Below are 70603 nucleotides of genomic sequence, written 5' to 3'. Positions count from 1 at the left end.
ACATGTTTTCAGTGTTTTAGCATTTTGACAGCTTTATTCGGGTAATGCCTTCTCTCTGGATAATCCGAGTTAAAGAGCTTAGAGGAAGAGCAGGGAAATCTGCACACTCGGAGTGTGAGATAGGGTGCATTCAGTCTATTACAGGTTTTGTTATAAAAAAATGATCCCTCAATCCAATTTCATCCTGGTTATGAAAAGCAGGCTTCACAAGTGTACTTTGTTTCCATAAGGAGCGTCTGCAGCGGCCGGCAGATCTACAGTGGAGCTTCTGTCCACCTGTCAGACAGAGAGAGCCCCACCACAGTCACTGTGATCCACTGTGATCCACACCACCACAGTCACTGTGATCCACACTACCACACAGTCACTGTGATCCACTGTGATCCACTCTACCACACAGTCACTGTGATCCACACCACCACAGTCACTGTGATCCACACCACCATAGTCACTGTGATCCACTGTGATCCACACTGCCACACAGTCACTGTGATCCACACCACCACAGTCACTGTGATCCACTGTGGTCCATACCACCACAGTCACTGTGATCCACTGTGATCCACACCACCACAGTCACTGTGATCCACTGTGGTCCATACCACCACAGTCACTGTGATCCACACTACCATAGTCACTGTGATCCACTGTGATCCACTCTACCACAGTCACTGTGATCCACTGTGATCCACTGTGATCCACACCACCACATACGGTCATTACCAACCTTCTGCTGCTGCTTTCTTCGTGCAGAACCTGGCTGTGAGAGATGTCCAGGTACCTGTGAGGCTTCAGACTGGGGTGGTTCAGTACTCTACATCTAAGTACAGAAGACATTTTTAAAAAATGGAAGTATTATTACTGATCACGTGTTTCGGACCCTAAAGAGACGGTTGAAAGTTGTGGTGTGAGCCTGGCTAGGACAGGCCAGAGTGTGCGTTGCTTGTTCAGGGTGAACGTGTTGCTTTCACACACAGATGTAGGCGCAGGTACAAACAGCTTTAGCTCACTTGAGTGTTGCTGTGATCACATACTCATGGTCACATCCTCCCTTAACAGGTCACATGGCCAAAATATTGTTGATTGTTTAGATCAGCGACTCCCAACCAGGGTCCCTCTGCAGCTCCCAGGCAGTTGGTAGAAAGTTCAATGATTAACTCAACTATCTCTTACTAAAATAAAAAAAATTGGGATTTGATTAAACCCAATCCACATGTTTGTGTTAAGCAGGAAAGTAAACGACCAAATAGGATTACAAATTGGAGTGGTGAGCCTGACATTAAGATAGCTACTGGTAAAAGTAATGAAGTAATGGTTAAACTAGTTGGTTAATCTAGTTAGTTAAACTAGTGAATATTAGGCTCAGCCGTCGCCGTGCTGGAAATATCTGAATGCAACTTCCAGTATGGAATAAGACCAACATGCCGGCACCACAAAGCTTGCTCGTTATTGCAGGGCACAGCGGCGTCCGGAAGGCGTTAGAAGTTTAGGGGTCAGTTCAACTTTTCGAGCTTCTGGCTGGAGTGTCGCACAGCGCTGTGCATCATCATCATCGTCATCATCTGTGTCTACCACTAGCCCCGCCCTTGTCGCCCACACCCCCTCCAGTCTGACTGGCACCCAGAGTGAGACATCAGGTGACTGGTGCAGCTGTGCCTGGCAGGGGGAAGTGTGTCAGTTTGTATCAAACCCACAGCGGTGGACGGCCAGCTGACCTGGTTGGAGCTCGGCCCGCTCGGCCCGCGGCAGGCTCGGCCCAGCTGTATCCCCAAGGAAGAGGAGGCATCCCGTCAAAGCAGAGCTTTCTTCCTCTCATCCAGGGTCGTGATTTGGATTGTGGTAGGAAAGGGAATTTCAATGAATATGCTTATTATGATGGGGACAAAAACACACTCAGACTGCAGCGGGTTTGGCTGCTCGGGGACGTCGGCTTCACTCTGGCCCTCAACTCGTGTGGTGTTGATTTTATGGTTGCACGTTCTCACTGCTCCTCAGTGTCTGAGTGGGTAGGGCGTTTATCGTGGGAGTCTATCTTGATCATAGCATTGCAGCTTAATCATTTCTAGCTCTTACCTAACAGCGTCTCAGTCCCGATAATCAATTTATGACCGCTTATAGTGCTTGAAAAGATCTTCAAACAAATGCATGTTGTGAAATTGGGCCTGCTTTGTGTTTTTCAGAAGCTGGCAGCAGAATGTCAGAGTGCAGGCTACAGTGGCACACTGATCCCTTACAAGTGTGACCTGTCCAACGAGGAGGAGATCCTGTCCATGTTTTCAGCAATCAAGACGCTGCACAAGGGCGTGGACGTGTGCATCAACAATGCCGGACTGGCCCACAACGAGCCGCTGCTCAGCGGAAAGACGGAGGGCTGGAGGAACATGATCGACGTGGGTGGATCACAGACTCTCAGACACGAATGCTTAGGCTGAAAGGAGCTGCAGAGAAACTCAGTGTTTATTTAGAATAGGGAGGGTTAGAATGATCCCCTCCTGTTTTATGTCGCATTGCTTTTCTGGTTGCTCTACTCAAACAGAAAAGCAGAGGGAGGAGCTGGAACGGTTGCCCAGCGTGACTGGAGTGTTTATTGTTCAAAGAATAAGAGTTGAAGTAGAAATGTGTGGACACATGGGTCTGCACACTCTGACCCCCCCCCCTCACAGAGGCGGCTTTATTGGCTCGGTGGGGAAACCCTGGCAGGCTCTGCGGAGGCCCACTAATGAAAGCCAGCACTATTTCTCTAGTTGGGACGTTGTGATTCATCGAGCTCTTGACCACCACAGACCCCCTGCTCTTAAATCGGTGTCTCCAGAGTTCTGCGTCCGTCCATCTGTTGTCATGGCAGCCCACGTGAATGTGTACAGCCGTGTATTTTTAGCCTGTGTTTAATCTGCACGCTGACCTTGTTTGGTCACTTCCCCCTATCTTGCCACCACGTTGGCTTTAACCTGCCATCTATCAATGTCACTACGGGAGCAGCTTAGAGGCCACAAGCTGGGCAGGAGCAGCAGGTTCAGGTGGTCTAACGCAGTGACCCAGTGAGCATCAGTCTGCTGTCCTGACACGCTCTCATCACGTGGCGTCCTCAAGTGTGATTCAGCAGTAAATCACAGCTACCATAGCGACTTATTCATGTTTTGTTTTGTGTTTTCACACGGCATGCCTTTGGCTCAGACAGAGGACATCCAGATTGACAGAAGCATAGATTGATGTATAAATGGTTGAAGCTACTGTCCTCACCTCTCCTGCAGGTGAATGTCTTAGCCTTGTCCATCTGCACCCGTGAGGCATACAAATCAATGAAGGAGAGGAATGTGGACGATGGCCACATCATCAATATTAACAGGTAAGCTATGCGCCCGGCATTCAAATCTAAGAGCAAATGTATAGATTACTGAGAAAATATCTCAGCCAGTGTGTCCAAGGACATGGGAATCTGGCAGGCACTGCGTAGAACCGGCTGTGAACAGTGTCCAGCAGGGCCTGGAAGAACTGATGTTGGACCTGTGTCTTATTTTGGTGGCATTAATGTAGTAATATTGGATTTATTATTATTATTATCCTCTTGTTGCTGTCTATGTTTGGTAACTGTTCTGGCCCCTCATATGATATTAAGACGCTGTGCATAGTATAAAGTGGACTTAGAGGAATCTTGCCCTGTAAGTCGATTTACAATAACGAGTCAATCAGAGACAGCAGAGGCACCCACACACACTGTTTTTGGGAATGTCATAAATTACACTCTATGTTACAATAGAAGACATTCAGGGATATGCAATAGTATAAGGAATGCAAAGCCATGTACCTTGGAAGTATAAATGAATGCGGTGTTGATAAGACAAATATTTAAACCAGATGTTACTGATCACATGCCAGAAGGCACTAACAAGAGGTTGGTATAAGACTGACCCCCCCCAATACAGAACAATGGTTGGATGTTGTAGAGAGACTTTCACCATAAAATGACCTGTCGACTCAGAGTGAGAGCAAATGTTAATGTTAGTAAATGGATGAATTTCAGGGTGCTGGATTTGTATCCACTGTCAGGTACTTTCATCCTTCTGTGCTCACGGACTTGTAACCACGGCTGTTGTGTTTTTGTCCTTGGCTGATTTTATTGGTTCTATTAGGATGTTATTACCTTAACATGTGGTTAGCAGCTCATGCATCTCTACCTCCTCTGTACCTGTTACAGTATGGGCGGGCACCGCGTGGTTCCGAGTGCCGATGAGCATTTCTACTGTGCCACTAAATACGCTGTGACTGCTTTGACTGAGGGGATACGGCAAGAGCTCCGCGAGGCAAACACCCACATCAGAGCCACGGTAAGTTGGTTGTGTGCAGGTCTGTCGTGCTGTTATCACTCTACTGTACAGACGGTACGGCCTTACTTTGACATGAGGTTGGGAAAGCGTGTTTTGTCAGTGAGCTCTTCTAATGCATCTGCCTGCCCTGCAGTGTATATCTCCTGGAATAGTGGAGACTGAGTTTGCCTTTAGGCACCACAACAGTGATCCGGAGAAAGCAGCTGCGGTGTACGAGAGTATGAAAGTAAGAGTGCACATTTAACTGAGCGTCAGCGGATGTGTCTCATACAGTGAAAACACCCGAGAACTGTTGCAGTAACGCCTCTTTATTCCACTTTTCAGTGCTTGAAAGCAGAAGACATAGCCAGTGCGGTCACATTTGTCCTCAGTGCCCCTCCTCATGTCCAGGTATCTCCCTCCTTCTTTCTCTCCCTAGCTTTCATGTCAGCGGATGCATCAGCGTTGAATGGTGGCTGGTTTGTGTGATCTCCTCCTCTTGTGTGTCATCAGATCGGAGATGTGCAGATGAGGCCAGTAGAGCAGGTGTCATAGCAGCGAGACGGGAAGCTGCAGGCGGAGCAGACAGACGGCAGCCATGGTGACTCCTTAGCGACCTCTGCTGAGCAAAGGGGAGGGGAGGGGGGGTATAAAACAAATCAACTACAGCTGTGTTGGATCTGCAGGGACGTGGTGGAGGAGGGTCGGAGCCTTAAGGAGGCTGTGCGAGGAAATGAAGGGCGCGGACTTTGTGAACCACTACAAAAATACTACTGAATGCAGCAACCTGGTATTTGTGAATTGCTGAGCCCAGGCCTGAACGGAGCTGACTCCAAACCACAGTAGAACAAACAAAGGAGAGCGTTGCTGCTGTGCTATGTGGTCATCTGCACCACCATCGTTTCAGAGGGAAGAGTATGCCATTGATTGCACGTTTAGTTTTTTTTTGCTTTGTTTTGTAGGTCATATGACATATCTTTGGGGAATTAAAGGAAAGAGTAATTGCTGTTTATAAGAATGACCTTTTTTTGTTCAAATCTTTGTTTTTATAAATATTTTAACTTGATTATCACTAGATGTGGTCTCGTACTCACTAACCATTGACAACACTATGTCGTACTCACTGTAGCTAACCATCAACAGTCTGTCCATCCCGCCACCTTTTCACAAACACATTCAGTTCCCCTTGTTTGGATGTGCCCACTTCTCAGCCCCATAAAAGGAATCAGGAAAAGAATAAAGGAGAGGTGCCCTTCTCTCTTCAGCACATGAGTTTCTACATTCCAACCTTTTGCCTGTGCAATTTCAGTTGTTCTGCACTTTGGATCCATTTATGAGGAATAATAAGAAGGAAACACTGGCAACTTATGTAGGAGAAGAAACTAACTCTGTGCACATGTATACCCTAGAAATGTGTACCTTTTCAGTGGAAAGTTCTCCTTAAATGAATGAATAAAAAAACTATTGCCCAGAATGAAGTCCTGTTTTGTGTTCTGTTCAGCAGACAGAAAAGCTGTGGACTTTGTGACAGGTTTTTATTACACCTTACATGACATAGAGTTAGAGTTGTATGACCCATGTCCTCCTCTCTTAACCACCGGCATATATCTTCTTTTTTTTTATCAGCAGTTCCCTGTTGCGTTTGACCTAATAAATGAGTCAGCTACAATGAGTCTGGTTTATGTTTTCACAGAAGTGGTTCAGTACAAAAGTTCAGTTGTATAAACTCTGAATGTTAAATAGTGGCATTACTTTGTTACTTCATTAGCTAAAATGTATGTACTAGATCTAAACACAGCAACTGATCTCAGATTTATCAGCACTCATAGTTGCATCAACAGACATGACCAAAGGGTGGCACCCTCAGCAAAGTAAAAGCCACCGATGAGGGCAGGGAAACGAGCGTGAGGTCCTCTTGAGCGCCGAGTCTTCGTCCTGAGATTGTGTGGCAACAGCGGAAGCTTTGGCCAGATGTGACGAATGTACACAACATAATCTCACAAATTACATTAGTAGGCTCGTAAAAATCTAATATATCTGCATGGCAGATATGCAGCAACACATTTTCACAATCATTTAAATCATTTCTGTAGCATACTTCAGAAGTTTGGTCAACATTTAAAGCTGATGGCAAACAAACAATTTGTGATTAACTCGAGCTTTTTAAAGAACCTGCCACTCTTAGTGGCCTGGTGAGCTATCAGAAGTTTGTCTGAACAGGAGGTTTCTCTGGTAGATGGATGTTGGAGCTTATGACCGCTATGCCCGGATACCCGTCTCTCCCTCCCCTCTCATAATACGGCATCTTTGACATTTCATCCAGTGCGTTAGGTGTGATGGACAGCCTCAGCTTCTGCAGGAGAAACATACCAATGGTATCAGCTTCATTTGCTATGATGATATGGGTACTCACTGCCACATCTTGGGTGAAGCAAATGCCCTTAAGTATAAGTCACCTGTATGAGGGAGCCAGGTAGCACCCACAATGTGTGAACGGCACCCAAAGGAATCCAGATGATGGAGGCCAGTGCGATGACCCAGCCGAGCCCCTGAGCCCAGGGAGGGAAAACATAGTCCCCATAGTGGGCTGGTTTGAACTGGATGATGGAGAAAACCAGGATAACCTGCCGCAAGGAGAAACACTACGAGTTTAATTGTGACAATTTTAATTGAACAAAAAAAAGTTGATGAAAAAAGCCTGTTGACTTACAAAGACCAGCAGGGGGGCAAATATCAGCCAGCACAGTCTGAAGAAGATGTTTGCTCTTGTTCCAGTCATCTCCTCCAGGTTGTCCGAAAGTCGGGTCACTCCTGCACATGCAGAGCGACTTCAGTAAAGAGCCATGCCTGTTTCATTTGCACACTTTTACAAGAGAACACAAGTCAGATAGGTGCATACAGCCTTCAGGGTTGTTACGATGTGTCTGCTGTTTGAATATTGTGCATCACGACATCAAGGGCCACTGACAAAAGAAACACAACTGAACATGCTTTCTCACCATAAATCCAACAGATGGCCGTAACCTCAAAGCATGCAATAAACAAGATGGATACTATGGCAGTGTAATGGTCCATCAGCTGGAAAACATAGATTCCCACCTGAGCAGAGACACAGTCTTTAGAACAGCAGCTAGGTGAGGCCATGGAGCGAACAGTTTGGTTTTAATGTGGTTAAAGTCCATCCAGTAAATAACAGCTGTACCTGCATGACACAAGGGATCCCCAGGAGGCACGCTGCACCACAAACTGCCAGAACAAACAGCTCCTTACGCTTGAAAAATTTAATCAGATGTTGATAGAATTCATCCATGAGACTGGTCACCAGCACTTCAACCATTGCAAACTGGCACAAAAGAAGATGAATACACAGAGAAGTCAGAGAGCAGCACATGGTCAGACCTTTTCCTGTGGATTTTCACTGAAGTTGCAATATTTTCCCCATTAACCACCTCACTGTCCAGTCCAAGGCAAAGCAGCATGAAGAAGAACATCACGGCCCAGAGCTGAGCCACCGGCATGTTGGCAAAGGCTTGTGGGTAAACAATATAAACCAGTCCTGGGCCTACAGATACAAACACACAAGATGTCAGTGTAGCATTGCTGAACTAGATTAATGACCATATTCTGAGGGTGCCAAGCTGCGTTACGATCCATAAAAATACTGATTTCTGCTCTGCAAGCTTTCTCTACATGCAGGTGTCGGGTGCATCTTTAGTTTGTCAGAACTGTTTCTGTTGCAGTGGGAAAGTATGACAAGAGGAGGAGGAGGTTACATTTATTTCAACTGGCCTTTTTTAGCCTTCGTCATATCATCATGGCTTCAATTTACTGTTGTGATTCATATCTTATTGGACAGTAGCTCTGGTTTCACTTTCACCTGCTTTTTTATCATTGGAGAAAAGGTGACACTCTGTCAGCCGAAATGATCCTACCAGAGCTCGTTTAGTTTTCTTACCATCCACGGCCAGATCGACGACAGGAATGCCCTGCAGATGAGACATGTACCCAAAGGCAGAGAAAATGACAAAACCTGCCAGGATGCTGGTGAGGGAGTTGATGATGGCTATAGTCAGGGTGTCCCTGTAGGCAAAGGAGATGGTTTTATATCACTGCCTTTCTGCCCAGAGATCATTTTTGTCACCGCTGGGGGGAGAAATTGAGTGGATGGGGATTTCGGCTCATTACTTCAGAATGTTGTTGTTGAAGGAGTTGTAGCTGGACATGGCCAGGAGGGAGCCAAAACAAATCCCAATGGAGTTGAAGATCTGAGCTGCAGCATTCACCCACACCTGCAACACAGAGGGACGGTCGACCAAAACCACTCATCACTGCCGGTACCAATCATCAACACCCAAACCAGTGAGAGAGTTGTGTGAATGCTAGCTTTTCTCTTGTCACTGCAGCAGCAGTTCACTGCTCTCCTGTGTCAGACACAACCAGTAACCATTTCCAGTTCCTCACCTCCCCTCTCTCTTCTTTCTTACCTCCACTGAGAGCAGCTTCTCCCACACCGGCACGATGAAGAAGGTTATCCCACTTAACGCTCCAGGAAGCTGCACGTTGTTGATCAGCAAGGCAATCAGGATAACGTACGGGAACAGAGCCGTGAAGTACACCACCTACACACAGAGACAAGTTCATCACCCGCTGTCTGTGCACCTGTCTGGCCCTGTCTCGACCTCTCTGTTCACTCACCTTGCCTGTTGATTTCACCCCCTTAAAGATGCAAAAGTAAATGAGGATCCAAGCCAGAATGAGAATGAGGAAAAGCTCCCATCGGACCACACCTGCTTCCTCTACTCCACTAGTCTGCTCCAGCATCTTATATCTGCAAGGAAGCCAAAAAAAATGAGACAACGCAGTACAGATTAGATGATTGCATTCTACTCTTATCCTGCGTAAAAACTGAACACACTATCGCCATTAACGAACAGTCTTTGCAATCAGATGGACAATGGCAGGGCAAGTGATAACATGTGGTGTCCCACAGGGTTCTATTTTGGGTCTTTTAATGTTTCTGATTTATACTTGATGCTGTGAGATCATCATCTGACCACTGCTGACCTGTGATCATTCAACCAAATACAATCTGCAAGGATTTCTCTACCTGAATATCTGCCAGTGATGAAGAGGAAGCAAATGTTTATATGATTAGAGGTTAAAGTGGGAAAATTCTAATGTCAGGGTTGAAACAGGATGTCGATATGGATTTTTATTTTAGGGATGGAAGTGTTGGTCAGTCCACCCCACCACTTTGGTCCAGACTGCAATTAAATTCTATACAGGCATTCATGGTTCCCAGATGATCAGGTCTCATGATTCGGTGACATTTCCTCTGGTGCCACCATGACGTATACAATTTGGGCTTTTAGTGAAATGGCTGTACAACTGCCCGATAGATGGATGGACTGCCCAGAAGATGAATCCCTTGTTGGTAATGATAATGATGATGCCATTATTAGGTCACAATTTTAATTTGTCCAATACCTTCAAAATGAATAATATTGTGCAAAGCACAATTGAGGCTGATGGGAATGATAAAAGCACTGATGCATATTATTTACAGTTAAAGCTCATTTTTCTGCTCATCCAACACTACACATGACACAAAATCTCACCAGTGACATAACATGTTGACCTTAAAAACAAATTGATAACTATGTGATGCTTACACGTCTCTAAACTCAAAAACACTAACTTTTAGCTATCATTACAGCCAACAGAGCGGCTTGTGTCGGTGAAGACTCTACGTTGGGACAATCACAAAAACATCATGATCCTCTAGGTAGCGTGGCAGGACAGTGCTTAGACCTCGTGTTTTCCACCAAAAACATTTTCCTCACTCATATGGTTCCACAGCCCAAAGACCTGAGAACGTCTTTTCAGATTTTTCGCCATATTACAACGACAAATAATCTCCTAAGCAAAAACTGCGTCAACAGACATTCACTACTCATTTATGTTATTTGCTTGGCAGTGACATTGTGTCACAAATTGTTTTAACCCAAATTCATATTCCATTTCTACGATTATCCACTAACTTTAGTCAAACAAGTTAATGATTAGGAAACGTGAGGTGTCACTTTGGCGCCTCTACAGCGAGATATCCACAATAAAACATGAATGTTCTTTATGAAAACTGTTTTTCATCTGACTAATGTTGAAGTTAAAGATCAACACTGACTTAACATTTCTCAAACTTCTTCTTTAAGATATTTTATCTGTTTGGCAAACTCTTACCACCAACCTTTACTTTGACTGGTATCCCTCAGTTCATTTTCATGTTGTAAATGCAATAGAAATAATCTGTGGTTTTTCCCCTCTGACATAACTGATTTTGTAATCCTGGTATAACCATTATCTACCAGTACTGGTTTCTCCCACACGGTGAAACGTACTTGAAGAACTCCTGGCTAGCTGTGGAGGAGTAGCTGCTGTTGGTGGCATGATTGGTACAGTTAGGAGTGTTCCAGGTGTTGTTGCAGTTCTGCCAGGGCAGCGGTGCCTGGAAGGAGTTGAAGAGATAATAGAGGGCCCAGGTGATGACCACATTGTAGTAGGTGCACATGATAAAGGAAATGGCCACTGAAGCAATGCCCACTCCTGAGGACAGGCAAAAATAGTGTCAAAACAATGCTCTTACAAATGTCTGTTTTTCAGTTGGACACCTTTAAGTGAGTACCTTTCAGCAGTGGGCAGACAATAGCCAGGGCATGGACGGGCCCTCTCCTCGTGTACTGACCCACAATCAGCTCCATGTAGAGCAGAGGGATCCCCAACACCACCAGCATGAGCAGGTATGGCACCAGAAAGGCACCTGTCGGGAAATGATGGCAAGCCAACTGTAACACATTTTGTGGGCAGAGGAGGGATCATCTGTGATAGTTTTATGATATCTAATCTTTAACTTTTGTGAAAGTCATCCTGCCCTTGCCTTTCCACATATCCTGAGTCAGTGAGTCATAATCAGGTGAGGCATCCTCCCATAAAACTTTACATCTTTATCATTGTAAAGCAGAGTTATAGCACAGCATGGCCCTTTAACTGTACACAGTCCTGTATCAAATGCACACTAAGGTACTTTTAAAAGCATTTCAACATTTTCTTTTCATCCCAATCAGTATCACCACAGAACGAAGGGTTTGAAGACCTGCTCACTAACAGCTCGGTCTGTTAACCTTTGGACCCTCGTGTTTGTACAGTATAAAGAAAAGGCAAAGAGTAAGTACAAAGGGTGGTCAGGCTGCTTACATCTGAGTGGAGATGAAATGTCAGCTTTGTTTCTCACCTCCTCCGCTCCTGTAGCAGAGATAAGGGAACCTCCAAATGTTGCCCAGGCCCACAGCGCAGCCGATGCCGGCCAGGGTGAACTCTATCTGCCTGCTCCACGTTGGTCTGCTGAGCTGCTGCTCCATGTCTGCTCCCTGTGTCCCCACTGTCGCTCGTCTGGGCCCGAACTCCATGGAGAGGTTGACTGAATTTAAGTGGCTCCGGGTGATATAACCTTTCCTTTTATTATCCTTAATGATTAGCTTAGCAGAAACACTCCAGCATGCAGTAGCTCCTGTGCTCACAGAGAGGGAAAACTTTAGGACGTCATGAACATTTTGAAAAGTTACATGTTACATGTAACATAAGTATTTGTACAAGCAGAGCACGTTGTTCGTTTTATCATTGACAAGACATGCAACATCACTCACTCTGTCGATGTCCAGATACATCCTTTTTAACTTAAAGTAAAACTAGATCCAACTCCTCCAGCTGGAAGCCAAGAGCTTCTCCTTTATCCGCCATTATTCTCCTTTTTTTGGTCCATTTATTGGAAATGTTCAATTCTGCATTCATAATACAAACAGTGTTTTGAGTCACAGAAAAGAGACAGGGCCAATCTGTTCTTTAATCTTTACCATAAATCATGTTTACTTGTTTTATTCATGTTGATATTCATCTATTCATTTGAATATTCTAATGTTATGTTTATATATTTCAAGGATTTCCATCAGCTCGACCAAAGTCGTCAAATCTAAAGGTTTCCCAGTAAAGACAAATGGAGACTGAGATATATCTTAAGTCTTTGGTCTATTATGACTAGTTTTTTACACATGTGCAGTATGCCATAAAATGAGTGGAGTAACGTGGAGTAACATAGAATTCAGGTCATCGAGGTCAAAAAAGTCACATTCCTGCAGCGATAAACCTTTATGATAAGCAGGGATATGTGGCCCTTTAACCTTGTAACCTATGTAACCTTGATAAAAAATAGAAAACAGACCACACAGCAGCTTTCTAAAGAGCTTTTATCAATCAGCCTTCTTTGTTTGCACTCGTTTTTGCGATTAGGCTCAAGTCCCAGTTGGATATTTATGGATTTCCTGTTGTCCCGTATCTCTCATGGGAGGCCAACATATTTATCATGGTGACATTTTAGAGAAACATTTGTGCTATTTGACTAATGGGGAAATAAACATTACTAGGTGACGCCCTCAAAACGACAGTCTCACAGCATACAAACAGCCGACAACATGAGCTGCAGGCACTCGTCTAGCAAAAGGAAGTGACCTGATGGGATATTAGACTTGAGTGACACGATATACGTGCCATACAGACACTGAGGTTTTTGGGGTACAGTGGGGGTGTCACAGGCTGTCCTCAGTCAGTGAAAGGATGAACGTGGTGCAGAGTATGAAGGAGAGGCAGGACATGACAGGTAAAGCAGTGGCTCGGTGGGATGGGGAAGATGTCAGATAACAATGCAGGGTGGAAATGCCGCAATCCACTTCAAGCTTATGACAAAATCATGTTCATTTTCACATTGTGCAAATTACAGACCTCCAACTGACATCTGCAGCGGCAAGAGAGATGTTAAATCACATACTCAAAAAAAGTCAGAATCAGTTTTCTTAGCATGTTTGAGCCACACTGATGTGCAGGAGGGGGCCAGTATAAGCGTTTGGTTGCCAAAACGAAAGAAAACATGATTTTGGAACTGTTTAAGCAGAATTCATGTCGGCAATATGAAAGAAAAGCAGAAAACCTGTTATAAAGGAGAAATTCAGTTACATGCTGGTCATTGTGACACTTTGACAGTTTGTGTCTGTGGCCCACCAGCTGGATGGACTCAGACAGGACGGTGGGGTTTGGCTGCACCCCTTTAGTGATTGTGATACCATGATGCTTTATCCCAGAGTACACTTGTCTTTGAAGAGAGGATGTTGAATTAGGAAGTTTGGATACTGTCTGTGTCCTTCATCTCAATAGAGTTATTCATAGGGACCCTCACCCCCACCACCCTCATCGGGGCCTCAAGTTAGCCCGAAGCGCCTGGCCCTGAGAGCGATCAGGGCTCCAGCAGTACACCAGCAGTACACCAGCAGTACACCAACAGTACACCAGCAGTACACCAACAGTACACCAGCAGTACACCAGCAGTACACCAGCAGTACACCAACAGTACACCAGCAGTACACCAGTAGTACACCAACAGTACACCAGTAGTACACCAACAGTACACCAGCAGTACACCAGCAGTACACCAACAGTACACCAGCAGTACACCAACAGTACACCAGCAGTACACCAACAGTACACCAGCAGTACACCAGCAGTACACCAGCAGTACACCAGCAGTACACCAACAGTACACCAGCAGTACACCAGCAGTACACCAACAGTACACCAGCAGTACACCAACAGTACACCAACAGTACACCAGCAGTACACCAGCAGTACACCAACAGTACACCAGCAGTACACCAACAGTACACCAGCAGTACACCAACAGTACACCAGCAGTACACCAGCAGTACACCAGCAGTACACCAACAGTACACCAGCAGTACACCAGTAGTACACCAACAGTACACCAGTAGTACACCAGCAGTACACCAGCAGTACACCAACAGTACACCAGCAGTACACCAACAGTACACCAGCAGTACACCAGCAGTACACCAGCAGTACACCAACAGTACACCAGCAGTACACCAGTAGTACACCAACAGTACACCAGCAGTACACCAGTAGTACACCAACAGTACACCAGCAGTACACCAACAGTACACCAACAGTACACCAGCAGTACACCAACAGTACACCAGCAGTACACCAGCAGTACACCAACAGTACACCAGCAGTACACCAACAGTACACCAGCAGTACACCAGCAGTACACCAACAGTACACCAGCAGTACACCAGCAGTACACCAACAGTACACCAGCAGTACACCAACAGTACACCAACAGTACACCAGCAGTACACCAGCAGTACACCAACAGTACACCAGCAGTACACCAGCAGTACACCAACAGTACACCAGCAGTACACCAGCAGTACACCAACAGTACACCAGCAGTACACCAACAGTACACCAACAGTACACCAGCAGTACACCAGCAGTACACCAACAGTACACCAGCAGTACACCAACAGTACACCAGCAGTACACCAGTAGTACACCAACAGTACACCAGCAGTACACCAACAGTACACCAGCAGTACACCAGCAGTACACCAACAGTACACCAGCAGTACACCAGCAGTACACCAGCAGTACACCAACAGTACACCAACAGTACACCAGCAGTACACCAACAGTACACCAGCAGTACACCAGCAGTACACCAGCAGTACACCAGCAGTACACCAACAGTACACCAACAGTACACCAGCAGTACACCAGCAGTACACCAACAGTACACCAGCAGTACACCAGCAGTACACCAGCAGTACACCAGCAGTACACCAACAGTACACCAGCAGTACACCAGCAGTACACCAACAGTACACCAACAGTACACCTACAGTACACCAACAGTACACCAACAGTACACCAGCAGTACACCAACAGTACACCAGCAGTACACCAACAGTACACCAGCAGTACACCAGCAGTACACCAGCAGTACACCAACAGTACACCAACAGTACATCAGCAGTACACCAGCAGTACACCAACAGTACACCAACAGTACACCTACAGTACACCAACAGTACACCAGCAGTACACCAACAGTACACCAACAGTACACCAGCAGTACACCAGCAGTACACCAACAGTACACCAACAGTACACCAGCAGTACACCAGCAGTACACCAACAGTACACCAGCAGTACACCAGCAGTACACCAACAGTACACCAGCAGTACACCAGCAGTACACCAACAGTACACCAGCAGTACACCAGCAGTACACCAGCAGTACACCAACAGTACACCAACAGTACATCAGCAGTACACCAGCAGTACACCAACAGTACACCAACAGTACACCTACAGTACACCAACAGTACACCAACAGTACACCAACAGTACACCAGCAGTACACCAACAGTACACCAGCAGTACACCAGCAGTACACCAGCAGTACACCAACAGTACACCAACAGTACATCAGCAGTACACCAGCAGTACACCAACAGTACACCAACAGTACACCTACAGTACACCAACAGTACACCAACAGTACACCAGCAGTACACCAACAGTACACCTACAGTACACCAACAGTACACCAACAGTACACCAGCAGTACACCTACAGTACACCAACAGTACACCAACAGTACACCAGCAGTACACCAACAGTACACCAACAGTACACCAACAGTACACCAGCAGTACACCAACAGTACACCAACAGTACACCTACAGTACACCAACAGTACACCAACAGTACACCAACAGTACACCAACAGTACACCTACAGTACACCAGCAGTACACCAACAGTACACCAACAGTACACCAGCAGTACACCAACAGTACACCAACAGTACACCAACAGTACACCAGCAGTACACCAACAGTACACCAACAGTACACCTACAGTACACCAACAGTACACCAACAGTACACCAGCAGTACACCAACAGTACACCAGCAGTACACCAGTAGTACACCAGCAGTACACCAGTAGTACACCAGCAGTACACCAACAGTACACCAGTAGTACACCAGCAGTACACCAGCAGTACACCAACAGTACACCAACAGTACACCAGCAGTACACCAACAGTACACCAGTAGTACACCAGTAGTACACCAGCAGTACACCAACAGTACACCAGTAGTACACCAACAGTACACCAGCAGTACACCAGCAGTACACCAGTAGTACACCAGCAGTACACCAACAGTACACCAGCAGTACACCAGCAGCCATGAGGAGCACAGCAGCATTTGATTTTGTGACAACCTTGCTAGAGGCTTGGTTGCATGTGGGTTATTCACATGCTGGTTGTAGTGTGCCGGTGCGGGTTGTGGTCCAGGGCTGGGCCCAGTCCACTCCTGCCCTGGGCCACAAGTGGGCAGTTATCAAGCGTCAGCTGACTGCTCAGAGCCAAAGCAGCACTTCAGTACAGTGACAGCAGCCTCCACGGGCAGCCCCTGATACATGACAACTGGAGCATCACAGAAACCTGTGGAAACCAAAGGACTTTAAACACAGGGCTGAGCACCACACGCTCTCAAGGGGAGATTGCAGCGGTTCGTGTTTGGGTTTCTGGTGTGAGTGGAAATTTTAACAACCACGCCTATTTTATTCCGAGGGTATTGAATCCCTCTGCTGTGGAGGAGGGGCAGAGTAGAGGGGAGGGGTATCTGATCAGCTGCGTCAAGTGGCAGTGAAAGACGGACACAAGTCCGCCAGTGTAACCTTCAAAATTAAATCTAAACGATTTCTCCAACACGTGTTGCTCGACGGGACCTTTATTTTGAAAGCGACAAGCGGAAGCGGTCCGTCATATTACGGTGGCCGTGACGCGCCCACCGCCAGACGGACTCCGGCTGAGAAGAGAAATCGATAAGTGAGAGTCGGTGGGCAAACATCGGCAGAAACGTGATACGCGCTGAACTCCTCTTGTCTGCGTCGAGCAGGTTTGGACTCCCGGTGTCTGTGTCGGTAAAATGGGGAACTGCCACACCGTCGGACCGAACGAGGCCCTCGTGGTTTCAGGTAACGTCGCGGGGCGGTGAGCTGGATGGACGGTGTGTGTTTGCTCCCTGGGCTCCTTCCCGGGCCGAAGAAGATCCGGGGAGAGGACTGAGTCTGTCCTCTAACCCTCTAACGCATGGGGGGGGGGCGCCCCAACCACCGGGGGGGGGCTCGTTTCCACCTTTTTCTTTCTCAAGTGTGTGTAAGTGTGTGCGTGCGCGCGCGCGCGTGTGTAAGTGTACGTGTGTGTGTGTGTGTGTGTGTGTGTGTGTGCGCGAAATGTGTCGGTGGCTGCTGAAGGTCCGCCATAGCAGGGCTGACCTAATGTTCTCTGGACAGTGGTGGACGTGGTGTCAGTCAGGGGGGTGAACACAGCTCTGAGCACAGCTCCATCATCTGTACATTACACTGCTGCTCTCTGTATAATTACAGACTTTATTGATCTTTGTAATAATGTGAATCACCTGCTGCACAGACTCTATATTATTATTATTATTAGTATTATTATTATTATTATTATCTGCACTGCTGCATACACCTACTGCTTGTGCACTTCTGGTTAGATGCAATCTGCATTTCGTTGCCTTGTACCAGTGACAACAAAGCTGAATCTAATCTAATCTAATCTAATCTAGATAGAAGCTGATGTTTCACTCCTGACACAGGACCAGGGGAGGCCACGTTCAGAGGGGCACTGGATTCACTCGCTCCTGTTTCAGGAACCAAACAGTTCTGAGTTCTGTGATCGCGACCGCTGATTTCTATGTTGTGAACTTAAAATGATCGGCCATGTCGCTGCCTTCTTCGTTGACCTGCTGTGGATCCCTGGTCCACCTCAGGCCCCACTTGGACAGATTATCTGACCTCTGTCTCTGTTTGGAAGTCTTGCTGAAGTCTATGAATGTGGTTTTGGCAGCGTTGTGTGTGTGTGTGTGTGTGAATCAGACAGGACAGTTTTCCCGTCGAATCAAGTTCTGATGAACAAAGCCAGTGAAACGGGGGATTTTCCACTGTGAACAAACTCTTCTGAGTGAGTCGGCGACCACACAGAGGAACGAACACTGGGAGCAGAGGTGTGTGGCCGTGGGCGGCACATCCTCACTCAAAGATGGACCAGTTCCACAAATGTGAAAAGACATTCCTCTCCGTGTTTCCTTGGGTGCCAAAGCTCAATTTCCTCTTTTGGCCCCAACATGAAAGGCGACTCGTGAAACGACACCATCCTTTCTGCGCGCCGTGAGGAAACACAGCTTGCTTTACCTTTCGGGAACAAAGCCCTGTGTCAGAAAACCAGGTTGATGGCAGGGTTTCTGTAGCTTGTGTAACTTCTCATTCATTCGCACGGAGCTCCTCCCCCCTCCCCCCTCCGCTGTGGAGTGAGCATGGTCAGGAATCTTAGTTATGCCAGCGGTAGACTGAGTCCTCAGCCTGTTACCACTCTGGGTGGGTGGATTTGGATAGTAAAAGCCTGCCTGTACTGTGTGTGTCGAAAACAGAGCACAGAAAGACGTTTTCACGGTCTCCATTCTGCTGGTGGTCAGTCTGGGCCGGTGGTTCAGGGTTCAAGAGGGCAACAGTAACAGCCAGTGAACTTTTCCAGATATCTCCACAGGTCAGGCTCAGAGCTTAGGCTTACTCTGTGTCACTTTCCTGCTCAGCGCAGAATAACTGCTTCCTGTCACACCAGGAAAGGACACTGGCTGTACAGTGTAATGTGAAGAATGGGAAGCCTACAGGGCCCCCATGTGGGACTGAGATGTCCCCACAGTATGACCCTAAAAAGAGTTTTAATCGTAATCCTGTTGATGAAAATGGTTTGTTTTTTAAAAACCACCAGCTGTGTGTGTGTGTGTGTGTGTGTGAGAGACGTGTGAGTCAACGCTGTATTTTTTTTTTTTTGGTTGTTGGGGAGCAATGTGTCAGTAAAGATAGTCCAGCCCCCCCCATCTCCTCCCTCTGTCAGTTAACGTGTGACAGCTGGGAATGTCCCACTAAACACTCCAGATTAAACTATCAGACCGTGGCCAGCCACTGAGACAACACTTGGAGTTGTCTGACCTAGCTTACATCTTATATGGACGGATCCCTCACACTCACTTTAAAAATACTGTCACTGTAGTTTCTGCGGTGCCGTGTCGGGAGGGTCTGTGGGCTCTGTTCGTTTGTGTTCTGAGCATCCTCAGTTTATTGTCACGTACGAGGCTGATAAACATGAAGCACGTGAACCCCATGCTGCACCATGTGTGCATGGCATCGAACAAGTGAAGATCCAAATCCAGGTGGATCAATAAGAATGAAGCGCTAACACTTTTTCCTCAAATCGAGCCGGCCACACTTAAAGTGCCCGCTGTCGTGGCGCAGCAGGTCACAATGACCGGCCAGCGTGTGGGTGGGAGAGACGTGACGTCACATGAAGAGAAGGTGGAAGCCGAGGGGAAGTGAATGTTGTGGTTGGAAGAGCAGAGAGTTACTTGTTTTTGTGACTTGCTGAACAGCTCAGGATCGTCTTCCTAAGAAACCACTGGCAGAATATGAACTAGGTCACTGCTCTGTTTTCTGTCTCTCTCCACTGTGTCTATGGCACCTCGGGTTTAACACTAATCTGCTGCTACAGTTGCATGTATGACTCTTTGTTGGTGCGTCATGTGTGGATGTGAAAAACTAGCTACACACAGAACATGTCAGTTAAGGTGTTCAGGGTTAACGGTAGCTGGTGATATTGATCCTGCAGTAAGTGACTTCTGTGCTCACTGGGTGTCAACAGACTACCGTATTGACATATCATCACCTTTGTAATGGTAAAACTCACGGTGAAGCTGAGGGCAGGTTCAGTGTGTATTATTATTATTATTATTATTATTATTACTAACTGAAGCTACTATAGTTTCTACTGTGCTGATCTATAATGTGCTAATCTATAATGTGACACCCGTTTCGTCTGTCTCGTTCCGAAGGTGGCTGCTGTGGATCTGATCAGAAGACGTATGTGGTGGGGGGCTGGGCTTGGGCCTGGTGGCTCATCTCTGACATCCAAAGGTAAGGCTTGTCTGCTCTGGCTCCAAACCTTAAACGTCCCTTCAGAGCCGCTCAGTGTGAGACGGCACTGTGCTCACAGAATCAGGGGAGGTCAGGGAGCTTTTTAGGAGCGACGTATCTGCAGTTCCACAGATACTCCTCACCGCAGAAGTCTTCTGCATAATATACAATATACACAAACATGGAAAGATGTTAAACATTTCAGAATATATTTTTATATGCTAGTAAACACGATAAGAATCCATGTCCGTCTTTATAATGAATAGTTTGTTCTCCTTTGGCAGAGGGGTACTTCTGTTTGTCGGGGCAGATATCTGCACCATCCGTGGCCAAATTACAATGAAATTTGATATGAATATTAGGGACGTGCATTTCAAGCAAAAATACTATTCGATAGTCATAGTGAACCATTTGGAGATTATGTGAAATTGTTTCCAGTGAAAACTGGAAAATATACAGTTTCCAATATTAAACCATTCGATCTTTTAATAATTTAATGAATATTTGAAAGTCACGGTCCATCCCTAGTAAATATGTAAGACCCCCAGAGGAGGTTTCCTAGTGTTACAACTACCTCACAACTAGATGTATAATATCTGCTCGTCAGTTTGTCAGTAAGTACCAGTGAACACATTCATGCTCCTTCTGTTTTGGACACTGTGGCCACGCTTTTCTGGAGCAGCGGCCTCGGGCCACGTGTCCGCCTCACACACAACGTCTATGGTCGTCTCACTGTCAACAAATCCAATGACGAGAGCAAACCAACAATGAAATGCTCCTGGTAATAAATATTGAAACGTACCTCTCTCCTCTGTCTCAGAGCTCTGTTGTTAACTTACAGTAAGTGAATATTACAAACACATCTGCAGCCACACTGTTGCACAAGGTGACACACTGGTGAGCGTGGATACTGTAGTTTATTTTCAGTCAATCACACATACATTGTCCTGGTACTATAAATACTGTGTGGACACCAAATGCACATTAATCCACGACTGAAGATAGTTTCCAACAAATGCACAGTGTAATTATTGTCACGGGACTGGTTGGCAGTAAGATAGATTAACATGTGCATTATACTTTTTCTTTTGTTTGTTTTCTGATTTTGAAAATGGTCTAATTGTCATCGGTTAATATTAAGAGTGTCAAACAGTTTTCTGTGCCCTACTCTTACTCAGCTCAGTAAGAATTATGCAGGAAAACATCGTCAGCATTAAATGTAATGTTTGCCAAATGTGTAAACAGCGCAGGTCACCACTGCAGCGCCAACAAACCAGCTTCTGAGAAAACGCTGGATAAGATAAACGGATGCCAGGGAAAGTTACAAACATGATATTTGCAAAGAAATGTTAGCCTTGTATGTTGTTGAACTCCCATTGTGAGTCCCAACAGAGTGAAAAGAATTAGCACGCTATTCATCTGGTAAAAACCAACAACAAATGGAGTGGATGCTTTATTTCTTTACCAGAGCTTAGAACCACCAAAGAAACCTGCAGTCTAAGTGAAGAGAGGAAACCTGCAGCTGAAACACTGACACTCAAAAGGGGGCAGAGTTCGTCCCCCTTTAACCCACCGTGAAGCTTCAAGCTGCTTTGCCCTAAAACGAGTCAGATGTCAGAGTTGTGGCACTGGGTGCTGATTTAATGTCAGTGAAGCAGCTTTTGTTTACAATGAGTCTGGCCGGTGGTGTGGCCAGCTTTTCACTAATATACAGCTGTTAGTCTGTACAAGCTAGAGTAGAGGAACCCTATGAACAGGCACTAACCTATGACAGAGCTCCTAGTCTTAATTGATGTGTTATTTGGTTTGTTGCCTGCCTCTTTGTTTCTACTTTGCTAACCTGCTTTGCTTCGTCGATCTTACCCCGTCTCAGCCTCAGCGTGCCTCCTCTGGGTTACCCATTTCCCATTAAGTGCTGCTCTTTGTCTTAAGTTGCTAGGAGACGTAATGGCAGACCTGGACGATAAAATGAAGCCGATGCATGGCTGGATGTATAAATCCCCATTTGGAGACCGGCTGTCCCAGGAATCCTTTCTCATCTATTTTTATTCAGCAGTTTGGCCATGTGCAGTTAGGACAACGTTTCAAACAGAGAGAGATGGTCTAGCGACCACTTTGGGCTAAGAGCCTTGTGTGGGTAGGCGTTATGAAAACAGGGGGAGGCAGTGTGGCTTCCCGCATGTGATGCAGTAATCACGTTAATGTCCCGGCCTGTGACTCACCGATCCACTTCTTCTGGAGAGAAAAAGGAGGTGGAGCGGCTCCAAGTGTTGCTGCAATCAGCTCCCAGAGTCCGGCAACAATGATCAGTATTTATTGTAAAAGAGCAGCTCTGTCTGGTTTATCGCACGGAAACATGATCTCACATAAGTGGAGGACAAGGGTTGTTTGTAGAGGACATTCCTGTGAAGGCCCCATACGAAGGTCACGTCAGAGAGGTGCTGGGATCAAGAATCCCGTCAACACTGACTTGAGTTTTCATGTACGGATCTCTGTCCCAGTGTATTTGAACATTTATCAGCAGAGAGGAGCTGTGTAGTAGCTCTGACAGTCCATGTGTGGCAGCAGCCCCTGGGGCTAAAAGCAGCAAACAGGGAGGACAGGTTGTGTCTTTTGCCCCCTTCCCCTCTTTCCTCCTCCTCTTAACCTTGGTTACTGACATTCCTAACAGCTGTTGTCCAACTTACTGTTTTGCCTCTTGCTATTCCCGCCTGCCTGCCTGCCTGCGTAGAATGTCTCTGGAGGTTATGACCATCCTCTGTCGCTGTGAGAATATCGAAACTTCGGAGGGTGTTCCCCTGGATGTGACAGGGGTGGCTCAGGTAATGCATTTCTAAAGACCAAAAAAACAACAAAAAAAGTGGCTGGTGCTCAAGACCAAAGGAAGACCCCAGAAAATGGTCCAGCTAACACCCTAACGTCTATGTGTGTTTGTTTTTCTCATCTTCACGCCTTTTTTCCCTCTGCAGTGGAGGGGAGACGATCAGCTGTCACTAGCGTGGGCTTCGCCATAAACTCAGTCACCCTTGGCAACGGGGTCAATAAATGAAGGCTGTAGAAACAGCTGACGAGAGGATTTTAGGAACCTAATGCAAAATACAGATTGAGTTGTTTGGATAAAGCTGCATCTTGAAATTAATAATGACCAAAACCTGAATCCCACAGAGGTGGAATCTGGATAGCATCTCATTTTGCTCCGTTGTCAGTGATCTGGAGTCCTTGGGTGAATGGTTTCACTTTGTCCTGTTTTTTTTCCTTGTGTTCTGGCCCCTCCCTTCATTTGCCTTCCCTCCGAACATGTCAATTTTTATTTCATATTTTTCCACATTTTTCACAGGATAACGCTTGAGATTATGACCCTGCAGCCCAAGTGTGAGGATGTAGAGACAGCGGAGGGTGTAGCTATTACTGTCACTGGGTCGGCTCAGGTAAATCACCACACTTTTCTGGGAATGCCAGTTCAGACTCCACTAACCCACACACCCCTCCTCCTCTTCCTCCTCCTCCTCCTCTTCCTCCTCCCACCCTTCTTTTCTGTGGCATCACCCCATGATCACGGCCGAGGTGGGATTTCATACAGAGGGCTCACGTTAAGATGCACACCTGTATTTTTGATTAAGACGCTGTGTTACACATGTTGGATCATGTTGTCTGCATGACATTCACTCATATCAGGGCAGAGTACACCTAGTTAACTTATCAACCGAGCCAGCGTTCAGGCTGACTGTAGCACCGTGTCAACAAGGTTTCACACACACACACACACACACACACACACACACACCAATGTAGTCCCTTTCATTTTGTTGGCACAGTGTTATTTTCAGTCTGAACTTGTGACTTCCTAGTGTGACAGCAGACAGACAACAGTACACTTTAGTGTCAATGTCAGTGGCTTTTTTTATTGTGTCTGTTATTTGGTTGTTTGATCCTGACCATCTTTTTTACATTGATAACTTTGAGTTGTTAAAGAGGAAATCCATCTTAAAATAACATTCACTGCTTATCTACTCTGTTGTCCATTTGAGTGACTACACTTATACAATAAAGGTCGGCAGCATAAAGACATGGACACAACATGCATAACGGTGATATTCCTTGTTTATAGCACTTTTCAGTGTTACAAAGCTACAAAAGTGTAAAAATAGCAGCACATACGAGCAAACTTAGATACAACAGTGAAAGTAAAACTCTAAAAGAAAGCTCTATAAAGATACTATTCTTAACAAATCCTAGATCTAAAGCAGGAGCATGACTGTGCAAAGCTCTGTAATCTAAACGTGAAAGCCAGTCAGTCAAGTACAGCGAAGATTGTAGTGATGTGGTCCTGTCTCCCAGTCGGCGGTATCCTAGACAGGGTGCAGTCCTTTCATACTTCTCCTGCTAAGACCAGAATGATGCTGTAGCAACAAGGGGGGCCATGTTTTGTTTGCCTCAAACAGGAATCATCGTTGTGCTTTAGGTTCTGGTGTAGCAGCCATAGCGACACCGTAGGCTACACCAAAACTGGTGCGGCCCTCCTCATAAACAGAACTACATGTCAGGATGGCGGAGATGCCACATGGTCTGTGACCGGTCAGCTTGGGCCGCTGCTGTTTGGTAATGAAAACATCACTGGGGAAGTAAAGAGAGGCCGAGGAATCTGTAGCTGTGCAGTGACACACACAGAGGAAAGCTGTCTCTACAGTCTGTAAGAAAACGAACGGTGAGCACAATGCTAAGGGGACTGTAATTAAAGCATGATGCAGCCTGATTCATGTGCAATACGTCTGAATAGTGTTGCAGCACTTCTGTCAATACCAAAGTGTGGCCTGAAGTACAGAGCAGAGCCTATGTTGGGACACTTGTTAAACTGGATTTATGATTGACGAGAGACGGTTCAGTGTCTGAGTCCCCACCTCGATGCCGAGAAGAAACGTGTTCTCGTAGATGAGTGGTGGTGAGCTGACTTTTCTACATGTGTCTTTTTTTTTCTGGTGGATTTTCTCCTTAACAACTTGTAAGATAATAATATACCACTGTCTACGATATTTCTGTTTGCAAATGATATTCTGTTCTTGTTCATTTCCCTTTTTTGGTCAGCATGCTTGTGTTTCTTTTAAACTTTGAGGGGAGATGCCTCATTATTAGTTCTGTATTTTAGCCACAGGCATGCCAGTGTTCCCCTTCCCCTACATGCATGCTGACAATGAGCTCAGTGTTTGGAACGGAGCAGCCCCTCACTCTCACACAGGCTCATCAGCCCACTGTTTGATTGGTCCAACCCAAACCAAAGCCATTGTGGAGCTGGTGTCCCATGGCAACAGGCGACGTGTCCTTAAATGAAAGAGACACGGGGTGTTTTGGACTGACAGGGAGGCACCCAGCAGAAACCAGAGCAGAAATCAAGGGTGTTGTTTTAACCTCACTGTTCCAATTGGATTTAAATCACACGTTCAATCTTTCTTCACATTTTAAACAATGTTTCTGGTGTTTGGGGGACAATGTGAGTTGAGCAGTTAAAGTTTGGATGCCATTCTTTTTCTGCCACATTTCCGGTACTTCCTGTATCTCGGAGGGGCTGTGGGTTAGGAGGAGGCGAGAGGAAGCTCAGAGTCACGAGGTGGATTGGAGGGGGTCGGGTAGGAGTGCCAGAGATTATCATTGAACACAGAAGTCTGGGCCGCAGCACGGCGCCCCCTGCTGTCTGTCTGTCTGTCTGAGCTGGCCTGTGTGGTGGTTGTGTGAGGGGGTTGCAGCCTCCCCTTTTTTCAGACACGTGTTTCTGTGGAATGAAGTCCATCCTCCCTCAGTTTGTTTTGCCCTCATTCCTGTCATGAGTGCATGTTGCAAAACCAAACCATGTGCAGACCTCTCGCCTAAGGACCCAGCTCACTCTGTTTTCTTACAGCTCCAGTGAAGTACATCACCCAAAACCTTCTGTCTTACACTATTTCTTTTAGTTCTTGACTGTATAAGTGACCTCTCTTACTGTCAGTGACTTCCCTTTCCTCAGGTCATTGCCATTGATTTTACTTTATTGTAAATGATCCCTCTAACGTTTTTTTCATTTAATTCCCTCAATTTGAAATGATCCTGATCTTTTTTGTTGACCTTCTAACAGGAACAGACTGTAAATTGCTGGATTGTAATCAACACTGCATGAATCTAGATTAGATGTTGACATTTTCTTCATTGTAATCATCACTTGACAATAGAACTTCATGAACAGTGCATCAGACAGTGTTCTAGTCGCACATGCTCTGTGTGTCACCATAAGACCAAAGGGACACTGTGGAGGTCTACAGTATTACAATCATTTCTTCCTCTATCCAGACATAATCTCAAAATGATGCTCTGTACTTGCATAGCTGCTGTATGCCCCCCTAAAATCAGCCCTGAGTTTCTGTAACAGGCCCAGTGCCTGCTGTGCTGTAGATCCAGTTATGTGTTGTCAAGACCACAAGTCTGATGCACTTGTACCCAAACATTTCTAGCCTTTATGCATCCATTTCTCTAATGCACACTGTGTGTGTGTGTGTGTGTGTGTGTGTGTGTGTGTGTGTGTGTGTGTGTGTGTGTGTGTGTGTGTGTGTGTGTGTGTGTGTGTGTGTGTGTGTGTGTGTGTGTGTGTGTGTGTGTGTGTGTGTGTGTGTGTGTGTGTGTGTGTGTGTGTGATTGTTGGATGATACTAGCAACGCTAGCATGTGTCATACTGTCATGTGCTCCACACCCACGTGTGCCTGTGTTTGTATTGGTGCTGGTGCTTGTCGCTGTGTGTTCAGCTGACGGTCTTTGTCCACGCTGGCACCAGGTGAAGGTGATGACAGAGAATGAGCTGCTGGGTTACGCCTGCGAACAGTTCCTGGGGAAGTCGGTCATAGAGATCAGGAGCGTCATCCTGCAGACCCTCGAGGGTCACCTGCGTGCCATCCTCGGTGGGTAGTCTCTCAGAACTGCATTGTCACTGCTTGATTTTCTTTGTGGACAGTCCATGTAGCTTTTGAATACTTCCTTATTTTATTTAGTTGGATTAAGGGACACTCCACCTAGTTTTTCCTAGTTTTTAACTAATTGTTTTGCTAACGTCCTCCCGTGAATGGCAAGACTGCAACAGGAAGCTGTAAATGGCTCTAATTATCATGAATCTGGTTTCTAACTATAGACACAGTTTGTGACTGTGTTTATTTTGAAATCTGTTGAAGTCTTTTTGTGTGAGAGGTGGTTGTGGAGTAAAATGTGGCCAAGAGGCAGTTATGGGTACGGCTCAGCTTGTCCCAGTTTCATCTGATCAAAGTGTGCACGAGGTGACAGAATGACACTGAACGCAGACATTACATGTTTATTCTTATCTAAATTGCAGCCACAGACATATGATGCAGAGCTTCTTCTGTGTCAGAGGAGCAGGAGTTTAAGCTGCCATGAGCCGTAGGTTGCATCATTGCTGTGTTGTTATCAGTAGATGGTAGGGGATGCCAACGCCACGGATGATCATATGGCCGTTGTCATTGCCCGTCTTTGTAAATGTGTTCAGTTTTAGTGAAGTTGTGTGTGCAACAAGTAACATTTTACACAAAGCCACTAACTGCTGCGTCCATCCTCGCAGGCACCCTAACTGTTGAGCAGATTTATCAAGACAGAGATAAATTTGCCACCCTGGTGCGAGAAGTGGCAGCACCTGATGTCGGCCGGATGGGCATCGAGATCCTCAGCTTCACCATCAAGGTGCGACACATTGAAACTGTGCTAGTGCCTTCTAGATTACTTGTGTGCATATTGTTTTATTTCTTTAGTCTACTTTCTTCTCCTGACTGGTGGTGTTGTTCTGTTCGTCCGTCCCTCTTTGTGTTCATGCTTTTGGCAACACTTTAAATGTCGTGCCAATAAAGCCAGTTGAGTGGAGTTGAATGACATCGACATGGAGACGTCAAGTTCACTTCATTCTGCATTCATCTTTTGAACGCCTGTTTCCTGCCTCTGTTGTATTAGAATGATTTGATTACTTACAGTACTGTACCTGTATATTTATTTACCCCCCCTGGCAGGATGTGTATGATAAAGTGGAGTACCTGAGCTCACTGGGCAAAACCCAGACGGCTGCAGTACAGAGGGACGCAGACATCGGAGTGGCGGAGGCAGAGAGGGACGCTGGCATCAGGGTAAGAGGAAAGCAACAAGCAAGAGCAATCAACAAAAACATCAGTTTGCTGATTGCTAATGGCTCGTAGCTAATAGCTATCCCATTACAAAACCACCAAACTGCCCCTAATCCATCTCCCTGTCATTATCTTTTGCATGCCGTCCTCTACAGGAAGCCGAGTGTAAGAAAGAAATGATGGACGTTAAGTTCTTGGCTGACACAAAAATGGCCGACTCCAAACGAGAGCTGGAAATGCAGAAGGCTGCCTTTAATCAGGAAGTGAACACAAAGGTACGGAGCGGCGTAGCTTCAGTCTGAATGTACTGTCAACGGGCAAACGTGAGGGTGAAGTGTGACCAAATCCTCCTGCCTCTCTAGAAAGCAGAGGCTCAGCTGGCGTACGAGCTGCAGGCGGCCAAAGAGCAGCAGAAGATCCGTCTGGAGGAGATCGAAATTGAAGTGGTGCAGAGGAAGAAGCAGATCACTATTGAGGAGAAGGAGATCGACCGCACTGACAAGGAGCTCATCGCCACCGTGAAGAGACCTGCCGAGGCTGAAGCCTACAAGATGCAGCAGCTGGCAGAGGGACAGAAGTGAGTGGGTCCCATCAGCCTTTTCTCCAGACTTCCACTTGGTATTCTTTTAAGTGTCACTGTCTTTATTCTAAGTTGTTGACATTCATCTTGCTTTCTCTCAGCCTGAAAACACTCACATCTGTTTAAACCCTTTTAAATCAGAAAGGAAACTAGAAATACACTACTCACAAAAAGTTAGGGATGTTCGACTTTCAGGTGAAATCTATGGAAAATGTAAAAAGTGAATGCTACAGTGATATTATATCATGAAAGTAGGACATTTAAGTAGAAGCATGCAGTGGTGATTTTATTCATCTTAAACAATGTATTGAAAGAAAATCTACCAACAGTGGTGGGTATACCACAACAAAACATGTTCAGTGTCTCAATAAATTGGGATGTGGCCAAAGGACGTCCACTCCTCTCCTTTCTGTGACTCTTCCAGTCTCTGTATCACTGTTCCAACCTCCTGATGACACTCTGTGACCCTCTAAGCTCAGTGAACACCTCCGTCTGAGGACTTCCTGTTTGAAGCCTCCAGTGTTGAGGTGCTGCTGATCAACTGTTAGGTGTCGTCTTGGTCTCATGATGTCAGAATGTGAACAGCAGGATGAGGAGGACTGTTTAAATACCAATTCTAACTGAAGCAGGAAATGTATTGGTGGATTCATGGATCAAACCTGTTGTGAATGTTGCTGTTAAGCTTCTTGTTAGAGAACAGCAGCTGGTGCAGGAAGTACTGAGACACTGAACAGTTGGACATGTGCATTCAAAGGTTTAGAGAAGGTCACATTAAGTTCACCTGGAAAGGTTAGAATGCATTTTAGGTTCATCCTGAGACTTCACCTGAAAGCTGAATATCCCTAACTTTTAGTGAGTAGTGTAGGTTTAAAAGATCTCAAATACAGTAAACTGTATGTTGAGGCAACAATCTGAGTGGACGTGATTGTATGTATATGACCATACCAGTGTTCTTCTTATGGTCAATAAACTGACACTAAAGACTTGCACAGTGCGTATGACTGAAGTGGACATTCTTCTCGAACTCTCCCCCAGGACAAGGAAGGTGCTGACGGCGCAGGCAGAGGCCGAGAAGATCCGCTTCATTGGTGAGGCAGAAGCTGCCTCCATTGAAGCGGTGGGCAAAGCAGAGGCTGAGAAGATGAGGCTGAAAGCTGAAGCCTACCAGCAGTACGGCGATGCTGCCAAGACCGCTCTGGTCCTGGAGGCCCTGCCCAAGGTCTGTTCCACATTTAATACGTCCTATGGTCATGTTGTCCTAGCCAGTGTTGAGGCTTTGGCTCCACGCTCATCGCAGTCTTCTTTGAACAGTGTAAAACCCATTAGCAGGCTCACGGATCAGAGCTGTCTGTCAGACACACGACTTTAGCACCAAGGCTTTAGTCACATGTTAGCAAGGACCAAACGGAAGGAAAGGAATATATTCGTGTCGATCCTCACATGTTCAGAAGGAATGAGGACTGTTTTATTTGTCAGTGAATTAACAAACGGACGCTCGCTGTGTTTTAACAGATCGCCAGTAAGGTGGCGGCCCCCCTGTCCAGGACCAATGAGATTGTCATCCTGAGTGGGGAGGGCAGCCGCGTGACCGGAGAGGTGAACCGTCTGCTAGCCGAACTCCCCGTGTCCGTCAACGCCCTCACTGGGGTGGACCTGACTAAGGTGAGCCTGGTCCCGCAGTCCGAGAGGGACCTCTCCTGTGAATCTCACGTTTTACTGCGTTCTCTGCAGGGTCCGCTGTATGCCTGGCTTCTCACTATAATACTGTTGTTGCTCCATGTATTTGCTAGAAATGAGGTTTCCAGTGGAATAGAACATTAACAGCTGACCCCAGGGCACTCAATAGAGCACAAACACCCGCCAACGCTCAGCAGCTCTCCACGTTGCCAAGCTCCATCCTCCGTGCTGTTGGTTTATCATTCACATCTTCAGGGACTTTCTAACAAAACAGAACCAGCATGCAGTGCAGTTTGGGAGCAGCCTGCGAAGCCACGTGGACAGTTTTACCACCCACATATGAACACAGCAGAACAGGTGTTAACAGTCTTACAGGGTGATGATACGTCCGTGTGGTTCAGCTGCCCCAGTGCTGAAGAAAATGAATGAAAGTGATGCAGCGGCACTAGTAATGAGGAACAAAGTGGTGTAAGTCCTTTTGTTATTTCAGGTTAAAGTTCATCTGGAGGCCAGAACTGATCGCTGTAAGGTGCAGTCTAGTCTTGTTGGCCTTGATTGGCCATCAGGGGGCGCTGAAGTATAACGTGTCCTTACATCACCATGGATGCGCAGCAGTACTCACCTCGACTTTGTCTCTTCTAGTTTGATATTTTGCTCCAAAGCGGATAATTGCTGTGGCAGAGAAGTAGAAGGAGTGGCCGCAGTGAGCGAGGCTCTTACGTTTGAGTGTCTGCGTTAAAACCGCCCGCTAATCCTTCTGCCGTCTGATCCCACAGATCCCTCTGCTACAGAAGATGACCAGCCCACAGTGCCAAACAGCCATCTGATGAACCAGGGCGCAGACTCGATGCTCTGAATCTTTCAACATGTATCTGCCTCAAGCATGAAAACAGGTTTTCCAGCCTCCGACCCCTTATGCAACTGCCTTTGACCATAAACACTCGACACCAACCGAGAGGTTGTTTCTTTTTATATTTTTAAGAGGTTTTTAATTTTCTAAAGGAAGGAAAAAGCCGGGGCCTTACTTGGAAAGGACCAGCCTGTATGTTTCGTTTGTTGTTTTTAGGTTTTCTTTTGGACACGTTGATTTTTATCACTGCACTAGTTAGCCAGGATTATATGCTGCAGTCCTACAAGCCATCCCAAGCAGAGTTTTATTTTCTTCAAACTGGAAAGAGTCTAAAACATAGATCAGAGGATTGTTCTCTTCTCCAGATCCGTTTCTTTGTGTCTGACATTAGGAGGACACCACTTTCCTGTCACGTGTTATGGCATTCGTTTGCTTTGGGAGTAAAGTGTTCCCAGCGTGTGCGGCGTCATTCGTCTGCTGCTCAGAGCCCAGCTAGTGAAGCCGTAGTGAGCGTAGCGTGGGATAGGCAGCTTTCCTCTTTATTTCTTATACGTTTAACAATGTCTAACCCAGAGAACCTGATGGATTACCAAACCGCTGTTACACTTCAGGCTCACCAGATCTTCACACACTGGCTATAAGATTTACAGTGTATCACACCATCAGTGATCTCTGAATGATTACCTCACAGTATGCTGTCACATTGCCGTCTTCTCGTTCTGACGTGCAGTGCCTGTTCACCACTCAAGTGCCCAAACCTTAGGACAGTGGTTTGGCCCTAGATGGATTTATGTCAGAGTATCACTGTGTTTTACATGGCCGATGTGTAGGTGGTGTTCCCCTAACATCTGCGTATACTAACAGTAGTCTGCTCTTCACACACACACACACACACACACACACACACACACACACACACACACACACACACACACACACACACACACACACACACACACACACACACACACACACGGACGGACGGACGGATATACACGTTAAGCCAACACATAACACAAAGCCATACGTAGGCATCCAGGGCATCTCTAAGGCTTTCTTCTCTGTCAGGCTGAACCTTTCTTTATTAATCATGTAGCATGTGATAGACATTTCAGGGTCTGAGCTTTAATCCCCTTTGTTACCTCTCTCTCCCTGGTAGCCCTCCTCCTCCTCACACGTGATGGTGTCTTTCTCAGCTGTCATGTGAAGTGTTCACTCGTGCAGACTGTGTATATATTTTGTAACTTTACAGACTAACCCCACACTACTGCGTTGCACAGGTGATCGCACAGCCGGTCTGTTATGACAAAGCAGGGATGGAACGCCACCTTCGGTCAGTCCGTAGCTCATTAAGTTGGAAACGAAGCACGTGGATCAGGACGTAACCAGCACGTGGTGTCTGGGTGGTCTTCGGGTGGTTAGATGGAATGGATGCTGTTGCTTTTTCTCCTGCCGCTTGCCGATGAGCTCGGTCTAATTCCTACATGTAGTCTGTTACAATCCTTCAGCCGGTGGCGTCCGGCTGTGATGGTTGAAGTGCAACAAGTGGCACATTTCAGCCTGTCGCTGGCAGGATTAGAGCTTTACTCTTTGTGACTCTGGTGAATCCCTTTGTGAATGATCATGAACCACTTGTCAGGACTCTGTGAGCTTAAGTGTTTAGTTTTATCTCGCTGTCATTAACTTATCACACTTTTTTCAGATGGCTTGTTTGGTTTGATTAAACGCCTTGTTTCTGATTTTAACGTTAATGTTACAAAGTTCCCTCCAACCTCTAATGTGTTTCTGCAACTATTTCACCCCTGCTGTAACTGTCGGTGAAAACACTGCCTGGCTTGCAGCAAATACATTATTATTATTATTATTAGCCTGTTTATGTGACATCGTTTGAAGTATCCAGTTTTTTAGAAATTGATAAACGGGATGTAATATTGGTAATGATTCACTCAAACCTCACACATATCACATGATTGTGCGGACACTGGCCCATTTACAAACTGTTAGGATTTCTCTAGGCCAGAAAAACTAACCCAACTAATTTAGTCTGAATGAATTGTAGTTGAGAAATGGATCAGTCGACAGCTGGAGATGTTTGTTGCTCGACAGTTGATAACTTAGGATCATACTCTGCTCTGTACACAGTGCCTTTTGTTATATAATGAGGAGTTCATTCATACTCTGCAGTCTGCTGGCTGTATTAATCGTACACTTGAGTATTGATGAGACACTAACGTGGATTTAAACAAAAACTAACTTGTAGAATATGTGAATGCTAAACTTCCCCGGTGTTCAGCGAGCTCTGCCGACTCGTCCTGTTTCATGTACTCTATGACATTCTGTACGCAGATGTACACGGGAACAGAGATGTGTGTGTAGTGATCTCATGAATAGAGATGTAGTGCTGGCTAGCTTTTAAAATGTGGACCTCTGAAAGTGTCTTCACTCGTTACGTTGGCCATTATATTGTGTGCCAAACACAAATTAAATGTTTTGGTTTGCATCGACTCCAAGTGGCATTTTAGAAGAGAATGTGGTTAAAGACCAAACTCAATCGACCCACGCCTTAACTCTTGTCTTCATCTGAAACATGTCCACCTGTTGTCTGTAATTAGAATAATCTGTAATCTCATTTACTCTTATATTGTGGATTTATATCGTGGCTTCTCGTGTAACACTGGCCTGATCCAGAATGGTATTTTCAGCATGTGTTCATGTTATTCTGTGTTGTTTGCCACCCTGTAATAAATGTTATACCACCTCCTGTTGGCCTCACTGTCTGTCTGTTACAGCTTGGAGAGACTTAACCGCCTGCACGCAAGGAAGAAAAGGAAGAAAAACACTTTTGGACCATTAGCATGGTCATTAGCAGAGGTCAGAGGTCAGAGGTCAGAGGTCTGGGTGCTGCTGAGACAAACCTCAAGATGTCCTATTTAATGAGTATTACTAAGGGTTATTAAAGGGCTGTACTGAGTCGTGTTGTAGGTACACTATATAAGGAAGTGAGCCCTGAATGCATCATGTGTCATTACACACTTAACATGCTGGTCAAGCCTTAAGCCCCTTTTCCTGGTGTAGGTGACCCCATTAGCAAACATTTAGAAATATCTCAAGTCTCTGCAACGGCTGACAAAAGTGAATAGTAGAATATTGTGTGTTCTTGTGCTCTTATATCTCAATCTGTCACAACATCGGTTGTAAAACATGTTGCCAAAGGGCTGCAGCTGAAGATTAGCCAGCTGACTAGCACCGGCACCTTTACAGTCACGCTGATGAATGAGTGTGTGTTGCCCTATTAAATAAAAAAGAGACCAGTCTGCCTCTCTTGTCCTCCAGTAGCTGATGTGGACGGTTCGTACTCACAGAACACTGACGGAGGACACCGGTACTGCAGAGATAAACTCCAGCACCACGGAAGTAAAAAGACAACAACCATGAAAGTACCAGCACCTTTCTTCATGTTAACATAGTAGAACATGTTGTTTTAACATAATAATAATAATGAAACTGTGATTACAATAAAAGCAGACACGATCATTATTGTGGAGTTTCTTGTCTTTGTTTAAGTGATTTTCTCTGATTTAACATTTACTAATGAGTGTCCCTGCCTTCACCTGCTACACACCTGACACTTCATTCAGAAAACACTGCGGCCGGTACACATGTTCCATCGTGCAGTTTGTTTGTTGTTTTGACCTGGACAACTAAGATCCTTTAGTGAATCCATCCACGATACACAAAAATTCACAAGTAAAAGTTCGGCATGTGAAGTCCTATTTAAGTGACACTACATAAGCATTCGGCAGTACACTGTCCATGACATTATCATTGTTGGCTTGTGAACTATGTGTAAGCAGTCCAACCTCTGGGCTTGTGTTCATTTTTCAGATTTTTCTTTATAAGAGGTCACATTGTTGGAAAACACTGCTTTCATCCGTAACACTGTGTTGTATTCTATAAGTTATTCTTTATACAAATCTTAATCTTAGACGTGACTAGTAATTATAGTTGTCAGGTGACTGTAGTGGATTAAAAAGTACAGTGTTCCCTCGGGGGTGTGCTGGAGTAAAAGCACAAAGTAAGTGGACACACTGAAGTCATTAGGGTCATTAACTTCTTGGTAGTTATGTTCAGACCCTTTAAGACCCGAGGCCACACGGCTGTGATGGAGGCCTTCCTGCAGGACACAGTCTCCGCTTCTTTAATCGAAAGTGATGCGGCTCACGTTCATTCTGAGCAGATGTTTCAGACATGAACATTACCTCCGTGACGATGAAGGCATTCTATTCTATTCTAGTGACACGTGGGTAATAAAAGTTCAAAGGGGGCAAAAAAAGAAAGTGTCACTCAACAGAAGAAGCCTGTCACACCGTCTCCTCCTGTTCTGCCTCCACTATTAACTAGCTCATTTCCACACACACTGGATTCTGCACTGATCTGTTTCTTACTAAGTTTAAGAGAAAACCTTTCCCAAACAAACAGTTTGGTCAACCCTGACACCTTCCCCCTGATTACTGTGGATAGAGCTGTCTTCGATAGAGCCCCCCCCCTCTGCCTCTGCATGTGGAGAACAAACAACTTATCTATGAGTGCAAATGGAAATGTGGAGAAAAAGTGGAGTGTTTCTGCAGCAGATAAACACTCGGAGTGAAACCAAACCACCCAGATAGTCCTACCTTCCTTCTTTATCTGCACCCACAGGAGGCAGGAGGACCTCTCACGCCCCGGCCGGGGTCCCACGCCCCAACTAGGCTGTGTGTTACCATGGCAACCGCAGTGTTCCCACCCGACCAGGACCCTCCTGAAGAACATGTCCAGCGGTCCAGCATCCAGAGACACAGACACAGACACTGATCTGACCCCCCCCGTGGGTTTACACTAACCGTGATAAATGAACCTGACCTCAGAGCGGGGGTGTAGTGGGAGCTGGAGATATGAATGCACTGTGAATACTTCTGTGTTAATGACTTGGTTTTGGAGCACCTGCTACATTCACCAGCGCCTCTTAAGAAGTCACAATATTCAGTACCTGAGGGAGGGGTGGCTGCTTTGTGTATATGCTGCACTACATGACTCTGATCTTTAAGGCAATCAGCAATTTTAGGATTTGAACTCAATGAGTCCAGAAGGCGAATTTACAAAGCTGCTTTTTTTTTTTTCTTTCCAGGACGTAGACAAACTGTGGAGGATTAAAGAGAAACTGCAGCAGACCACCACCAGCTGCCCTGCTGCAGTCTGGGCATAAGAAGATGCTGTCGATGTGTCTGTGTGACACATCTAATAAAAAACACATCTCAGCGCCGCCTCATATCCTGGAATCTAAAACTAAGTCAGATAACATGACATCAGCTGACATATCGTAGGATTAAATCCAAACCCATGAAACCATCACACATACAGTGGGTACGGAAAGGATTCAGACCCCTTCACTGTTTCCACCACTGTTTCCACATTTTGTTATGTTACAGCCTTATTCCAAAATGGATTAAGTTATTTTTTTCTCTCATCAATCTACACACAATACCCCATAATGACAAAGTGAAAAAAGTTTTTTAGAAATTTTTGCAAATGTATTAAAAATAAAAAACTGAAATATCACATGTACATAAGTATTCACACCCTTTGCTGTGACACTCAAAACTGAGCTCAGGTGCATCCTGTTTCCACTGATCATCTTGACTGGAGTCCACCTGTGGTACATTCAATTGATTGGACTTGATTTGGAAAGCACACACCTGTCTATATAAGGTCCCACAGTCAGAGCAGAAACCAAGCCATGAAGTCAAAGGAACCGTCTGTAGACCTCCCACACAGGATTGTATGGAGGCACAGATCTGGGGAAGGGTACAGAAACATTTCTGCAGCACTGAAGGTCCTGAAGAGCACAGTGGCCTCCATCATTCATAAATGGAAGAAGTTCAGAACCACCAGGACTCTTCCTAGAGCTGGCCGCCCGTCCAAACTGAACAATCGGGGGAGAAGGGCCTTGGTGAGGGAGGTGACCAATAGGCACCTAAAGGACTCTCAGACCATGAGAAACAAGATTCTCTGGTCTGATGAAACCAAAATTGAACTATTTGGCCTGAATGCCAAGCGTCACGTCTGGAGGAAACCAGGCACCGCTCATCACCTGGCAAACACCATCCCTCCAGTGAAGCATGGTGGTGGCAGCATCATGCTGTGGAGATGTTTTTCAGTGGCAGGAACTGGGAGACTAGTCAGGATAGAGGGAAAGATAAATGCAGCAAAGTACAGAGACATCCTGGATGAAAACCTGCTCCAGAGCGCTCAGGATCTCAGACTGGGGCGACGGTTCACCTTCCAACAGGACAACGACCCGAAGCACACAGCCAAGATAACGAAGGAGTGGCTTCGGGACAAGTCTGTGAATGTCCTCGAGTGGCCCAGCCAGAGCCCAGACATGAACCCCATTGAACATCTCTGGAAAGACCTGAAAATAGCTGTGCAGCGACGCTCCCCATCTAACCTGACAGTGTTTGAGAGGATCTGCAGAGAAGAATGGGAAAAACACCCCAAATGCAGGTGTGCCAAGCTTGTAGCATCATACCCAAGAAGACTTGAGGCTGTAATCGCTGCCAAAGGTGCCTCAACAAAGTACTGAATAAAGGGTGTGAATACTTATGTACATGTGATATTTCAGTTTTTTATTTTTAATACATTTGCAAAAGTTTCCAAAAAACTTTTTTTCACTTTGTCATTATGGGGTATTGTGTGTAGATTGATGAGGAAAAAAAAGAATTGAATCCATTTTGGAATAAGGCTGTAACATAACAAAATGTGGAAACAGTGAAGGGGTCTGAATACTTTCCGTACCCACTGTAAATCCAAGAGCTACGGGACTCCGAGGACTTGACAGAGTTGGTGAACACGGTGAGGTGTGTTAACGCAGTGTGAGATAAAGCTCCAAGCTTTCTGCTACATGTTGAAGAAATGCTGTTTTGGCTCATTGCTGAGTTCTTTCAATTAGACGTTGACCACAGCTGAAGTGTGTGCAGCGGTTCGGACATGAAGGATGTTCATTCTGATCCATTCTAATAATCTACTATTATAAACTACTGAAAGAGGTCAACTAATGAGCTCACTGAGTGAATTAAAAGCATTAACTCACATACATTTATGCTCTGCCTCATCACTCAGCAGTGAAAAACAAAAGTCCAGTCGGGTGTAATAAGGGTGTGGGCGGCCAGGTTAGGACCAGATAAGGAAAAGTTGCCCCCGTGCCTTCTGGTCCACCCAGATGTCATCACGGTATGCTAATGAGCTGGGGGGCCTTTAAGTGTCAGAGCCCGACAAGCAGAGCAGTTAGGAGCCTGAGAAGCAGACGGGGACGCACAGCAGCCATAAGATATGAGCACATGAAGGGAAAAGTGTCTGCGAACAGCATGGAAAAGGTGAGTGTGTGACACTGGGGGGGTGGAGGATGGCTCAGTCCTAAACACACCCATCTTCTTTAGTAGAAAGAGAATTATCTTCTGACCTTTTTTCAAACAGCATCTTTACCATATGATTACCATTTTCATTGGCTGACCTTCACTGTGTGCATCTCTAATGAGCCTTTGCCTTGCAGATTACAAACACAGCAGGAACTGGCTGCTAACAGCTCTGTCTTGCGCCCTGGACAGGATATCATCTTATACTGTAAGTTTATTAAAGAGACACTACAGTATAGATGATGTACTATCCAGGGTTTCATTCCTCCTCCGGCATCACATCATTCAGCCTAAGGCACTGCCGAGGGGGGCCGTCAAACCGTTACCATTACTGAGTTTTAGTAATGGTAAGGGTTATACGGCCCTCGCTCAACATCATCAGGACCGGGGCCATGAAGAGTCAGTGATTAATGTGTTATTCATGAATGTTTGCAGATGTACTTGTGATGCATGTAAAATAAAGCTTATGGCTCCCAAACAGATGAGGACCTCGTTCTTTTTGGTAAAAGCACATCTGAAGCAGAGCTGCAGCATTCTGAACATCTTGTGTTTGAAGGATGACACCAGCTGTAGTATTTTCAGGCAGCAGTTGGCTTGTCTAAGCGGTGATCTCTGCTGCGCAACCGGCTTGTCTAATCACTGGGAAGCAGCCGTTGCAGAGAGCAGGGAGAGCTTGAGGGGCTGACACAGCTTCTGTGAGACATTCAAGCCCCCCCCCCTCTCTCTCCCTCCATCTTCACCCCACCACCCTCCGACCCCCACCCCCCCATCGCCCTTGCTTTAGGCCACTAGCTGGTTATTCATCAAGATGCCCCGGATAGAGTAACCGTGGAGTTAACTCACAGGCAGCAGGAATGAATCCAATCACCGTTATCTGACCCATTTTAGCATCAGGTTAGTGCTCCATTTTGCCATCCATTAGGGAGACAATTCAGCCCTCGGGGGCAGAGCTGGGCTTTATAAGAGCCAGAAAAGCAGAGTGAGGAGGAGAGGGAAAAAGGCAAGAAAGCAGCAGAACAAAAAGTGATAGTCGCTGGGACGGATGGCCACACTTCAAAGGCAGTGGAGGCTAAAGTGATGTGGGAGTGGAGGGAACAGGGGCGGATGGTACGTCAGGGACATTTGAGTGAACATGACTGTGCAGGTTCCGCTAGCAGAGTAGCGCCCGCCAAGTAAAAAGCTCTGAAAGCCAAAGATAAACCATCGGCCTTTTCACAGCTCGCCAAGTGTGCTCTTCCACGAACACACTGTCAAACTTGTGTCAAAACAGCCATTTGATGTCATGTTTGCTGCCTGAAATATATCTTCTTCAAATAAATTCCAGTAATTCACTGCAGCTTGTGTAAGCTTCTTTTAATTGACATACTTACTCCACTTGACTGAGGCAGATACGTCAAATGTCCTCAGAGTCGGGGCTCTCCGACCGCTTTCCACTTCGAGCATCATATAGGTCACATTTCTAATAATGTCTTACAAGACAGCACTGAAAGGATGCTGCTGGTGCACAAAGAAGCAAACGTCTAAATTTAGAGTACAATAATTTCTTCCTTCAAACAGGCACCGTCTCAGTGGGAGCTCAGGGACCGAGGATATGTGTCACCTCACAGCTCCAGCTCAGACTCATGATGAGATCTTATCCTGTGTTCCACTCTTCAGGTCGGTCCCTTGGAGAGTAGAAATACAAGCCCAGCAGGGTGCGCTTCCACCTCTTCACCTCTTCACCACCGAGGTCCTTCCATCCCCTTCACTTCCTCAGCTTCACCGACAGCTTCAGCTTGACGTCCCTCAGGAAGACGCGGCTCAGGTCCTCGCCCGCCTCTCGGGCGATCTGTGCCACCATCTGGCCAGCTGCGCCGATCGCCATTTTCTGCAGACGCAAGAAATACGGAAACATGAGGTGCCAGGGAATAGGTTCCTCAATACTGATATTGAGGAATGATATCCACCATGTATTTACTCTCTGTCACCACAAACACAAGCTAAAATACTTGTGACTGTCAAGTGTTTTCTCCAAACTGAAGGAGCGATGTGATTACAGGAATATCTGAGCAGAAATAACATTATTATTAAATAATAACATTTTTAATATAAGATGCTTTTAGTCCATTTTCTTGTAGTGATTTCTAATTCCACCTATGAACTGTACATTTAGATCTCAGTCATCTAAAGGACCCCATTGGCCGTCAAAATAAATGAATGAATAAATTCATATCTAGTCCAAAAAACTGGACAGTTCTTTGGTCAGAGTTCTTCCCGACCTACATTCCTGTGTTGTTAAAGGAGCCTGTGAGCCTGAGCCTCTCCTCGGAGGTCACTGGCCTTGAAACGCTTCAGGAAGACAGATGTAGCTTCAAATATTCTTTGCCATTAAATATGCATGGTTTCAGAAAGGCTGCTCAAATATTTACAGGTTAAAAACACAAGGAAAAAGGAATCTGGCGGTGCGGGGGAACAACTAATGAATAACAGAGGCCATCAGAGAGGCTACAGGTGGAGGGAAAGACTCCACGTCCACCACGGCCATCTTCAATTAGTCTGGGAGATTTCAAACTGGTGTTTCTTACAAAGCACTTCACATTCCATCTAAGCACTGTAAATACGACCTGTGTAACAGGAGGAAGCGTTCATCTACGGCACAGAGCGAGTCTACTGATGAGTCCAACCCTTTATTTAGCTCACAAAGCGCAGAGAGCACTTACCTTGTGAGATTCTTTCTTGACATAAAGCTTCACAGAAACGTCGAGCTCACCGTTTTCTCCATCTTGCCAGAGTTCAACAACCTGAAAACAGAAGCATTCACATGGCTGCACAGAACAAAGCACAGAGCCAGCAGGTGGAGGCTGGGGCCGAGAGCTGCATCAGAGCACGGCGGTCAAAGTGAAAAGACGGGCTTTAAATAAGCCAGAGGGCGTGTAGGGCGTGTAGTCACTGGGCTGAGAGCAGAAGTGGCTCACTGGTCACCTGTGTCACTGAATAGGGCACTTCCTGGGGCAGATACTCCAGAAGCTTCTCTCTGACGATGTTGGTGCAGACGTCCTCTGGACTCTGGTCGGTCAGGACCTCACTGTGGTACTGCCACGACCCGGGCTTGGCCGCGACCATGAAGTAGCTCTAGATATGAAAGACAAAACAAAAACTAATTCATCCAAAACTAAATAATGAGAACTACAGCTATCCTGTAAAACACTTTAAAAGATGTTGTATGTACTAAAGGCTGATTACGTGCAGAGGAGGAAAAGCTCCTCGGTTAGTGTAGCACTCATTTAGTTTGACTGTGGGACGGCTCCTTCTAGTTTAATATTGTGTTCAGAATGATGGAAGGCGTACCTTCAGTGTGTCCACGTCCCGTCTGTCCACGGAGGAGAGCATGAAGACGTCCTTGAAGTGAGGCCAGCCCCGCTGGCTCCTCAGCACCTTCAGCTGCTCTCTGCTCAGCGCAGACTGTGGCTCCGCGCTGCCCTCCGGCCCGGCTGTGGCCTCATCAAGCGGTAACTCGGAGTTCCTCTCTGGCCTCTTTTCAGCCCACGGAGGCTTGATGACCGGTCTGACCTGCATTCTGCACCCGTTCACCATCCCGCACGTCAGCACCGCTGTGACATCCAGCAGCCTGTCCTTAGCCTTGACCAGGTCTACCTTTAAAACAGAGGAGCACCAGAGAACACACCTGTAAGTCTCTTCAGCACAGGCGAACAGTTCTTTGAATGCTTGGTGTTGTTCTATAATTCTCATATTGTCAACAGATCCCGTGAAAAGACCCAAACCAACAATGGTGTGATCCTACTGACAAGCATCACGAAGAGCACGGTCACTCTTAAAACACCACCAGTGGATGACACGTCTCTAAGACACCTTCACTATAAGACAGTTTACCGGAAGCTACAGCACCCTGCTGCTTTGGGAAATTATTTAGGCTTCTGAAAGAAAACCACATTCTATAGCTATGACCTGCTTGTTAAGGTTTACGTCTTGGGGCTGAGTGCCGTAGTCACTCTTGATCTCTTCGTGGCACAAATACTGAAACTTGGAAACCTCGTCATTTTATCTAAGTCTACATTCTGATCAGACAAGAACCGTCCTCGGGTAGATCAAAGAGATTTATGACAGGAATGCATCACATCACTGTAAATGTCTTATCGACCAATTCGCTTTAAATGCAGAACTAACGATGAGTGTTTGTTGGTGTGAAGGATGCCTGGTGCCGGTGTAACCTAAATACCTTATTGAGCACCAGCACTGCGGGGATACCAGGGTGCTGGGCCAGGCACTTGAGCACCTCGAAGTCAAGGCCCCTGCGCATCCATCTGTCCGACACATCCACCATGACGACCACTGAGAACGGACACGGTGAAACCTTGAAACGCATCACGGCACTGCACTCTTAACGTTAAATCTGTTAGAGGACAGCACTGCAGCTCAGGGTGAACTAACCAAAGGCTCAGAGTAACTTGGTATCATACTTAGGTCTGCTTCTTTGACTGTGTTCCAGGGATCCAACAGCAGAGACTTCTCCAGGTGGTGTCTGTGGAAACAGTCCACTCACATATCAACACTGTCCTATTACACTGCATGCAGACTACACACTTTGACCGGTATCAGCTAAGAGAAAAAGAAAAGCACCTTTTGACCTTTGACACAGTGGTGAGTCCAGGAGTGTCCAGTAAAATCTGGAGGGAAAAAAGGACACACCCGTGAATTGAGTAGAACAAGATCCTCCAATTAGAAGCGAAGGGGCATGAAGAAGCTCTTACTATCTGAGTATCGTTCTCCGTTAGGACGCCCAGTGAACGTGACCGTGTAGTGTGCACCTTCTTGGACACAGCAAACACCTTCAAGAGAGAATCATTGACTTCATGAGTAGGGCAGATCATTACAGTGTGTTGGTTTCAGAAGGGAGACAGTTTAGACAAAGACCTTTCTGCCAAGGAGCTGATTGGACAGTGTGGACTTCCCAACATTTGGGGCACCTATCATGGCCACTTTCAGCACTTTGGAGTTGTCGGGCTGATCTGGATGTCTCAGCAACAAGGATAACTGTTCACCTGAAAACACAGAAACAAAATGAATCATCAGGCAGACAATACAAGTTACATGACAGCGGGAAAAAAAGGAAGCAGAGCATCAGATTGGCAGGTTGACGTCAGCATGACTGGGAATGAAGCTGGGCCAGAGCGATCAGATGAGTTTAGGGGTGTAAATGTCAGATTACCGCTGTCCGGTGGCACTGAGGCCGGAAGGCGACCAAGGCTGCCGTCCGCCTCTGCCGGTTTGCCTTTTATCAGTCTGTTGAGAAACGCCTCCGATGTAATACAACAAGCAGGAGTGAAGATGAATCCGTTCCTCCCTCCTCGGCTGCAGGCGGCGTTTCCTGCAAAGACATCAACACCTCCATTACCTTGGTCCCAGAAGAGCTGCCTGTTAATATGACTCAGTAGGAAACAACCAGCTCAGAAGCTCCTCCTGTTATTCAGTAAGTGTGAGAGCAGCTGAGCTGTTGTCTCCTCATGTCAGGTGAGCTCTTCTTCAGCACCTCCTCATCTCTTACACCTCCAGACTAAACCAGCATGGAGTGGCTGAACTACTGCAGGACTGTAGCTCACCCCCACGGGTCCTCAGGACAGGTGCCCCCCGTCCCTCACAGAAAAACAGTTATCCTTGTCAACTATCCAACACGGGAGGTGTCCTGCTTCACTGCAGAGGACTGTGGACACAACGCGTTACGGAGGGGGGGGGGGGGGGTTACAGGGTCAAGTATCGGTATCTGAGTGTTTTGGTCCAAAGGGACAGAGAACCCCCCCCCCCCAGGTGCCAGGGTGTGTGTGTCCTGTCTACAGGAGCTGCCGCAGGTCACTGAAGGCATCACGAGCTAGACACAGCAGACAGACAGGCAGACAGACAGACAGACAGACAGACAGACAGACAGACAGACAGACAGACAGACATGGAGGGACTGACCCGCTGAGAGCAGCCATGACGCACTTTGCTGCCGGGAGGAGGCCGCGGCCCGCCCGGAGAGGGTTCGGGTTAGGAGCCGAGCGCACACCCTGAGAGCCATGGAGCTCGGCCCGGGTCCCCGGTCCGGCCGACAGGACGGGGTGTTTCTGTTCAGAGGGGGGCGGCCTGTGTACACTGACACTGCCTACAGGGTGACACCATGCTGCTCTGACCGAAGAGGACCGTGTTCCGCTGTGAAGAGGGTCCTGGCTGAGGTCTGGCTCCGCGCTGCACCGCCCCCTGGCGGCCGGCGCGTGCGCTGCACAATGTCCCCCCCCCCCCCATCAGCTGCAGGGCTCACTGGGGTCTGAGAGAGGAGGCCCTCAGAGCTTTACAGGGCAAACACAGGTGGGTTTGGTCGAGGGGTGAAATGCTCTTGTTTGACGTGCGTGTCGTTATCGAGGGCTGCTGCAGCAGGATGAGCTTCATCCCTGATTCTAAAATGACAGCATAGCATGAGAGCAAAACACCAGGGAAACAAAGAAAACGAGAGCTAAGGGATGCGATGCAAGATAGTTCAATATGTGGGAACTGCAGTGAGTAGAGAGAGCAAACCATTCAGCGCTATGTAAAATGTAAAATGATGACAATATTTGACATTAATATGTAAATCATTCTGAAGGCACGTGTCATTGTGCTGCTGACCCTCTGCAGCTCCCAGAGGGTCAGCCTCCCTGTTTGGAGCCACCTGTCTGCAGCAGGTAGGACATTCACAGGCTAATATCAGCCAAAGGCAGCTTCGGATCAGCTCATCACAATGCACAAACATATCTGCCGACATGAGCAACTCTCAGTTTAAAATGGATGACGGCGCTCAAAGGATCTTTTGGCTCGGCTGATATCCTCTAGATTACTTTGTGAGCAATGGTGCACCCATACAACTACAAATCAGTCAGCGCTGTGCAGACTTTTCTTTCCCTCTTGTCCCTTGAGTACACGAAACAGAGCTCATCCCTGAGGGTGCTTGAAGCACAGTTGTGACAATGCTGTCGAGGATAAATCAGGCATCCATGCTTAAAGCAATATGCCAACCTGTGGAAAACACTGCATGCTCACACAGTCGCACCCTGTGTGGCAACGAATTCACAACGACAAGATGATATAACGACCTGATAACCACGAACCTGTGAGGTTAATCATCAGACTAAAAGGACGAGGTTTGCGTATTGATTGATTACTGTAACATGTTGTTTTCATTCTGTGTGGCAGAGCCAGGCAGAGCAGATGTCTCCCCATAGTCCATCAAACACGCCGGCTGTTTGTTAGTCCTCGAGGACTTGCTCGGGGCGGAACAAACACCTCCACTGGGGAGGATGATGAAGGATATCAGGTAGCTCACAATCTGTCATCATCTAACTCTAAAAGCTCAGCAGCAATGGAAGGGCAACAAAAATGGAGCTTTTAGCAGACACTTACTGCCGAATTCCAATTGAACCAGAAACCAAAAGGATATTTGAGGATCAGTAATGTTTGAACTTTCTCTCTGTCTGCCTCCCTCCCACTCTCTCTCCCTCTCACATTCATTCAAGGCCCTTTCTCCCTCCGGGCTTTCCTCACATGGCCACTTCACGTGGGAGTGTATCAGAGTTCTTTCTATGACTGCATTAACTTTGGCCTTCAGAAAGAGCTCTCTCCCTCTCTACAAAAAAAGACAAAAAGGCTTCGCCTGCAGACCATTTAATCATAAGCTGTAGCCCACTTTGCCACTTGAAGTGCACTTGCCAATGAGATTCAGCACGGTGTGATGGAAATCCTCCCTCTGCTGCCGCACTTCACTGTGCTGTTGATTCCTAATCGTTTTCTGTAATTCTACAGAAACACTTTGTATTGATAATGAAAAGGTCAAGTGTCCCTTTAAATGTCACATTTCTCTGCAGCTGAACCAGGTGATGTCAGACACAGACTTTGTGCCACGTCAGGTTTCGCTCTGGCAACCTCTCTTGATGATTTGCTAATGACGCTAGCTGGGATTAGATGTGAAATAACTGGCAGCTCCTGCACTAATAGGAGGGTCTTGCTGCTCATGAGGAATAACAAAGTTCACGGAATAATAAGCACGAGCCATGGGGCATATCAACAAGGAGCAGAGGTGGGGGGAAAAAAACCAATCTGTCAGTGCGTCAGAGCATCCATCACTCCATCACCGCTGATTGCAGTGAGAGGCGTGATGCTGCACAGCTGGCTGACTGTCTAGAAAACAGCCGCTCCTGAACTTTGTCATGCTGAGAACTCCAGCGCAGATAGCCTATTTGTGAAGGATCCCACAGATTAATGAATGGATGGATGGATTTCCACATTTGATAAATGAGAAAGCAGTGAGATTTAACTATTGCGCCGTACGTGAAGCCCTGAAGGTCCCCCAAGGTCCCTCGACTCAGCAATCACTGCTCCATACGTCCTTGCGCACACTGCTTTTTAAAAGAGGTGATTTGGCTCCCAAACTACCCATATAGGTCACACTGATGCTATGATTGTACAGTCTCTCTCTCAGTGGGGGAGATAAAGGAAAGAAAAAAAACTTTTATTCATTCTGGAGTTGCAATCGATGTGACTTGTCTGTGAAGTGGATCAATAATGCCCCTCTTTGAAATCATCAATCACGTCAGTAGTGAATTTAAAAAGCGTAATTAGGAACAGCGTTCTTAAGCATCCTGTATTGACGTCTTCTTTGGTATGGAGAAAGACACCATTCTGCATCATTAACTTTGTATTATTGCCTGATGGAGCCTGCTGCTGCTGCTTCCCCACCTGCTGAACCCAGAGCGCTGAGTGTGATTGGGCTTTCACACCAAATTCTCCCCTCTTTCACTTGCTGATGGGGGAAGTGAAGCTTGCAGGCCTAAATTGGCTGGAGTATTGTTGTAAGCCCAGTCTGCATGGGAACCCAGGCCACGGAGTCATCCCTCACAATGCTTTATATCAGAAATGTTTGTGGAGTTGAACATGTGTAATTTCCCCTCTAATCAGCTCATTTGATTACTTGTGTGCAGGTTCTAACCTGGCGTGACGTTACACGGCCACGAGCACAAGTTCTCCGGCATTCCCATAACTTGCCACAGTCTTCAGTGTTGTCCATCTGTCTCTCTCTGGTAATAAAATGGTATCAATACTGTGGAGAGGGCAGGTGGGCGGTTGTAATGGAGTAATTTATTTTAGTTGTCACAGAAATATAAGTCTTTGATTAGGGAGCTATACACACCAGGCTACACAAATAGAACCTTTCATCAAATCACAAAGCATGTGACACTATTGACCGTGGAGTCTTTTCACCGGGTTTCATCTTCCACAACAAGATTCATAACACGATGTGTGAAGAGCACAAAGATGCAAAATGCGAGGGTAATACAGCTCAAGGCAGATCTTGTGCCACTTTACCAGAGGAGGACCACGTTTGGGCCAATAAAATGCATGAACATGTTGTAGTTGTGGAGGGAACGATTTTTTTTTTTGGTGATTGTGATTGTGTGAGAAATTTGATAAATCCTCAACGCCGGTTAGGTGGCTTGTCACGGTCGTAGAGCAGAGCTATAGCGCAGTATTTCAGTGACCAGTGTACAGGCGACATTTGGCTTGTTGTTCAAAACATAATACAAAGGAAAAGGTGACCTTCACTGGTAATACTTTCGGAACAACAAGCCTGATAAAATCTGGAAAACCTGAATAAATGAGTGTGGGATGAATGCAGGTGCTTCCGTACAGGGCACCATCATGGCTCACCGACTGGTTTGATGAGTATGAAAATGAAGTGAATCAGACGCCCCGGCCTGCACAGACACCAGATCTCATACCAGCTGTACACCTACGGGAGATTTTGGGGCAACACGTTTGAGAAAACTGTCCACTATCATCAACAAAACTCAAATCATGTGGGAGAGTTGAAGCCAAGGAGCAGTGCAGCTGCTCCTTAGAGATGTTTAGCTGTTTTTCCTCTTAAATGCTGCATTATCTCCGTACTACAGCCCAGCACTCTCATCTAGGGTGAGAAGGGATGACTGTCCTGTTCCGTGCACCTGTGTGTGAATGATGAGGGAAACACAACAGGGGTGCAGTGATTGATCTGGACTAAATCAACAGTTCTGACATTTATCAGGTGAACTGAGTCTAATGAAATGTCAACTAAAATGTGCTTTTTTTAAAAAAAACTATATATTGTAGAATTTGTCCCAGGTTTTGGTTGTTGATATTACAGTCACATTCAGTTGTGGAGAAGGTAGTCAGGTCCTTACAATCCACCACAATACACATATACTCATTTACAAGTAATAGATTTTGATTTTGCTCAACTGAAAGTGAGGAAACGTTGAAAGTACTGAAAGTATCAAAACTAAATTATTCAGCATTCATTATCCAGAAAGACATAATGATGTTCCTCTTCTTTTTCTAACCGCTGCAGCAACACGCAAACTGTTTGGTAGTTTAATCGTTCAGATAATGAAATAACAACGCCTCATATTTTATAAGCTGATTATTTGTTTTGCTATGTCAGCTGTCAAATAAGTGTAGTGGGGTAAACATTACAACATTCCCATTTTGAAGTGTAGATCGTGGTAGTAGCATAAAGTAGAAACAGTCAAGTGCCTATGGATCCGTTTCCCTGAATACATTTAGTTATTTTCCACCTGATGTAACTATTATTTTATATATTACAGGCTGTGGTGCCTCTGCCTACAGAGTGTGTTAACCAAAGGCAGATGATGAGGGACAGCCACACAAGGGTTTACATATTTTGGGGTATTATACATTAACATCTAATTTGTCTTATTTCCCTAATTTCTCCCTTCACGTGGCAAACTTCTGTGGAAAGCCAAAAGGGTCACAATTCATCACAATTTCCACAGTTATTGATGTAATTACTAACCAGGGCCACCCAACGTTTAGAGGCATCATTATCAGGCATTACATAAACGCTGACTGCCACTGTTCATGTAATGAGAAATGAAGTTGTTCTTCCAGAGTTAAATTGAAAGTGTCACCTGTAACCTGAGGCAGCACGGTTAGGTGGTCAGCACTGTTGCCTCACAGCAAGAAGGTTCCAGGTCTGAATCCAGGTTTGAACCTGGGGTCTTTCTCTGTGTGGAGTTTGCATGTTCGACCCGTGCCTGCGTGGGTTCTCTCCGGGTTCTCCGGCTTCCTCCCACAGTCCAAAGACATGCAGGTTAATTGGTGACTCTAAATTGCCTGTAGGTGGGAGTGTGAGTGGTTGTCTGTCTCTGTGTGTGGCCCTGTGGTTGGCTGGCGACCAGTCCTGGGTGTACCCCGGCTGTCGCCCGAAGTCAGCTGGGATTGGCTCCAGCTCCCCCGCGACCCTGACGGATAAACGGTGTAGATAATGAATGGATGGATCTGTAATCTGTCTGCAAAATAGTGTATATGATTGTGAGGTTTTCATAGCTATGAATATCTAATGTTTTCAACCCTATATTTTCCAAACACTAACTTAAAGTACATAAGTTTTTCTTTCAAAGTTTTGAACTACTGTCTCACTGTTGTTTAAAGTTTATCAATCGAGAAAACTCTTGGACAGTTTGTTTCTTAGGATATAAATTGATTAGTTATTTTCAGGGAGATTTATCTCTCAATCAAGTGACCATCTCCGCACTCTCACATTGTCTCACATGGTCTGGGCAGGAGATGAAGTGTCCACTACACGATAAAGCCACGGGCATTAAAACAATGACTACATAACACCATGCACCATGTAACTCCGTTCAGATTGGTGTTTCTAGTGACTTCTGACGCCGTGGACGTTGTGCCGGATTGTGACCCCTTCGGCTCTCCATAGAGCGCAGCCCCCGGACTGTCCCTTTAAATCGCTCGGCCGTCCTGCGCAGCGCTCGGCGCAGTCTGGAACGGACCCGGGCACTGCGCATGCGCCGGAAGTTGCTGCCGCAGACAGCAGCAGTGATTCGGCAGCGCAGGGCAACGGGAGAAAATCTGTCCGTTTTAAACCATGGCGACGTACTAAACGATGCCTTTCGCAGAGGTAAACGGAGAGTAAGTAGTCGCTTCTTGATAACACGCCTGCCGCCCGAGGCTGTGTGGCATCCGGGCAAATTGTGGCGTAAATGTTGGGGCAGCTCGAGGAGGCAACAATGGGACTGTGTATGTTTGAGACTGGCTGGCTAGGTTAGCTAGCCAGGAGCCTGGCCAGTCAGCTGGCACACTGACTGGCAACATGCAGGCTCACGGCTCCTCTGCTGCTCCCCTGTGTTGTCTGTCTGTCTGTGTGTCTGCCTGCCTGTCTGCCTGCCTGCCTGTCTGCCTGTCTGTCTGTCTGTCTGTCTGTCTGTCTGACTGTCTGCCTGCTCCACGGAGCCCCGGTGGGTTCCGTCCGGCTTGCTGAAAGCCGCCGTGAAGTGAGTGAAGCGGGGCTGGTGCTGCTGGCTGGGCTGCTCAGCTAGCCTCAGTTGTTTTTTGCAATGTGACAACAAGCAGAGAGGATAAAGTAGAGATAAAGTAGATCCCTGCCAGATCTCTGCCAGATCACCACCACGAGCACATGACCGTGATGCAGCCAGTTTTATGGCACCTGTCAGGAGGAAGGAGGAGAGAGGCTGTCAGGGTAGCTGTCACTGGGGGCTGTCTGTCCGGTCTGCTGCTGAGGACACCGAGCACAGTCCCTCATCCCTCCCCAGCCTCTCACAGCAGAGTCCCCCCCCCCATGTGACGGCAGAGGGAGAGCAGTGCCTCCACCTGCACAGGCAAGTGTTAAAGGTGATAACAAAAGGTTGACGTCACCGGGCTCATCCTGATCCTGCCGCACAACCCCGACCGCTGGGGGGGTGGAGGAGGAGTAGTTTCACAGGGAGGGAGGGAGGGAGAGAGGGAGGGAGGGAGATAGAGGGCTTTCTTTGCCACACCGTCTAATGCTTCGTGTCTGGGAGGATCAGGGTCCATCTCTGATCACATGTCGGGTGTCCTGAGGGCCCTCCTAACTAATGGGATCCTATCGATGCCCCCCCCCACCGAGCCCGGTGTCCGCACGGCGGAATGCTAGTGTCCGTGAGGTGTGAGCTGTGTCCCGGAGCTGGACGGAGCCGGACGGAGCAGCACGGACTTGCTCTGCTCATGGTAAGACCAGAGAGCTGTGACATGTCGTGCACAGATTAGAAACACTTTGTCTACCTTTGCATGGCCATCTCAGTGTGATGAATTCTTTTGGAACAAAGCCATGAAGTTGCTCCTCTTGCCCCCACAGTGGGGACTGCTCGGTCTGAGGATGTGCTCCGTGATGCCCGCTGCCTCACATCACTTGCCCAAAAGTGCAGTTTTGCAATGTAGCTTTCTTCCCCTACATTTTCCAAAGAGCAGATAATTGAATCTCAGACCTTGTTGTCTGGGAAACTCGGGCCCCTAGACTCTGTGCAATTATCGTGTAGAAGGAACCCTTTTTGCATCGGGGTGCTATGTTTCCCAGCACAATGGAGATTAATTAGGTCTGAGAAACAAATGACTGTAAGGCCTCTCCCCATCTGTAACACGCAGGTCGCCTCTAATGACAGCAGTCTGACGGAAAGCAGAGAGGGAAATGGTGATGCAAAGGCTAACTATATAGATTACGCAGTAGTTTGTGGCGTGTTAAGTAAAAGTTTGACTTTGGTGTGTGCTCTTGAACACGTATTTGCTTCCGTTTAAGTCTGAAAGTTGTTTGTGTGTGTTTGCCCGTACTTGTAACAGCAGCAGATGAGCCTGAATGTCAGGGGGGGCACCTGGTTCATTAGTTCATGTCACGCTGGTCAGCATTGTAGAAAATTACAGCGTTCCGCCAAATTGAAATACCACTTGAATGCATGTGTTAATTAGATCTCTGTGTGGCTTTTCAAAGTGTCCTCCTCCTCCTCCTCCTCCTCCTCCTCCTCCTCCTCTGCCCATGAGTCATGTGCTGACTCTTTGACCTGTCACCACAAACCCTGAGCCTTTGCTGAGGGCAAACTGACAGGAAAGCAAGTTTGCCTTGTTTTTTTTCTAGGCAACCTCTGACAAATATATTGTAGAGTATTGATCTACAGCGCAGGCAGAGGAGGGTCATTTCCTCTGAACACTTGTGTGCCATCTCCCCGTTAACAGTTGCCTTTAAACGAGGTTAAACTATGTGCAGAACGTAACACACCTACGTATTTAAGCGTACTCTAGTGGAAGCTGTACAGTAGTGAGTAGAGTACAGGGTGAATGTGATATGCACACCCACACAGTTTCCCAACCTCACTGTTTCAAACTTTCCTCTAGTTAGCAAATGGCAAAGCAGATATTGGCCAGCGAGCGCCTTACGCTGAAACCCGGATGTTTTGTGTTGCATTAGGTTCTCCACGTGACGGCCAAACAGCCCGATTCCCAACATTAGGCTCGTCTCAGACAGCAGCAATAAGAGGATAACATCAAAGCTGTGCTGTATTTCTAAGAGACTTCAGAGCAAGACTATGAATAACAGATCAGAAGGTACAAAGAGTGAACCAGAGAACTTGAGCAGCTTTTATGTTTCAGCTGTTGTTGGGATTCACAGGGAGCTCATTAAAATACATTGATTAGTAACAGTCCCGATTCTGTGATTGTTGACTGTGAAATGGCTCGGCTAACCAGCGTGTTTTTGATGCAATGATTTTCTGTGCTGGAATGAGCCACTTGGCTCACGCTCATTTTGGTTTATTCAAAGCCAGTCATTTGATGGAGCGTTTTAGAGACGGCACTTGAATTGGAAATGTGTAACTGTACGCTCTTCCCAATGCAATACATTTGTGCCTTTCATAATCCAGCGGGGGGGCTGTGTATGTTGAATCTCTTGCAGGTGTTGTCTGTGAATTTTATGTGCATAGCAGATTATTCTCACCCCAGTCGTTTTAGATGAGCAGCATTTGTTGAATATCATCCATTTTCTGCCCCCTGCGCCGGACGGCAGGGCAGAGATTTCCCATGTACCAGTGAACTGCCAGCCGGCTCCACCTTTCAGTCCTCCAGTCACCAGGGCAGCTGTCAGCCCGCACTCACCCCCTCGGCCCCCCCACCACTCGGAGAGACTTTCTGTGAGGCCAGCCGATGTCTTCTCCGCCGTGTGAGTCTGGTTTCAGACGGGGAGCAGATGTTTGGTAGCCTTTGTGTGAGTGGGCAAAGTCAGGAGACCCCGTGTGAGGGTCAAACGCAGGTCAGACGCTGGGAGAAAAGAACTGTGGCTACATGATACATCCAGATCAGGTGTTTAGGACATCATGGGCGACTTCTGAATACCTGTGAGAACAAGGCGCTGACCTGCAGGGCTCAGGCTGTGGGTCAGCTGTTACGTGGTATTTAGTTTGCTTCACATGAGTTGTTTTATGTTGTGCCAGATGACTTCAGGCGATAGGCCTGATTTGAAGATACACTTTGTGTCTTTGTTTGCTACATTTTTGTGCTCTTCATGACTTTTTTTGTGTGATTTGCATGTTAGCCGGCAGGTCCAATTATGGCAAAAAGCGCTGCTCTTGGTGGGTAGTTTGCGTAATCAGCAAACCCGAGGCCTTAAGCCAGGGCTCGCTGCGACCTGATGTTACAAACACCAAGACCACAGGGCCCTCTGAAATTGTTGTGTCTTCAGCTTGAGGGCAATCTGGAAAAAATCTCAGCCTCCCGGTGACATTCACGGCAAAAACAGCAGTCACGGCAGCGGGAGGAACGAGGCTTGGTTCAGGACGGCGTCCGTCTGATCGGGCTCGTCAGAGGGTCTGGAGACGACAGGGCTGTTTATCCACCTCCATCTCACAGGAACGGCAGAAGAGCGGGGCAGATACCGCTATCTGTTTCTGGCACAAGATAAGGCCGTCTCAGTCAGATCACCGACCCTCCACTGACTCTCTCCACCCCCAATACCGAGCCCTCTGTAATAAGAGGTTGCCAGCCAAGTCCCGTATCACTCTTAAGCAATCCTAATAGATGCCATTAGCATATCCGTGGTTATTGCTGCAGTTTTCCAGCGTCCGTGCCAGCTGTACATATCAGGGCATCATTAACCACCTCCAGAGAGGCTCAGACTCTGACCCGGTCTGTGGGGTCAGAAAGAATACCACAACAAAGCACCAGCAAAGCTGTGGGGGATATCAAGTGGAGGGGATAGAGGGAGAGTGAGCTCAAAGTGTCATAGTTGGCGCAGACATTAGATAAGGCTAAGCTACCAGAGGATTATAGAGGGAGGAGATGTAAAATGCTGTCGGCTAATTGGGCTTTATTTTTAATATTTCAGAGAGTTCATTAGAGACTAAATTGGTGAAGGATTTCAGCTCTGGCTGTAGTCTAAGAGTCTTTTTTTGGAAAAGCCTTAGAACCTGAATAATAGCAGATACATTTAGTTAAGGCCTTGTCACTGAACCCAGGGTGTAGTGTTTTTAGAGGAATGTTACTGTTGTTCGTCATATGTGGTAGCATTTAATGATCATTATGAACCGAGTTACCTTGCAATAAGAAATTCACCTATTTGAGGCATTTAAAGTTTTTATTTACTCGCTGAGAGAATAGCTGCGTTTTTTGGTTTTTTTTTTTGCTAACCTGAAGGATGGATTTTAGGGTATCACACATTCATCTTCTCTAAAATGACAGAGCAGTGAGTGTATCTGAGCGCCCGGAGAGGCAGTTGAGTGTCAGAGGCTTGGTCGGGGTGTTGAGAGCTGTGCTGGGGAAGGACGGAGGCTGAGCTGAGAAGAGCGGCTGTGGTGAGCGGTCACCGCACGGCACTTTGCCATGACCCTCCTCAGTTTATCGTCGGCTGCACCACTTCTCCAGGCCTCAGTGTGTGGGTGTGTGTTTTCTGTGTGCGTGCAGTGTGCTGGAGATGGAGCGGCGCTTAGAATGGGGCCCTTTATAACCTCCTAACCCTCTGGTCCTGTTTGCAGCCATTGTTGGCCACAGTGAATGGTATCTCCGTGCCTTGAAAAGTAACCAGATGACATTCTTCCTGTTGTTCAAAAGGGCCCGGGGTTGTGTTGTGAAAAGCGGCTGAAAGGATAGGCTAAGACTGTGACCTTCAGAGGCTAATCTCTGGCATGTCATTCAGTGGCTGTTTGAAGCAAATGCAGACCTTTCTCCCTGATAGCAGTGTACCAACACAAACACAGCAGAAATTCCTCATAGGGTTTTCAATAGTTACACTCCAAAAACAGTCAAGTTAGTTTTTTATTGATCCTCCACAATAAAGGAACCAGAGGGTGTTTTGTAGCGGCTGAACTGAATCGTTATTCCAGACAGGCAGTGTGTCTGACACCTACATTGTCCAAACAGTCTCTGCAGCCTGTGACTGAGCCCTCTGTACACAGACCTGTGGCATCGGCAGCCCCTCTGTACCGCGCGCTGAAATACCGCCGCTGCCGTGAAAGCACTGGGGATGAAATGCACTTAGTGAGACGGTAAACATCGGAGCGCCTCTCAAACTAGCTTACGTTGTTTATGTCTCCTCCTCTCTGGTGTCTTTGCTGTCTTCAGCTGGCTGCGTTTCCTGGAATGTGCAGAGATGCAGTTGTCGCTCTGTGGGGGGGTGTTGGCTGTAATCACAGTTCAGAGTTCAGCTCTGTAGTCGGACTCAACTGGGCAGCAGTCAGACGGGAGTCACATTCTTCACCTGAACTACAAGGCCACATTTGACATGACTTTTTGTGCACTGGGATTATCTTAACAGGATTTGTTAGTGAGATTGTTGGTCACACAATAGAAGCCTAGAAGGTCCTGTTTTTTCTTTAACATTAGAGGGTTGAATTTTTGTGATATTTAAACTTTGAACCTTTTAGATTTCTAACTCTCGCTTGAAGATTAACAGCGTTCACAGCATAATAGAATGTTGCAACCCAGTTGTAGAGTTTTCTCTAACATCCTGACTCTTAAAACTCCCTTAAACCAGATGCTTTTAGTCTACACTGAGCACGAGTCTTTACCAGCAATGTGTTCAAGGGGATTTGCTTTTCAACACATTAGAATACACTTTAGTGGCATTGAGCTGTCTTTGTGCCTGTCTAAATGATCTCTGAGAGCAGGTCTTTGGCTGAGAAGAATGTTTTCTCCCAGCATCCTGTGAATGGCGCTCCTGCTTCCTGTGTTAGCTCTGTGCCACCTGTACGGGGTTAAGACCGGGGTCAGAGCTCTCGCAGGAGTCTGCTGGCTGGGGCCCCTTTTTCAGGAGCTGACTGTGCTGGGGACTGATGTTGAAAAGAAAAGCTGTCAGGTTTTGAGGGCCTCTTTTGTCAGACATCTTTCAACAATAAATGATTGGCGTATCTCCCGCCATTTCCCCCTTTTGTTTTGTGGCCGTTGAGTTTGAGAGCAAATAATGAAATTGACCATTATGTGCGATGTGTTTGCAGCCCGTGTGTGTGTGTGTGTGTGTGTGCACATAAAAAAGGCAAGGTTGTTTACAAAGGAAGCATTGAATTAGAAAAGGAAAATGTCAACTTTTATCATGCTACCGCACAACCATTTTGCATTAGTCAGAAAATATCCCCTGAAGTAGTATAACATCCGCAGAATGTGATTGAGATAGAGAGGGAGACGGGGTGGGGGCAGAGGAAGAAGGGTGGGCCACAATTTGAAAGGCGTACTTGAAAGTGCTCGTGTGTAAAGAGTCCTGAGGCAGGTCGTGTTGCTGTGTGACAGAGAGGCATTCGTCTTGCTGTGTATCTGACGTCCCAGGGTCTCATTGCGAGGGTTTGCCTGCGCTGCGTGTCGGCTTTCTGTAATTAATAGCCAGTAGCCCCCTCACCCCATCTAGGGACCAGGTGCTGCTCAGATCTGCTCTGGCATGGACAGACAGCAGATAGGCTGGTGGTGGGTTTCACTCTTATTGGGATAAAACTCACAGATGTCACCAACATCTCTCTCGTCGTATACATCTCAGCTGACTGTGTACATGTAAGCACGCAGTCCTAGACTCAAAACAAAGAGATGTGAATTTTAATGGTGTGCCGCTGATGGATAGCTTGTTGCTAAAAGATATGGTTCATTTAGTCTACTTTGTGTCAAGCACCATTGTACTCATGTCCTGTGCTGTTTAGCAGGGCTTGCGGCCCTGACAGATTGCCATCCCGATGGGGAGATTTACCCAGCCAGCACTGCCAATGGCACTGACACCATCATTAGGCTTTGATCAGCTGCAGACTGCAAGAGGAAGACGAGAGAGTAATATTCTTGATCTAATTACTAGCAGACATTTCAGGCAGTGTAATGTGTGATTTAACCTCTTGTCAGAGGCTATAAAAGGAAGCTGGGTTAATCTTCCTGGCAACCTCTTTCCACGCAGGGGAGACTGCCTTTTTCCATGAAGCTGGTGAAAACCAGTATGCCAGTGCAAACACACCACTGCTGACTCTCTACTTGAAATCTCAAAGGCAGGAGTTCTCTGACCTTTGAATGTTAGCAACAGCTGGTCCGCAGGAACTCGCGCTATGTGCATTTGGAGAATTGCAAGTAGAACAAAAAAGCTGTCCTTTTGACTTCTATATGCTTCCTCCAAAAGGATTGTTTTGCAGCTCCCTTTGTTTCTCTCTCTCTCTCTCTCTCTCTCTCTCGTTCTCTCTCTTTCTTATTCGCCCTCACCATCACCACCCACACACTGCAGCATGATGAGTACGAGCGACTTGATTGAACAAATAGATTGTAAGTGGAATCGAGGGTTTTGGGTTAATCAGTCAAACATAGTTAAACAATTCTTTGGACATGAAGGGATTAGTCTTGCCTGCATTGTGCTCATCAGATCCCATTCTCCTCAGCGCTGGCAGGGTTTTTAGGGCCAAGGGCCACGGCCTCTCTGGCTCCACGGAGAACCACACATGCACCCCTCAGCATGCTCCATTGCCTCTGAATGCCCCGCCACTCTCCTCTCCCTTTGTTGCAGAGTACAATTGGAATGATGGATTAGCAAATTAAATGCAGACCTTTCTATTCACGGCCATCCTTGCTCAAAGTCTCATTCACTGGATCCATCACAGACCTACTTTGAAATGGTTACCAGGTTCACTGTATGTCCTTTAATTTCTTCAGAGAGATGTGTCTTCTGCCCCCAAATGTATTCTTAAAAACCAGTTCAGGGACTCTTTCCCAACATAAAGGCTCTCGGTATCTTGTTTTTACAGGATGACTTCCTGTACATTTTCTTCCCCATTTGTTCTGAGTGCTGATCACACTGATAGGAAGTGGCCCTGGTATGATGACGTGTCGGCAAGCTCAGAGCACAGCTGCCGCCAGGCTGAGCCTGCTCCAAATTACCTGTGTCATTGTCTCCTCCGTGATCCTGAGAGCAGAGCGCAGACCCTGTTGGCACATAGATAAAATTGACCTGCCTGACTCACATTCACTTTTAGAAACCCACGGTCCACTCTGTTGCTGGTACAAATACCATTACTTTTTCCCTCATTTGGATTCATTTAAACATTATTACAGCACATCTGTGAAGTAATTTTCCAAAAAGAAGAAAAAGAAAAAAAAGTACTAATTGCAGCTTCTCTTACTTGACAGTGTTGAATATCTTTGGGTTTTGGACTGTTGAACAGATGAGAAAATGAGCTCATGGTTATTGTCCTACTGTCTATTGCTATACAGTCCAATGCAGACAGCTTGCCGTGATACTTGATATTGGAATAATGTCAATAATAATAATTTTGTTGACTGGCTCTATATTGTTTGTATCCATATTACAAATCGTGCTGTTATTGTACTGTTTTTCTTTCAGCGCAGCCCAAGTCTAATTCTGTATATCCTAGTTTAGTTTTTAAGCCCAGGTCTTACTTTATTTATACAGGTCTGTTTCCCACCAGGCAGACAACACAAGCCTCTGCCATCTCTCCCTCCCTCTGCCCAAGTCCCTCCTCCCGTGCAGTGAGTGGGGGGGGGGAGGATTGCTGTGCTCTGTAGAGACCCCAATTAGCAGGACTAGCAGGCCTCCTGAAGGTCACTCCCAGAGCTTTGGTGTGAGAACAGAGGAGGGCTGGGCCGGTCAGGAGCAGCTCTGAGAGCGACTGCTTGAGCCTCTCAGATGGACCCTGGAGTTCTCACACTATAACCACACTTTCATAACTGCCGCAGCAGTTTGCATATTCTCCATTTTTGCTTTGCAGAGTGTTGGCAAAAAGTGGCTCAGGATTTTGCTAAAGGTCAAGTGTTCTCAGCGGAGTGTCATAGTATACTGTGACCATATCTGAGAGATCCATTTGTCATTAGCTCCAAAGTCCCCTACTTCATCAGCCTGTGTCTGGTGTCGGCTATCTCGGCCTGATTGATGGCTCTGTCCTTATTGCAGGGAACGGGGGTCGATGGCAAAAAATTTGCTGCTGGGTGCATTAATGCTGTGCTCAATGGCATAGACCTTTGAGCATGCCTCATCAGTCTTGAATCATTGGACGGCCGCAGGAGATCTGTATGAGGGGGCATGATGCAAGAAAGCAAGAAAGAGAGCGATAGCAAAAGGAGTTTTTATCATCTGGGCCAACTCTATTACTCATATGACTCTATCTCACTGGTACAGGCTAGCAGCAGAGAATGAATATTTTAAGTTTAGCCACACACACACACACACACACACACACACACACACTGGTGTGGTTACTGTCAGACTGAAACCACAGTTAAATCTGCGGCTGGGTATTGTTTGATATTTCTGCACAAAAACCTTCTCATTCTTTTGACAAATATACTTTTTTTTCCCCCTGCGAAACCAGATTTTTGAATAAAAGTTCCCAAATGTCACATGTTGTCTAGACATAAACAGCTGAATGCATGAATAAAGGAGTCTATAACTGTCAAATGTAAGTGAGGAACTATTTGATCTAAGAATAAGTAATCAACATGACAAATCTGAGCAGATGCCAGCTTGTGAACCTGACACTACCACACCACCACACTACATGGTTGCAAAATAAATGCATTACGACCTGTACCAAAAATAATTGAGGTTCGATACCCAGCTGTAGTGAGTTTAATCTCAATCCACCATAATTTATCAGGGCTCACGTCAGACTGTGCTAAAGATGCAAACAAAGCTGCTAAATTGGTAAATTAACAATCCTAAAATATTGCTATTGCTATATTGGTTGTTCTGTCACATTTGGCCTGTTTGCTTTAGTGTTGGGATTGTTTTTGTGTAGGAGTAGAAATTGTGGTGCCATGTCAACACTAGTACACACCAACAGTATGTTTAGGCTCACATTCAGACAGGCAGACAGACGGAGGGCTCTGTGAGCCTGGGAGGGCCAGATGTTCCCATGCAGACACAGAGGTGAGATGTTTGCCATGCCGGGCCTGTGTTTGCCTGGCTCTCCACTGAGTCACCAGCTGGCTGCTCGGTGCCCTGAGCCGGTATCTGCTGGGGAAAGAACTGGGGGCAGAGAGGCTCTCGCATATACACAGAAGATGAAGGGGAAACCACAAATGTCTTGTGTGTCGCCAGGGGCAAAAGGAGCACATCTCACACACCCCTGTCCCATGGAGAATGGTCCCTTGTATTCCTCGGCTGCTCCGTGGATGCGTTGAGGACTCGTTTGGTCTCACTAGAGGCCAGACTGAATGTCAGAGCTGCCACGGAGGCGCCTGACCTTACCACCCTTCCTCAGACACAGGATGGAGACGGATCAACTTTTATCAGACGTGTACACAGCCGGCTTTGGAATCGGCATGTCTGCGTTTGTTTTTGACTTGTGTGGCTGCACTTCTCCGTGCAGCCGATTGTTTCCCATCAGTTCTATTCAGTAACGTGAACAAAAATCCAGTAAACCATCTCGGTAATGCACCAAACCAATGTGCCTCCATTGCGTCTTAGTGAGGGCTTTTCCTTTGGCCTGCATTAAAACATGCCGCAGGAGCTTTATACACCGACAATAACAGTAAACTGGATATAACATCACGCGCCGCTGAAGATGAAGCTCTGGTCGACTGAAACTCTTTTAGAGGTCAGTGTTCATTGATTGATCAAGTGGCCCAGAGTTATTACAACATCTAAATTCTTTAAATAAATGGTATTTTACAGATGTAGACAGCGTCACAGGTCTTTAAAGGACAAGATTATGTTTCAAACACTAAACAGTAAAAGGTTGAACTGTTTGAGTGAGTCCTCCTACAGAGGTGGACCAGGCAGCCCAATTAGGTTCTTTTCTTTATGCGAGTCAATTGGCGTGTGTTTGTAAGTGTATACATATATAGCTCATATGGGAGAGAGGCCAGTGCCTATAATGGCACAGTGGATAAATCTCTCAGAGCAGGCCTGTGTAACACTGGGAGCTGTTTTTGTGCGTTAAGCCCTTTTAGGATGATTTGTGAGAGTCAGCGCTCGCACAGTTCTGCCTAGCAGAGCTGCTCTGACCTCCCTCTTAAATCAGCCTAGCTGTGCTCGCAGGCAGGCCAGGGCTGGTTAATGCTGGGTCAATAATATCTGGGTGGGACAAACGCACATAGACTTCACTTTTTTTCTCTGTTAAACACAGTGTATGTGTCAATAAGAAGGCACTGGGAAAACTAAAGGAGATATATAAGAGCAAATATAATATAATATATATATAGAAATAGAATTTAGCTTTTTATACAAACACACATAGGAGACAGAGATGTATATATGGGAAAGAGAGACAGAGGGAGAGAGAGAGAGAGACAGAGAGAGATGGGGGGAACATCTGCATTGATTTGGTTCTGTTTGCTGAGTACTCAGAGCAGAAATGTAAGCCGTGGGAACACCTGGAGAGAAGGGAAAATGGGAGAAGAAGTGGTTGTGGTGTCAGCTCCGCTATTGGCTCTGTACCAAGCATACATGCACACACACACACACACACACACACACACACACACACCTCTGATGTGTGAGGGCAGCCTGGGATCCCAATCAGGAGCACTTAACAAAGCTTTCCTCTTTCTCCCTTTAATCACAGGCTCAATTTGTCACTGGGGTGTCCAATTTCTGATAAGCGCTTTGACTGAAAGAGGCGAGGTGGGTGTGGGGAAGAACACAAAATGGATGCACCTGCTAACAAATGAAATCAAACCACTCCATCTTCATTTCCCCTTTTTCCGCCAGCTGGAACAATGCTGCCGCGCTTTAGCTCTCAGAACATTGAGTTATTTCCCACTAACCAGGGAGGAGGCCTGGATGACTTGCAGTCAGACAGTTAGAACACACTCAGAAGTCTTCAACTGGGCCCATTTCTGTTTCAGACCTGAAAGGAATTTAATGTTGGTGGCTACTTGCAGAATTTCCTCTCAGCCACAGTATAATTTCAAAACAGTTATTTTGTATAAGTCAGAATTAAACGGCATTAGAACATATAGTTTACAAGTAATATTGGATACATATTTCTTTGTACATTGAAAATATTTGCAATAGATCAGATCAACACAGGCTCATCTGTCTGGTTAGGTTTCTCCATCCTGCCTGTTCCACAACTTCCAGATTTATAACTCAGAAGTCACACTGCCTGAAGACTGACAATTTCTATCACTGCAATACACACACACACATCTACTATATATATATATATATATATATATATATATATAGTAGATGTACTGTAGTCTAGTATCTGTGTGTATGTTTTGTTGGAGCATGCCATCCTATTCCTGTATCAAACCCCACAGTCCGGCATCTGACACGGCCGCATGTGAGTCAGCACATTGTTGTCTGGTGCGATATGGGGATATGTGAAGATAACACTGATGTGGTGGCACCACTGAGGAGATGAAAGGAGCCGTGTTGCTCTCATATGTATGAGCGACATCTCTGAGTTGTGTATCTGATCGCTACCAGAGGGCTGAGGTTTCTCCAGAAGATAAAGAGTCTCTCTCATGGTGCTTACTTACATTCCTGTGCTACTCTGTGTCTCCACTGTCGTCATCTGGCACATCCAGTGCACCAAGCAGGAGCCGTGTGGCTGTAGGGATAGCAGTGTTGGCTGAAATATATCAACTACTACTGCCATGAAACCTGCCCACACTTCAGTGATGTCTTGACTTTTCATCCAGCACTACTAGCAGGTAATAGCAGATATGGATGGATCCTTATCGCTTGATGACCCCCCCCCCCCCCGTCTTATTAAAGAAATGTAAGTACTTTGGTGATCCCAAATGTTATCGTGCTTGTGCATTAAAACAGGAAGGTGGACATAGTGAACCTGCTAAACACCTGCATGCTAGCATTGTTACTGCGAGCATGTTGGCTTGCTAATGTTAGCATTTAGTTGAGTCCAGCTACCAAGTCAGCTGTTGACTCAGTAGCACTTATTAAGAACAGGCCCAACCTCTGAACATCGTCATGGATGGTTTTAGAACAGCCTCTGATCTCATTCATTTGACTCATTTCTTGCATTAATCATTAATTAGTGTGCGATGTTTTAAGAGAGTGGGTAAATCAAATCCAGTCTCTAGAGCTGCTTCGTGAGATCTTTGCTTCCCTTTTCTTTTACTGCATGTCAGATCTCTTTCTCCCCTGAGTGGTTTAAGACTGTCATGTCTGAGAGTAGGCTGGCTTGTTCCTTATTGAGGCATGCCCAGCTTCTGGCTGCGCTCTGGATGGATTTGCAGCAGATAAATAAATAACTAGGCTGGCACCCCTCACTTTGGATCCCCTCTGTTTTGGCAGGCCGTCCACACTGCATTTTCTATCAGGTGTAAACATGTCTGTCAAACGGCACAGCCAAGAGCCCATTTTGGCATTCATGACACCATGCGTGCGGCGCTGCCAGCCCTTTCTGACTGCCCACCTGACCTTGGCCAGGCATGACATGACTGAGCACACTTAGCTCTACCTTCCACATTTGTGGAGCACTTCGGGAAGCCAAGTGGGTTTCAGTAACTGTTTGTGAAACTGACCCTAAGCTTGGCTGTCCCTGCAGCTCTGACGTGGTGGACCGGTAATGGCCATGACATAGCTCTGGCAAAGATGGCCACGCCAGGCCGGGACACTCACTGCCCACTATCGTCTCATCTCACCACCATTGCTGTCATCTTCTCCACTGTAAGGAGCGCTGGACTTATCCAAGAGGCCAGGCCACAGGCTCCAAACTGCTGATGTAAAGACAAGAGTGGAGGAATGAGGTCACTCTGATGAGAAGAGGCCTCATACTTTAGAAGTGTGTTTCCTTTTCTTAGTTTCATGGTACACAGCTCCTCTAAGATCCTGTGTTCTCATTGTGAGACCAACTTTCTGTATCTGACACATCGGCAAAGATTCAGCCGATCCAGCTGTGGACTATGCATTATTCTAGGGGCATGCTGTCTCTCTCCGCTCCATATCCACCATCTCACCTCAGGGAACTGTCACTTTTTCATCAGTTAGTTACTGAGCGTTCATACAGCCTCCCAGTTGTTTCACAGACCCCTCCCTCTCTCTAAAGGAGAGTAGTTTCAAGTAGCTGTCTTCCCCTCTCCCACACTGCTGCAGCAGTTTCCTTGTTTGACAGTTTTATCCCTGACACCCCGTGTCTTGCAGCTTGGAAACCACTATTTTACAGACTCTCAATTTGTGTGAGAGTTGGGCTTGGGCTGGTCGTCTTTCTCTGCGTTTTCGCCCTCCGCTCACTATCATGGCATCTCCCACTCTCTCGCCCTTTCTCTTTTGGTGTGAGATACCAGGCCGGGTTGACGAGGGGGCTGTGCTGACCGAAAAAGCAAACGGGCCGTCCCAAACGCCTCAGGATGTGCTGGAGTCATCAGGATCCATTGTGTGAGACCGTGAGCCAGCCTGCCGTAGCCTGACATGCCTGCGGCCCTCTGCTAGCAACAGAAATCCCTTTTTTCTGCTTTTTTTTTTACCCCCGTTGTTTGTAAAGGCTGATGGACTAATGAAGGCCATATTGATGTGTCATTTCTTCCTAACGTGCTCAAGAGCCAAGGCCTTTTTCCCCTTTCTTTTGACAGAACGCTCTCGCTTGGTATTCAAGGGTAAAAAGCCGTTCTCCTCTTCCTGCTCCTTTTTCTTTCTTTACCTTCTATTCAGAGACTCGGCTTGAAAAGGAAAGTAATTTCACTCTCTCTGTCCCTGAGAGAATCAACACAGTAAAGTTGCATTGAATTTCTACTGCAACATTTTTTCTTGGCTCTATTTCAGACCCATAACCTGGGGGTAAACATGCAATTAAAATAACAGCAGCCTGCTTTCTCTTCCACTCCTCCTCTCCCTCAGCCGTTAGCACAAGCAATGTACAACATGGTGACTTAGTTCACCTAATTGCTTTTGCTTTTAATTGCTATAGAAAAGCTGTTAATATTCAACCAGCAACCAAACATACTGTCTCACCTTGTTTTTTTTTATTCATTGTTTTTCTCCACTAATATTGTTGTATGCATCTCCTCATAATGAGCTTATTTTTGGCACACAATCCTCGTTTTTCCTCATGCAGTACTGCCGTTGGATATTTTAATGGATGCTTTCCTATCCAATTAGCCTGATGCAATTCCTAAATTTCTAACAAATGCAGATCATAGTTGATGAGGAGGACATTGATCAAAAGATTCAGCATCAATGCAGTCAGCTGGTCTAACTTCCTAAATGGCTTCTGTCTATCCAGTTCCTTCTTCTCTTCTTCACACTTTTTTATATTCATTTGGCTTTCTTTTTCTCCTTCCCCACCGAGGAATGAAAAGAAAATATAGGTCAGCTTTTATGGGAGCAATTTGACACATGACACAAGCCATGCGCATCACTTGCTCAAGTCCTGCTTTGTCTGCTCGTCTTTATTTGTCTATAATGAAAGCCACACAGTTATTCGCACACTTTTATTACGGTTCTATAAGTAGCTGGTGGAGACTTGCCGAGTCACGGGGGCCCGCTAATACTCTGAGAACCCTGTGGTGTCTGTCTGCACGGGGCTGATAGTGTGAGACGCCTGGCTAAACTCCACCGAGCCGATCCCTGCTCCACGGGCCTGCCCGGCTGGCTCGGCTCGGCCTCCACAGACACAACTCACTCAGGGCAGGAAGGGCCGTGTCTCTATATCACAAAGGCTACTAAGCCATCGGCGAAGACACCTATTTGCCTGGATGGGCGGATGCCTGGACAGTCGAGCTCTAGTCCAGACCGGGCTAAACGCCCTGCTTGGTGGTCGGAGGGCAATTAGGACCGAGAAGAAGCCAGCAGCCGAGCCAGTCACATGCCGATTACGAGGGGCACCTCCGACTTTAGCGAGCTCAGCCTCTGCCTGGGCTCGACGCTCTATCAGGTGTAGTCATCCTGCTCCTGATACAAATAGTCCATGTGTTGAAAAAGCCTCTGTGGGGGCGGGAGCCTTTGTAGAAAGCGCCAGTGTTTGGCGTGTGATGTATATTTGAAGTCTCTGTGGCAGTGGTGCAGATATGCGAGTCGGTAGACGTCAGGCTTCTGTCTGTTGGGTTTCATCTCCTCCTGCTCTGCGCTGTAAAGCAGAGTGTCAGCTGGGGCATTACCATAGGCTGACCTTTGCCGCAGCACTCCCCACTGCACAGCTTTCTGACATTCAGGGGCGCTGTGGGGGAGGCAGGAAGGGGGTGTGCTGATGGCCTGTTGGCTGTTTTTTGCCTGTAGTGTGTTGATGTGTGTGTTCTTAGAACAAATGAACTGACAGTTTATGCTGGTGTTTTTTTTTCTTCCCCACATCATTTCATTCTCTTGCCACCGTTTCGCTTTTGAAATCCCTCGCAAAGACACTGTTGTATTTGATATTTAGTCTTCCTCCACCCCAAACCTGCCTGTTGTCAAAGAGATTGCTGTTATCTTTGTGTGAAATCTTGGCACCCTGATAAATGAGAGAGAGCTAGAAATCTTGCCTGCTGACACAAAGGCACTATGTACCTAAAATCCTTCCAAGGCCAATGGAAAAGAATAACATATCAGGCCAATTAAAGTTAATGCATGGTGACACGCTGAATCGAGGGCAGGAATTGCTGCCATATGGCGGTCCGGGCTGTAAATCAGAAACGGGGGGGAGAAAGGGAGGAGGATGAGAGGAGTGGGAAGCTGGGCAATAGAAAGGGTGACGCAGCATCAGTGGCACAAAACACCCCCAAATCCTCAGATCTGTCTCAAGACTGCAGCTCCGCCACCCACCCTCTCCCTACCCTTTCCTCCCTTCCTCCCCCCTGCCGCCCTGCCCCTGCAGCACCCCACGGTGCAGCGCTCTCAGGTATCTGTGTAGAACTGGCAGCTTCATTAAGGCTTGTTTTTTCTGCTCTCGCTGGGAGGATTTAAATGAGCTGTCATCCTGACCTTTTTGAGCTCCTGCTTTTTAAAGCAAGTTCAGCCCCTCCACCACCCCAAAGCCGCCACCCGTCTTTCTCTCTTTCCACCTTTCTCTCTCACTTTGTCACTCTTTCCTCCACTTGTCTCTTGTCCCTGCAGGGGGGAAGACACTTTTAAGCCATCACCCTGCGGCAGACAGGCATGCCAAGGTTGTTTTGTGGGTAATTGCCTCTCTCATAGACGCTGTTTGTCTGTGCACACTTGCCGCCCTCTTCTGATGCCACGCAGCAAAAGGGGAGGGCACGGACTCTGTAGACTTAATTTGCTCTCTGACTGTTCCTCAGTGCTGATTAAGCAAGCATCAGTGGTGTTTTGAATACAGCGGTAAGCCAAGTGGAGCATGGCTAACGTTTTCTCCCTCTCTATTACATGAGGTTATTGCACAAAGTGGCAGGCATTTATTGGAGCTACAGCCCTGTTTATTCATTTCTTTTCACCACATCCTGAGCTGGCTCCATTGTTTAATGTCCCCAAAATAAAGGCCTCTTTGAGGTCTAGAGGACTGCAGTATCGATCAGAGACTCACTAACTTGTCAGCGCCGGGCCTCTCGAGTGTGTTCTTTTCGAGTGTACAGGAGTCATTAATTTCCTCCGCCATGGTCTGGTGGTGGCGGAGAGGTAAAGCGCAGGTAGCGGGGTCCAACTGGCTGACTAACATGCAGGGCGAGGAGGAGGAGGGACTGAGTCGATTTAAAGCTGCCAGCCCCTCAGGCCCAGTCTGTCCGTTTTACTTCAGCTGTTTGATGTTTAATTGAAGTTGTTATTGGCATCAAATGTCACCTTACCTGATGCTCCAGGTGTGAATCAGTTTCTAATTGAAAGGTAACTATGTCTCCCTCAGCCCTGTGCCTCCAGGGAGCGGCCACAGAGTTCTATTAGTCTGGACCCAGCCTCTGTATCGCCACGCACCATGTGCTGCCTTGCAGTTATGTCTGACTGCTGACCTCTTCTCCCCACCTCTCTCCCTCTCCCTCTCTCCCTCTCCCTCTCTCTCTCTCTCTCTCTCTCTCTCTCTATGCAGTGTGAGGAGTAGTGTGTGTCCCATGTTGCATTAGTGTCTGTGTGAAATGCTGGCCTGTCTGCCAGGGCCAGGTGACCTCCCCCTCCAGCTTCTCCCCCACACGCAGATGAACACTGGACTTCAGAAATGTAAGTACTGATCTCAGGACACACACACACACACACACATACACGCACGCTATTAACTACCACCACCATCCCACACAACAATCCAAGCTGTTACAATCCTGCTGCCCGCCCCACGTCAGATGCCCATGCCAGCCCTGGCCTGGTTCTCTTCTGCAGCTCTGTGTTAAAACCAGAAAGAGAGAACGAGTATTTTTGTGCTCCAGGACCACAGATCTGTCTTCAAGGGAAATTAGGATGAACTGTGCCATTAATTTGCTGATGAACAGTGAACTGGCCGCCTCCCTCCCTCCCTCCCTCCCTCCCTCCCTCCCTCCCTCCCTCCCTCCCTCATCGCCCCTAAAGATCTGTCTGCCACAAGAGTGCGGTCCTGTGTGCACACTACAGCACTATCGCCACGTTCATGTGTTAGATTTGACCAGCTCGGTTACTTTTCACCATCAGGAAGAGTCAGTCACCGTCAGACTCACGGACAGATTGCGGCTGAGTGGTTTTGCCCTGATGATCTTGTAATGGTGTGAATTTAAGACGCAATCTGCTGCCCCGGTTTAATGGCAGACTAGTCAGAGCTGGCCCAGTTAACTCAATGTGTTTGAATTTCACAACTCAACTGCTGACAAACTTGGACTCTTTAACGGCGTGAGAAGCAGCGTCACAAATGGTGAGTTGAAGTCCGCAATCACAAGGGAGATCTGAGGCTAACTGGCTCTGACCAGTGAGGCTGGAGGAGATTAACGTATGACAAATCGATGAACGGAAATGGTAACAATAAGTCGGCGGTCTCTCCCTGTTTTTAACCCTAAGCACATTTTGAACCGACGTTCCACTGTTTTTAAGTGTAAAAGATGATTGATTTCTTTTTAGATATAGTTTGGTAATAATGATGCCTGCACACAATCATACGTGCATGTACCGTCTGCTTTTTTGTCTCTCATACAATGAGCTTTTTAGATATACCCAAAAGGTCAATCACAGCCCAGACACTGATCACGGCCCATCCAGTCGGTCAGCTTTATTTATTCAGCCATAAAAAGTCTACGTCTCCTTTTCCTCCTGCCTGTTTCTCTGAGAGTGGAGTCTTAGCCCAGGCTTGACCCATTTCTGCTGCAGTTTTTTTTGTTGTAAAATGCTCCAGCTCATCAAGACTGTAATTTCAGAATCACAGTAATCAGCCAACCCCCAGGAGATCAGCGAGCGTGAGGGAGTCTGCTAAGTGCCAGCGTCTGTTGCCTCACTCAGGCAGGCTTGTGACATGGTGCAGCCATCAGCTACGCTGCCTCTCTGCTCTTCCTTTATGTGACACACTAAGACACATC

The 70603-nt window shown here is 46.6% G+C and overlaps 5 protein-coding genes across 8 annotated transcripts in view; 3 read left to right on the top strand and 2 right to left on the bottom strand.

The window, feature by feature from the left end:
- Positions 1–5848, top strand: part of dhrs11a (dehydrogenase/reductase 11a) — a 48761-nt gene extending 42913 nt beyond the window's left edge. For 2 of the 3 annotated variants that reach the window (XM_070843167.1, XM_070843166.1), the window contains exons 2-7: positions 2181–2390; positions 3252–3346; positions 4196–4325; positions 4459–4551; positions 4650–4715; positions 4818–5848. In XM_070843167.1, coding sequence (XP_070699268.1) covers positions 2181–2390; positions 3252–3346; positions 4196–4325; positions 4459–4551; positions 4650–4715; positions 4818–4859 — 636 coding nt within the window. In that variant the 3' untranslated portion in view covers positions 4860–5848. Of the gene's footprint in view, positions 1–1686; positions 1840–2180; positions 2391–3251; positions 3347–4195; positions 4326–4458; positions 4552–4649; positions 4716–4817 lie in introns of those variants that run through there. The other variant, XM_070843168.1, reaches the window with a different exon arrangement.
- Positions 5823–11838, bottom strand: LOC139212665 (sodium- and chloride-dependent GABA transporter ine). The gene is made up of 13 exons (XM_070843162.1): positions 11593–11838; positions 10987–11121; positions 10703–10907; positions 9000–9132; positions 8789–8923; positions 8490–8593; positions 8260–8384; positions 7754–7866; positions 7507–7647; positions 7304–7403; positions 7015–7115; positions 6761–6928; positions 5823–6657 (listed from the first exon to the last, which is right to left on the bottom strand). The coding sequence occupies exons 1-13, from the start codon at positions 11765–11767 to the stop codon at positions 6505–6507; spliced, it is 1788 nt and encodes a 595-aa protein (XP_070699263.1). The 5' UTR covers positions 11768–11838; the 3' UTR covers positions 5823–6504.
- Positions 11839–17030: 5192 nt separating this feature from the next.
- Positions 17031–35051, top strand: LOC139212667 (flotillin-2a). Of its 2 annotated transcripts, none has more exons than XM_070843165.1 (11): positions 17031–17257; positions 20191–20272; positions 23004–23094; positions 27066–27189; positions 27858–27976; positions 28297–28410; positions 28563–28682; positions 28770–28984; positions 30023–30206; positions 30500–30649; positions 31441–35051. In XM_070843165.1, exons 1-11 carry the CDS (start codon positions 17209–17211, stop codon positions 31489–31491), a joined length of 1299 nt encoding a protein of 432 aa, XP_070699266.1. In that variant the 5' UTR covers positions 17031–17208; the 3' UTR covers positions 31492–35051. The 2 variants fall into 2 exon arrangements, with proteins under 2 accessions (XP_070699266.1, XP_070699265.1); XM_070843164.1 differs by lacking the exon at positions 23004–23094 and adding an exon at positions 23610–23700 and having other exon boundaries at positions 17033–17257.
- Positions 35052–40300: 5249 nt separating this feature from the next.
- On the bottom strand, positions 40301–45114 carry eral1 (Era-like 12S mitochondrial rRNA chaperone 1). Its single transcript, XM_070843840.1, has 11 exons — positions 44915–45114; positions 44169–44327; positions 43874–44001; positions 43711–43788; positions 43580–43626; positions 43420–43481; positions 43179–43291; positions 42290–42595; positions 41924–42073; positions 41662–41742; positions 40301–40829 (listed from the first exon to the last, which is right to left on the bottom strand). Exons 1-11 carry the CDS (start codon positions 45012–45014, stop codon positions 40707–40709), a joined length of 1347 nt encoding a protein of 448 aa, XP_070699941.1. The 5' UTR covers positions 45015–45114; the 3' UTR covers positions 40301–40706.
- Positions 45115–50863: 5749 nt separating this feature from the next.
- The window catches only part of fam222ba (family with sequence similarity 222 member Ba), a 25963-nt gene continuing 6223 nt past the window's right edge, over positions 50864–70603 (top strand). The window contains exons 1-2 of the mRNA XM_070843163.1: positions 50864–50947; positions 69163–69290. Of these exons, the coding sequence (XP_070699264.1) occupies positions 69209–69290 (82 nt within the window). The 5' untranslated portion in view covers positions 50864–50947; positions 69163–69208. The remainder of the gene's footprint in view (positions 50948–69162; positions 69291–70603) is intronic.

This window comes from Pempheris klunzingeri, chromosome 14 (genome assembly GCF_042242105.1).
Source record: "Pempheris klunzingeri isolate RE-2024b chromosome 14, fPemKlu1.hap1, whole genome shotgun sequence".
NCBI classification, from domain to species: domain Eukaryota; kingdom Metazoa; phylum Chordata; class Actinopteri; order Acropomatiformes; family Pempheridae; genus Pempheris; species Pempheris klunzingeri.
This window is presented reverse-complemented; position numbering and strand designations above follow the sequence as displayed.

Bases quoted from the DNA above. Each gene is read 5' to 3' on its own strand.
- LOC139212665 (XM_070843162.1), bottom strand. From the start codon at position 11,767: ATGGAGTTCGGGCCCAGACGAGCGACAGTGGGGACACAGGGAGCAGAC. The intron at 11,122-11,592 runs GTGAGAAACAAA...ATTTCCCGACAG, and splicing joins CTGCTACAGGAGCGGAGGAG to GTGCCTTTCTGGTGCCATAC. The intron at 8,594-8,788 runs GTAAGAAAGAAG...TCTGTGTTGCAG, and splicing joins AGAAGCTGCTCTCAGTGGAG to GTGTGGGTGAATGCTGCAGC.
- LOC139212667 (XM_070843165.1), top strand. From the start codon at position 17,209: ATGGGGAACTGCCACACCGTCGGACCGAACGAGGCCCTCGTGGTTTCA. The intron at 28,683-28,769 runs GTACGGAGCGGC...CTGCCTCTCTAG, and splicing joins ATCAGGAAGTGAACACAAAG to AAAGCAGAGGCTCAGCTGGC. The intron at 30,207-30,499 runs GTCTGTTCCACA...GTGTTTTAACAG, and splicing joins TCCTGGAGGCCCTGCCCAAG to ATCGCCAGTAAGGTGGCGGC.
- eral1 (XM_070843840.1), bottom strand. From the start codon at position 45,014: ATGGCTCTCAGGGTGTGCGCTCGGCTCCTAACCCGAACCCTCTCCGGG. The intron at 42,074-42,289 runs GTACGCCTTCCA...TTTCATATCTAG, and splicing joins GGGACGTGGACACACTGAAG to AGCTACTTCATGGTCGCGGC. The intron at 40,830-41,661 runs GTAAGTGCTCTC...TTGCGTCTGCAG, and splicing joins TCAAGAAAGAATCTCACAAG to AAAATGGCGATCGGCGCAGC.